General features: G+C 41.8%; 1 protein-coding gene across 1 annotated transcript; it reads right to left on the bottom strand.

The window, feature by feature from the left end:
* Positions 1–36779: 36779 nt before the first annotated feature.
* LOC117541588 lies at positions 36780–61082 on the bottom strand. The gene is made up of 12 exons (XM_034208799.1): positions 60994–61082; positions 57273–57306; positions 40549–40615; positions 39897–40028; positions 39653–39792; positions 39246–39336; positions 38853–39018; positions 38660–38768; positions 38055–38133; positions 37800–37941; positions 37566–37693; positions 36780–37201 (listed from the first exon to the last, which is right to left on the bottom strand). Exons 3-12 carry the CDS (start codon positions 40600–40602, stop codon positions 36887–36889), a joined length of 1356 nt encoding a protein of 451 aa, XP_034064690.1. The 5' UTR covers positions 40603–40615; positions 57273–57306; positions 60994–61082; the 3' UTR covers positions 36780–36886.
* Positions 61083–72089: the final 11007 nt, after the last annotated feature.

Here is a 72089-nt window from a genome sequence, read left to right as displayed (position 1 = left end):
AAAGGGCTTGTCTGCCGAAACGAAACCTCGTTATCCAGTGGGTTTGTTCGATCACGGACGACTCTCTCGTCTTAATGCCCTTTCGTTGTTACAACATGTAAACAAGACGCACTGCCATAGTTATTTTCCTTCTTGCCTGTTTTACGTTACTATGGATACTAGTCTCTCTTTCCGATTTACGCCTGCTCCATACAGGGCTTAAGTCTAAGTGGTGCACTAGTCATAACTTTAGTTTGGTCTTAACCTTCGGTTCTACGTCGGACGTAGAGTTACGCCCAGCTTACGCCCAGCTGGTACACTCCACTCCAGGAGAGAAGCTTTAAAAAAGGAGACTAATTGAGTCTCTGAGAAGGTTAAAATGGGTACTTTAATTAATAAAAGGTGCGGTAATGTTACAAGCAGAAGATGGTTCAGTGGTGAGAGCAACAGCTGTGTTCTCGGGCTCTGAGGGAAGTAAAGGGGCGAGCTCCACCTTTCCAGCTGTTAAATATCCTCTGCTGGCTCCTCCCTGTGGGCCGGTTGGCGCTGCTGGGGGCCGGCCCTCCACGTATTTAATGTCCGTTGTTGCGCATAACAGAGGATTCAGACATTGTACATTCAATATATAACTAAAAACGCCTTTTCTCCTCATTTTCTCTTTCATGGCTTTTCATTTAATACTTTTTAAACGCTGTAATTAATACTCTAAAATTACAGGAAATACTTCACGGCAGTTTGGTTTCCGGTTGTTCCGGATGTTGTCACATGCTACCCACGTCTGTAAACAAAAACGTATTCAAATAAACTGTACCTTCATTTAATATTCAGCAATAATAATATCTCGACGTCTATAGTTGTAGTGTTAAAATCAGTAGGTTTCGGTGTGCATCACTCCATGTCATTTCACTTCGAAATTCACCTCGAGAGGGAAAGGAATATTAGCCACATGCTAAATGCTAACCGGAGATGAAGATTTTTCAGAATAAAAGCCTTACATCAGACATTGTGCGCGAGAACTTCTGGTTTTTCAGTATAAGACAGCATTTAAACTGACGGTATGTTTAAGCTACATTATGCCATCAAAACATTGCCATCAAAACATTTTAATTTCTAACACAGTTCATAGAAATGCTGTTATGAACTTAATAACGTTGCCCTCAGTTTTCACTGCCCTACCTTCCGCCTTTAAGTTCAATAATTTTACAGGAAACAAAGCAAGATTTATTGACCATCCAATGTTCTATGAAGGCAAAATGAACGGATGTTTTCAAAATAACAACATACATAAAGTATTAAAGGTCCCATGTCATGCTTTTCCGGTTATTACCTGTCTCCTTGTGTGTTATGAAGGTTTTTATGCATGTAAACGTTCTGCAAAGTCACAAACCCTCAAAGTACACCCTGTAGCGCAGTACTGGGCATTTTACGGCCCGTGGGCCACATCCGGCCTGTTGGCCGGCCCACGTGAGGTTGATCATAAATTATAACATAATTAAAAAAAACAGCAACCTTTTCAAAATAAAAGCAACACAGCTGTATTGCTTGCATGGCGTAAATACGTTTCTAACTGTGTTGCTTTTATTTTTGAAAAGGGTGCTGCTGTTTTTTTTTTTATTTAAGTAATCGCGTGTGCCGTGAACACGAGTGATGCTGGCCGGCTAGTCCTCGAAATGTCCGCAAACGGCAAAAGAAGAAAGATCGATACTGAATGCCGCCTTTTCAACAAGACATGGACCGCTAAGTATTTATTTACAGAAGTGAAAGGTAAAGCTGTGTGTTTAATTTGTGGTGCGCGGGTCGCTGTGTTGAAGGAGTACAATTTGAGTCGCCACTATGCTACCAAACACGCAGATAAATACAAGAACCTGTCTGAGGAAGAGCGGGCAAAGGAGTTGGATGCTTTGCTAGCTAAGCTGCAAAGCCAACAACAACTTTTCACAAAACATTCCACATCCAGAGATGCAGCTGTCAAGACGAGTTATGTCTTATCCCACAAAATTGCAAAAAAAAGTAAACCGTTTACGGACGGAGAGTTCATTAAGGAGTGTTTGATGGACTCTGTCGCACTAATATGCCCGGAGAAAAAGGAGGCATTTGAGAAAGTGCCCCTCTCCCGACGCACTGTTACGAGGAGGATTGAGGACATCGAAGCTTCAGCTGCAGAACAGAGCGGTCAACTTTGACTTTTTTTCCTTGGCTTTGGATGAGAGCTGCGATTTTACGTGACACTGCCCAGCTACTCATCTTCCTACGTGGGATAACTACGGACTTCAAAATCACGGAGGAGCTGGCAGCCATGCAGTCAATGAAAGGGACAACAACAGGGAGTGATTTAAAGGTAAATGCATGTGTGGAAAAGTTGGGACTGAAATGGGACAAGCTGGCAGGCTTGACAACGGATGGTTGTCCAAATCTGACAGGGAAAAATGTTGGACTATTGACGAGAATGCAGGATAAAGTGACAGAAATTAACCCTGAGCAGAAATTGGCATTTTTGCATTGTATTATACATCAGGAAGTGTTGTGTAAGTCAGTGTTAAAAATTAACCATGTTGTTGATGTTGTAACTAAAATAGTTAACTTCATCAGGGCAAGAGCATTGAATCACAGACAGTTTGTTGCACTTTGAGGAAAGTGAGACTGAACATCATGACAGACTCTACCATGCAGCTGTCAGGTGGCTCAGCCTGGGCAAAGTGCTGAAAAGAGTATGGGACCTGAGAGAAGAGATTCAAGACTTCTGTGTGAAGAAAGGAAACGACATCCCACAGCTTTCAGATGTAGACTGGATGGCAGACCTTGGTTTTGCTGTAGATGTGACTGCACTAATGAGTGAACTAAATGTCAAACTGCAAGGCAAGGGCCTTATGTGCATGACATGTACAGTGCAGTGAAGGCTTTCATGAGAAAGCTGCAGCTTCTCTCAAGCCAAATGGAGGACAACATTCTCATGCACATGCCAACACTGAAGGAAGCCACACCATCAGCTGATCACCTCCAGAGGTACTCATCCATGTTAGAAGCACTGCATGGTGAGTTTTCAAGGCGATTTAAAGACTTCAAAACAGTTGAGAATGAAATTAACATGATCTTTTCCCCATTTACATGCAATGTGGATGAAGCACCCAGTGATGTTTAGCTTGAACTCATTGACCTACAGTCTGACACACTTCTGTCAGAGCACTTTAGGTCAGTCTCACTGCCTGAGTTTTACTCTTCCCTGAAAGAGGAGAACTTTCCACACATGAGGAGACGTGCTCAGAAGATGATGGTCCTCTTTGGATCTACCTACACATTCTCAGTGATGAAGTTCAACAAATCCAGATACAGATCCTCTATCACTGATGATCACCTCTCAGCTGTCCTTCGCATATCCACCTCAGACATTGAACCAGATTTCCGTGCACTTGTTCAAGCCCAAGACCGACTGGATTTTTCTCACTGAACAATTAAAATTAACTGAAAAACTAAAATCAAAAGCACTCATTTATTTTTGTATAAAGCTGATTAATTTCTTATCTTTAACATACTGTAAAACACCTTTTCAGTATTGGTTTGTGAAGATTAGCATGTCAAAAATGTAATTAAATACTGATTCAATTATTGTTTTTACTGTTTATTACCTCTATAGGAGTATTTTCCTATTTGGCCCTCTCCACAATTTCATATATTTATTGTAAGGGAACATTCTTATTCTTTTGATTACCAGTAACAGCTCATAAAAATATGTAATATACTGCATTCTATAATGGGAGAAAATGTATATTGAGCAGAATTAAGTTCAACTTATTTTGATTCGGCCCCCCAACAAAGCTCGAGTTTCTGAAGTGGCCCCTTGTAAAAAATAATTGCCCACCCCTGCTGTAGCGAGTAAAACTCTAACACAGAAAATACCTGTCTAGCTGCCCCAGAACGCCTCGTTGGAGATTTATCTTTTTCTTCCTGGGTACAGTGACGTGCCCATACCCAAATGGACCCATTAGTCCAAATGGACCGATCAGTGGAGTCGTTACGTTACGTCCGCGGAAACGTTACGTTAAGTCTGTGGATTAGTCCAAATTGATCAATCCGTGGACTTCCTCACACACACACAATCTTTTCTCAGCTGCAACTCCACCAATTTCTCCTCCCTGAGACGGCGGGATGCGGCGAGGCTGTGAGTCGTGTGTGTGAGCAAAACACACACACAAACTCCCAGCCAGGCTGCGTGTGTGTGTGTGTGTTCGGGCTGGGTTTAGCTGTGTCTCGCTGTCTCGTAGACGGCCACTGGGCTCATAGGGAGGGGGGGGCAAGAGCTCCAACAAGCCGTTTAGGACAGAGTGAATACACATACTATACAGAGATGCTGTATGAGAAACCAATGCGATTTTGGAAGAATGCACAGTATAAATCTACTTTAGTATACCTCAACAATGGAATTATGATCAGTAGAAATGGCCATGACATGGGACCTTTAATATATATTTGGTAAGCTCATCAGTCATGTGAGTTTAGTTTTCGCTATGCCCAGTCTTTGGTAAATTGAGCAGGACCGTCTCCATATTAGCATTTAGCACATTGACTCTTTTTCAACATAGGCAGAAATTCCCTCAAGTGAGCTTTAAAGCAAGCTTTTTTTCAGCCACTAAGAACGTTTTATGGAATTTTGCCATTATTATACAGTTTTTTGTTTGAAGTTCAAAATGCGCATTACAAATATTTTCATGTAAAAAGGGCTAGTGAGCGAGAAAGAGTAAGAAGAGATAATTGGTCATGTGGGGTGAGGAGTATTGTGGAAAACAAAGCAGTCTCAGTATAAAGTGACTAATTGGAAGCTGAGAGGAATTACTCGGCCCGATCAAGTGTAGTCCTTCCTTCTATACATTTCAGCAGGATAATAAAATCTTGCAAAAGAATGAAAGAACTTCTGGAAGGAAATGCCTTGCAAATGTATACCTACAGTAGGTGGAGTACCTTGGTCTTTCATGTCTGAGTTGTGAGCTGCACAGTGAGCGCTTCAATGCCTTTTTCAGATATAGTCTTGCAATGTTCTCACAGGAAATTTGGGATAGAAAACAAAAGTATTGGTCTGATTTCTCTTTGATGCAATGATATATTGATATTGGTGTTTATATGAACATAATTATTTAAAATATGTGACTAGATTGTAATAGCCTTTTAGTGCAGAAAGATACAGTATTTAAATTTGGAGACAGAGAGGACGACATGTGGCAAATGTGGCATGGGCTGCCATCTCTACCAGTAGAGCTATAACGGCCCGTCCACACAGCGGCGTGCGTTGAAGCTTCCAACGCTTCTGCCCATTCACTTTGAATGGGGTGACGTCACTTTTAGCCGAACTGCATTTTGGGAAGCGACGTGGAGCGTTGCTGGCTTCAAAAGTTGAGCAATGTTCAACTGTTGACGCCTCGACGGAGGCGTCAGCCAATTAAATCCTGTTTATGCAAATCTGCCAGTACAAGCGCTAGCCAATCAAACCGCGTGTATGCTGGGAGAGACTACGCAGGTCATTTCCTCATATTCCAAAAAATGGAGGGAAAATTCATTATAGCGGTAGTGAATCACCCGGTGCTGTGTGATCAGTCTCTGTTCATCTACCGGGATACAAACCGGAGGAGCGAGGCATGGAGGGAGGTGGCAGAGACAGTGGATGAAACTGGTAGGTTTTCGCCTGTTTGGTGATTTTATATCCAGTTTACTTCGTTTTAACATTGCTATTGCTTTGTATGTCGGGGGCGGGAGATTCATGTGATTGGTTGGTCGCGTCGCTCGCAAAAAATCCCCAAGCTTCAGATACGCCCACCTCCAAGCGTCAACGCACGCTGCTGTGTGGACGCTCCGTAAGGAAAATATTTTAATTTAGAAAATGTCACACATCGCGTTGACTTGGTAATATAATCATGACATTCATTGTCCCCAGATGCGAAATCCCCCCAATAAATGTTTACAATGAGGTTGATATTTCCGACAATTATTAAGATGTCTTGACAACTTTTGGATAAATCATAATGACATTTGGTAAACAACATTCATATAACTTCAGTCGCACCATCATAGGGTCAACATTTGGCCTTATCCAATTTTTGTTTTGAGGCCAAATGCTAACGTGCGTAATTAAGATAGTAAACATTGCCTGCTTAACATCAGTCTTTTATCATTATGTAAGCGTTAGGTCATGCTAACATTTAGCTCAAAACACCAGTGTGTCTAGGCAGAGCCTCGAGCATGCCTGTTTCAATAATATGTAAATGTTTTCATTTTCCAACTTTTTACGACTAAGATCATTTAATGAATACATAAATAAATAATACATAGTTCCCCACAACTAGACATTTAATCCCCATATTTGTTGCAGCTCACATAATTATAATGTTTTGCCTCTGGTTCAAAAAGCCTCCAGTGACTCATTACTATCCTGCCACCCATGCACACACATTTAAATGTAATGTTATAGGATCAGACTTGCATTATTACATTGAGACATAAGTGTTGAGGAATTTTTTATCATTAGGGTTCATTGGTCAAGTTGGGAATTCTGAATGCAACATAAAAGCTAATTTACTCAAACCATTAGGCATTATGCTATCATGGCAATATGCTAAAAATGTTCTTTCAATGCTAATTTAAAACCGACCAGGCAGATTAAAACAGAAATAAGGCCCTTTTGACAATAAGCGTTGTATTCCTACAATGAGCATGTGGAAATGTACTAACAGATGGTATTTCTAAATGGTGTGTCTGTTCTTGTTAGTAAATGTAAAAGCCCATCAAAATTCCAGGAAAGACAGACAACTTCTAAGTTGAACTATTTATTATGAGAGAGCAAAATATATATTTTCACTTGGACAAGGACTCCGTCACGTCATAGAAATTATAGGCAGCAAAGCGTAACCACTATTTCTGGAAAGAGCCGCGAACCTTGTGCGTCAATAAATTTGTAATAGATAGATTCAACTTATTGTCAATACACAGTACAGGTACCATGTAACAAAACGGTTTCTCTGCATTTGACCCATCCTAGTGTTAGGAGCCATTATGTACGGCGCCCGGGGAGCAGTGTAGGGAACGGTGCCTTGCTCAGGGACACCTCGGTAGCACTTGGTCTTTCCGGGACTTGAACTGGTGACCTTCCAGTTGCCAAGCCAAGTCCCTATGGACTTCGCCACCACCGCCCATACACAGAGCGTTGCCCGTACATTTATGATTGGTCAAGACTAGCTGAAGAGATACCATGGTTTAGACTTGGGTCTCTTTGGTAGGTGCACAGACTTTGAAAAAAGTCTCTTGGCAACACGATCCTCCAATCAGCATTCGGCCGGCCTGTGGAAGTCCCTCCCTACTCTGGCACCATCATACGTAATTTGTTTTCGCTAACGTCTCTACAGAAAAAGTGGAATCTTCATAAGGCTGCTTCCTAGCTGTGTATGGGAGCGGAGCTCACCCAAAGCTCAAGGCCGGAGTGATGTTCTGTTCATGAATAACTCTTTGTATTCTTCCAGTGTCTGCACCTGACCTTGCTACATTAGTATTGCAAGCTAAAGACGTCTATTTATTCCAAAGTCACAGCCACATAAGGACAATAAGCTTATAATGTAATAGAATCAGTCTTTCTAATGTTATATAAAAATAGCCTCCACAGGATGCAAAATGGTTTCCAAGAGAAGAAAAGCTAGTCTCACTAGTGTGCTTTGCTAAATGTCCACAAGTGTTGCAATGACCATCTGTAATGTAATCAATATTTAAAAGTTGTTGACAGAAAGATGAATCTTTGGAAACTAAAAGGTAGGGATGCTCCGATCGCCAATTTCGTGGCCGATCGCCAGAATCAGTATCGGCCGATACCGATCGCCGATCCGATCGAGTGGGCGGGGCCTAAATGGAAGATTTAAACATCACTTTAAATCTTCCATTTAAAATGATGTACATTATTCAAGTTTACATTCACTTTGGATAATAACACGGGAGAAATTAGCGGAAGCGCTCTCTTTTCCTCTCTCCCTCCCCCCCCCCTCTCTCCCTCTCCTGACAGCCTGTCAGTATCTCATGCAGCTCACTGGTCCAGTAATGAGTGACGCGACAATGAAGAATAAATATATTTATAATAACTAGTTTAGCTTGTTCCAGAGGTAGATAAAATAGCTAAGTGTGTTAGGTCTAACTCTTACGGTACGTCCACACAGCAGCTTTTCAAAAATCTTGAAAATCTCGGAGCTGGGCGTGTCTGAAAGCTTGGGGATTTTTTGCGAGCAATGCGACCAACAACCAATCACATGAATCTCCCGCCCCCGACATACAAAGCAAAAAACCCCGGGGATTTTATGCGAGCAATATATATATATATATATATATAAACTCCCCAAACAGGCGAAAACTTACCAGTTTCACCCACTGTCTCTGCCACCTCCCTCCATGCCTGGCTCCTCCGGTTTGTATCCCGTTAATAGTTCTGGTCGTAAAGAACCGGGTGATTTACTACCGTAATTTCTCGTTTGGAATATGAGGAAATGAACTGCGGTCTGGTTCTCCCTGTGTGTGTGTTTCGCTGCGCTTACCTGTCCGGCGGGCGGAGCTGCAGGATTTCTGCTTCACACACGTTGCATACCGCTATTTTACTGTCTTTTTCGGACACCTTAAAATAATGCCAGACCGGTGAAGCCATTTTGGCGAGCTTGTTTTGCCGCACACAGATACAAGTGTCATGTATTTTACGTCATGCGATCGGCTCTCGCGATCGGCATGTTTAGAGAGCACCGATCGATCGGTAGAGAGTGAGTATCGGCCGATATCCATCGGTGACCGATCGATCGGAGCATCCCTACTAAAAGGTATTGTGTAACTTTAATGAGAATGCTTGTCTAGTTGTAGATTATTGTGATTACATGCTCTGACACATCATTCCTGGAAGAATTCCTTTATCTGACAATAATAGATATTTAAGAACAAATGACTGATGGCAAATCCGACTGCAGAGACTGGCAGACAGGTTTACGTGAGATCGTTTCCTCGGGAGACTTTACAAGATCCTGACAATATTAGTGTGTAATTATTATTCCCTTGTTTCACAAACCTAATTCTTGTGACAGCAAGGAGCAAGCTGGGATTTGTAATTACACCATAGACTGGAATATAATTGCTATTTCCTGAGTGAACAGGTGGATGAATGCTGAGGTAAACTGTCATTTCTTTGCTAAACAAAAAATCCAATATAGAAAAAGAAAGGGGAGTCATCTACCTATATTGCCATTAAAAAAACCTAGTCTTGATTGACCTCCATCAGTTTAAATGATCCTCCTTATTGCTCTTAGAGTTGTACATCTCTGCAGTACTCTTGACATTACTGTTAGGTTTGGTTGAACAAAGCACACCTGACCCCCTATCAGCAATGTTAAACAAAATTAAAACTTCAACCGGAAAGGGACACCATTTCAGATATCATCAGCTAATTAAATGAGCATTATCAGAGTATACCATTATAATGCATTAGAAAAGGCAAAATTACAACTATAAAAGTGCAGCTGTTTTACCATGTCTCATGTGAATGCAGAATAAAGCAGATAAGATGTCCAGTGTTGGTATACTGTATTTGTCATCATCTAGAACACCACAGATTTTCCACTGTGATATATTTAGCTTTGGGCAGACATGTAATGGTCAACATTGCTAAATGACTTTGTTCTTCTAGCTCTACAGTATATGCCTCAAACACACGCACACAGAGTAAAATGCGGCCTTGTTGAATCCATGTCACATGCATCAAACGCATGTGTCACAAAACATACTTTCTCAAATGCTTTCATGCCCTGTCAACGTTTGGCACACTTGAATGAACAAACTGCCTCTTGTTGGGTTTAACTTAACAAGGCAGCTCTCCACCATTTTATCAGTAACTCTGGACAGTTTGTGTTGCTGAAGCTCATCTTGGAGACATACAGTTGTTTTTCCCCCCGACCTACATTTCTTTACACCATAGTTGAGCTTTCTTTTATAAAAGTTATGTTGGGTGTTTTGTAGCTTTGTTTTCTTAAAAGTTATATCTCTATGCTGAGTAATTTCCTGTATAGTATTTGTTCACAAGTATTAGTACTACAGAGCTACTGATCACATGAAATCCCTTGAATGTGTAACAATACTTTGCCAATAATCTTGCTAATACATATATATTTTTGAAATACTCTTTATTGAATATTTCACATTTTAACACGGAACAATGCACAACATCCAGAGAAGGTGACCAGACCCTCATACACAGCACGTCATTGCCCCTTGAGATAGCCAGCAAAACTTTCATATATATATATACCAAAGGGTAAAATTAGGCGGGTATCTTTTATCCATCGTAAAATACAAAACTTGCTTATGATTTTAGTTTTCATACCTGTAGACAAGAGTCTCTTTCAGAATCACTAAAAATGGTAGAAATCAGTTGGCATTATGTGGAATTATTTTCCTGTTTAATGAGAGTTAAAAATTAATTTCACGAGACTGAATTCATGTCACAGAGGATTTCTTTGCAAGCCTAATAAATGCTTCATAATTTTCCTTACGCAGACATTTGTTAGATTAAAATCAATGTTTAATAGCATAATGTACCTTAAACATATTGTCAGTTTAAATGCTATTTTATTCTGGAAAAAACCGGAAGTTCTCAATACCAAGCTTTTATTCTGAAAATCCTTCATGACGACATCCGGGACTACCGCCCATTAGTATCATTAAAGTGGCTATTGACGCCGTTAACATGTATTACATATAAAGTTATGAAAGAGATAAGGAGGAGAAAAGGCATGTGGAAGTAAGCAATGAATGTAAAATGTCGAAATCCTCTGTTTAACGCGATATCGGACACAGAAGACCGAGGAGGAAGTCTCCTACGTCACTACAGCTCCCAGAGAGGAGGAGCAAACAGCCAGCAAGCGGGAAGGACGAATGCTTGTGAGGTCTCTTCTGCACGGCCATCACAGGGAGAGGAAGCTGCAGCCTTTTCTCCTGACTGAACAATATCCTGTTTGTAACATTACCGCGCCATGTTTTTTATTAAAGCAACCATTTGAACCTTCTCAGAGACTCCATTTAGTCTCCTTTTAAAGCTTTTCTCCTGGACGCGAGAATAACGAACACAGCATAACACATTCCACATTAAACACTGCACCAATTATCAGTCTTATTGAGCGTGTCTGAAAATAAAAAGGGACAAAATGACACCACAATCGTGCATGCATTCATATTTTCTTCTTTAAATAATGTACCCAATTAATGTCGCCTTAGCCAATCATGACTTTTCCCCTTGCATGCAAATATTACACCTTACCGTATCCCCCCCATTTGTAGGTGGCAGAAACACAAGGTCTTATTCCCATGGAGGTTTTTTAGGCTGTGCCCAGCAAAGCGAAAGGAGTTAAATGGCCCTATAAGCGCTCACCTGTAAGGACTAACCAATGCTTGGCAGGCCTATTCTGGGCATTATTCTCTTGTTCTCTCTATTGCTTTAACTGAAAATAAATTAACATCTGTTGTGCCCTTTAGGAATAGGTTCTTGGAGACATTGCTCTCAAACGCGATAATGTGGTAGAGGAGATTGTAATGGCAACTGCTGCTGTTCCACTGCAATGAGAGGAACCTGTTAAGGTTGGAATAAAGATGCCTCAAGCATGACTTGCTATGAGGAGAACCAAAGGCAGTACCCTAGAATTGTACTATTTTCAACGTTGAGCTTTGTTATTTGATCAATCTGTTTTTTTTTGTATACTTCTATTAGTAACATATTAAGCTTTGCCCTCTTTTGTAGATAGAGATTATGTATGTTAATTAAGTTGAATGTGCTTAACTGAAACATTGCTGTACCAGGACATATCTGACAACGTTACCCTTGATGGTTTCGGACTGTTTGGGCAACGTTTCCATTCACAATATTCCATGTTTCCCTTGAATGCTTCCAGACTGCTTATTATAAATATATATTTATGTTGTTCTATGGTGAAACTGTCACAAAACCTAATTTCCCCCTCGGATTAATACACTATTTCAATTAATTGATATCTCTCTAAGAGCCAGAAAGGGATTCAGGGTTAAGACACAACACACAATGGTATGTCTTGACATTGCCAATACAAATCTAAAGTCTATGTAAGGAGAAGAGCATATGGGCTAATTTGCTAAGCATGCTTCCACCCTAACGACCAAGTTAATTTGGTCAAGGATTACTATAGTATAATTATATCAGAAAAAAACTGAAGAACATTCCCTAGAATCAGCCCTAGCCTGAGCTTTATTTTACAAGGGGAAATAACACAACGCTTCTCCTCTGCATCCCAGAAAACAAATCTAAAATGCATGGATGGCTGGCATGATGTCCTAAATTATATTTCAGTGGCTTGTGGACACTGTTGTGCAATACAATGAGCTGAACAGCTTGGCTAGAAGTTGCCTCTAAAATTGACATAGACACAGAGCCACACAATGCAAATAAATGTCAAATGGGGACATTCGGTGTGCATTTTTAGTAGCCAGAAATTCCCCTTCGATAAAGGTAGTGCAGTTGTTTGCACATTCGCAACCCTGGGGGGCTGTTGATGCTGGATACAAATATCCACACACATGGCCGTATCCACCATTGAGGTCACCGAGGTCCGGACCTCGGTAATTTTTACCGAGCTGTGTATATAACAAAACTTGTGAAGTAACTGCACTAAACAGGGTTCTTTGTAGTACTTCCATTTACTGACGATGGGGGCGCTGCATAACCACGTAGCCTCGATTAAAGCAAACAGAAGAAGACGACATGTATCCAGTGGCGACTGGTCATTAGGGGCAGGTGGGGCACAGCCCCACCTAGTGTCAGCAGAAAGTATTAAAAGTAATGATTACAAAAAAATGCAAAAAATTAATTAAAAAATATATAAAATATATTTTAAGATCATGTTTATTCATCTGATTCGTCTGTAAATTGCTGTTTTAGTCTGTGTTCTTCTAATTAGTGTCTACAGTGTGTGCCTATTGAGCTGTTTTGAGCCATGTGGGACAAAACCCGATCCTGCCCCTCCCTCTCCCTGTTTAAGTCAATGGTGACTGTAAAAACTACACTGCGTATGCTCAGAGTATTGTCCTATTTAATGTGTGTGGCAAACAAATAATGACCATAGGGGCATAGTGCTGCCATCCCCACCATACGTAATCTCACATCATTCAGAGCTGATTGGCTGTAAGTACGTGTGCCGCGAAAAGTGTGGTGTGTGAAGAGGAGGAGAGAGAGCTGCAGAGACGCATCCTAAAACCAGGAAGTAAGCTGCGCATGGCTTCCCTCCACAAAAAAGCAATGATATTTCTCCATAGGATTTTAGAAAATAGCTCAAAATAAGATCTGTGGGAAACAAACCTGTTAGATAAATGCACGTTTTGTTCAGCCGGATAATATCCACATGTCTACCCTACTTTTATAATTTTCGAATCATAAATCTATTGATTAGATCAGATTTATGATAGACTTTTGAAACTACAAGAACATAGGGAGGACTTTTACAAAAAAGTAATAGAGATTTTTGTCCAGAAGGATAGGCAAACGGACTTCATCTTCATGTCAAGGTAAGACTGCAATTTGATTGAAAATGGGATCTTACTAAGAGAGAACAATTCAATATTTAAATGATACAATTACATTTTTTGGGTATCCTTTTGTTGAACTGTCTGTTTAAAATTAATTGAAGCATCAGACAAAAAAAGCTTTTGAAAATAATATGATATTTTGATTTAGGTCAAAATATAATATTTGTAAACCTGAAGAGTCAGAGCCTCACCAGCCATGAACCTCACTGCAGAAGCTTATATATAGACATCTAAGTTTTTTGTGCCCCACCACTTTTGTACATATAAAAACGCCACTGCATGTATCAACAAACCACCGCAGCCCGGACTTGTACCGGAGCAGCAGAGGAGTGAGGTATCTAGAGATCTGAGTCCAGCGGGCTGCTTGTGTTTCTGTTCCTCAGAGGACATCATATGCAGCAGATCCTGTGTGAACGCACTACGTTAGTCAGTGGACGTCCGACAACATGCACACTAACTTATATTCCAGCTATAGGCTATACTTTGGTTTACATAGCGTGAATAAACTAGCTAGAGAGCTACAGTTAATTACATTCATCCAATGTCAGAAGGATTACCTTTTAACAAACGTTGTAATGCTTTTCTTTCATTTCAATTTGAGTAAAACATTGAAGATATAACATTGTATTGTTTTCTTTTTACACTGACTCAGATATAATGAAAAGACTACATCAGTCGAAGCTCAGCGTTGGTAAGGAAGAGACAGGACAGGCAGAGAGAAAGAGAGAAAGTGATGGAAGTCAGGGAGGAACTGCAGGTACAGTCACACAAAAGAATGTAGGCTTAATAACCCCATCTATCTATCCATCTATCATTTACAATATAGACAATAGGCATAATTTTAAAACAACATACATATATTGCAGTTACATACGATTGTATAAAACACAATTTGCTTACATCTTTGTTCTCTTTTGAGAATCAAACAAAACAGATTTAAATAAAAAAAATAATGCAAACAAACAAGTGAAATGAACTAAACTGCTGAATTGCTTTTAATTCACTGGCAGGAGCGACAAGTGAGGAGGAGCAAAAAGTGAACAACGAGGGAGAGGTTGAACAAAGAGAAAGAGTAGAGGACAGAGAGACTAAAGAAGATGGAAGAGAGGCTGCAGGGTATGGAAAGGAGAGAGACATGGAGAGTGAATGTTGACAATGTTTTGTGATCATTTTAGCCTCTTCAAGAGTCACATTACAACAGTCATTAGGTCTGCTTACTATCACCTGAAGAATATATCGAGGATTAAAAAACTAATGTCACAACAGGACTTAGAAAAGCTTGTCCATGCTTTTATCTTCATTAGACTCGACTACTGCAAAAGTGTATTCACAGGGCTGACAAAAAAATCCATCAGAAAACTGCAGCTGATCCAGAACGCTGCTGCACGTGTCCTCACTAACACTAACAGAGTGGATCACATCAGTCCGGTTCTGAAATCTCTACATTGGCTTCCAGTCAGTCAAATAATTGATTTTAAAGTACTACTGCTAGTTTTTAAATCATTACATGGTTTAGGACCAAAGTATATTGTTGAACTCCTGCATAATTACGAGCCATCAAGGTGCCTCAGGTCTTCTGGGACGGGTCTGCTATCGGCTCCGAGAGTAAAAACAAAACATGGAGAGGCAGCATTTAGCTGTTATGCCCCGACACTCTGGAACAAACTACCCAAAGCATGCACGTCCGTAGAAACGCTTTTAAATCAAGACTAAAAACATATCTCTTTGCCGCTGCTTTTAATCGAGATGCTCATATTCGAACTACAGTATGCCTTTTAAACATGTATTGTTTACCTGTGGTGTTTATTTTTATTATTTTATTATCTTTGCTTTGTAATGTCTGTTGTACAATTGTTTAATGTATTTATTCCTAAAAAGTATTTTAATTTGTTTTGTAAAGCACTTTGAATTGTCGCGTACAGAAAAGTGCTATATAAATAAACTTGCCTTGCCTTCTGCATGTCCAGATCATTAATAGTAACAATCAACTGATTCTTATGTATTACACTTTCAAAAATAATTTATGCTGCAGTCCACTGATAATAATAATAATATATTTTATTTATAAGCGCACTTTTCATTTGCGTAAACAAAACTCAAAGTGCTACAAAATTAAAAATTAAAAATGGTGAAACAAAACAACAAAAACAATAAAAACAATACAAAAACAATTTAAAAACAATTAAAACAACATAATAAAAGCTGTGACATTCATGCTGGCATGGCATAATGTGGGGGATTTAAAAATCTAGTTAAAGGCTATTCTAAAAAGATGCGTTTTTAGGCCTTTTTTGAACGCCTCCACAGTCTGTGGTGTCCTCAGCTGGTTTGGGAGGGCATTCCACAGTCTCGGAGCAGCGGAGCAGAAGGCTCGGTCTCCCATGGTCTTCAGCTTTGTCCTTGGTGGGATTAGGAGGTTTGCCTTTACTGAACGTAGGTTCCTCGTGGAGGTTTGTGGGGTGAGCAATTCCTTGATGTAGGAGGGAGCATTTCCATATATGCACTGATGAGTGAAGAGGGTGATTTTGTAATCAATCCTGAGTGAGACCGGGAGCCAGTGCAGTGATTTGAGGATGGGTGTGATGTGTTTGTACTTCCACACTCTCATCAGGATCCTAGCAGCTGTGTTTTGGATGTATTGCAGCTTCTGGATGTTCTTGCTAGGAATCCCAATGAGAAGTGCGTTACAGTAGTCCAGCCTGGAGGAAACAAAGGCGTGGACAAGCTTTTCAGCATCTGGCAGACTGAGTGTGGGGCGGAGTTTCGCAATATTTCTAAGGTGGTAGAAAGAGGTCTTGCATATTTGCTTGATGTGGGCCTCAAAGGTCAGGTGAGGATCCATTTTAACTCCCAGATTGGTAACCGTTGGTGAGAGTGGAATGTTCTGACCGGAGAAGGTGATGCTGGTGATGGCGGATGAACGGACCTGATGTGGAGTGCCAATAAGAATGGCTTCAGTCTTGGAGCTGTTTAGCTGGAGAAAGTTGTGCTTCATCCACACCTTTATCTCCTCCAGGCATGTGGTTATTGTGTATGATGGCAGAGGTGCAGAGGGGGTTGGATTTGCTCTGATGTAGAGCTGTGTGTCATCAGCATAGCAATGGAAAGATATTCCATGCCGGCTGATGACACGACCAAGGGGGGATATGTATATGGTGAAAAGGGTGGGGCCGAGGACTGATCCTTGGGGGACACCGCAAGTCACAGAGTGAGTTCTTGATTTAGCCGCTCCCAAGGTGACGTGCTCAGTCCTCCCGGTGAGATAGGAGGTGAAACAGTTTAAGGCAGAGTCAGAGAGTCCAATTGTAGTGTGAAGACGGTGGAGTAGGATGTCATGGTCGACGGTATCAAATGCTGCAGTTAGATCCAGGAGGATGAGGAGAGATGGAGATCCGGTGTCAGCTGTCATCAGCAGGTCATTGGTCACCCTGACTAAGGCAGTTTCTGTACTGTGGCCCTGGCGAAAACCAGACTGGAATTTTTCAAAGAGTTTATTCAGTGTTAGATGTTCCTGGATCTGAATGGCAACTACTTTCTCCAGTACCTTGGATAGGAATGGCAGGTTGGAGATGGGTCTGTAATTGGCTAGGACTTCAGGGTCTAAAGTGGGTTTTTTGAGGAGTGGTTTGATGACAGCAGCTTTTAATGGTGGTGGAACATGACCAGACTGGATGGACTGGTTTATCACTGAAGTGATCAGCGGACTTATGGCACCAATGTTCGATTTAACCAAAGCTGTGGGAAAGGGGTCCAGGGCACAGGTGGAGGGTTTCATCTTTTTGATGATGGCCTCAACTTCATGCTGCGAGATGTTAGTGAAGCAGCAAAGAGGCTGGGTCGGTCCAGGCTGGGGGTTGACGGTCAGGACTAGCAAAGCAGCGGAATTTGAGAGGAGAGAACGGATGGTCTCTACCTTTTTCCTGAAAAATGTGATGAAATTATCACACTGCTCCTCTGTGGTGTCTTTGTGTAGCGGAGTCTGAGGTTTGAGGAGATGGTTTATGGTGGAAAAAAGTAGCTTGGAGTTGCCAGGGCTATTGTTGATGATGGCGGAGTAGAATTTTGACCGTGTGTCTCTGAGGGACTTTGCGTAGGCATTTTGGTGGTTCCGGTATGCCTGTCTGTGAACAGAGAGGCCTGAAGCCTTGAAGCGCCGCTCAAGGACACGCCCCGCTGTCTTCATTTTCCTCAGCTCGTACCAGGGGGCTGAGCGTGATAAAGTGACTGTTCTGGTTTTGACAGGGGCGTGGAGATCCAGGAGACTGCTCAGAGATTTATTGTAAAAATCCACAGATTAATTTACTGATGTAGGAGTTATTGTGGAGAGATGCTGGAGATCCGAGGTCATGGTGTCCGGGTTGATGTTTTTCAGATTTCTGAAACGGATTTGACGCTTGGGTTTGGTGTGGGGTAGCAGCAGTGGCAGCTCCATTGAGATGGCCTTGTGATCCGACACACCTAGATCGTAAACTGATAGTTTACTAATGGGGGCAGAGTTTGTGATTACAAGGTCCAGTGTGTGTCCCCTAGTGTGTGTGGGGACATCAACATGTTGTGTTAGGTTGAGGCAGTCCAGAAGGTGTAGGAACTCGGCTGCATAGTGACAGGAGGGGGTGTCAACGTGAATATTGATGTCTCCTAGTATTATAATGTTGGCAGAGGTAGCGCAGAGTGTACTGAGAAGATCGTGGATCTCTGGGATGAAGGCAGAGTTGGGTTTGGGTGGCCGGTAGATGAGAAGTATTGTCAGTGAGAGGGGGGGTTTACATTTAAATCCAAGGCATTCAAATGAGGATAGTACAGGCAGAGGCAGGGTGGACAGTTCCAGTTATTTTCTGTGTATTATTGCTAATCCGCCACCACGACCAGTGCTGCGAGATTTTTCCAGGTAGCTGTAGCCAGGGGGACAGGCTTCATTTAGGGCACAGTAAACCTCTGGCTGTTGCCACGTTTCTGTGAGGCACATAAAGTCTATTCCCTTGTCCATGATGTGGTCTTGTATGAATGCCGATTCACCACTGACATGATTTGAAATCAATATATTATCCAATTTGTGACCCCCCACAGGACTTAAAAAGCACCTAACTAGATCATGAAAATCCCCAAAATCTCGGGGGGTATACCCCCGAACCCCCCTAGCATGTTTGGACCTCGGTATTTAGGAAATCCTGGATACGGCCCTGTCCACACAGACTCTGAGAAAAGTTACCTGCGCCTTACAATCAAAGCTCACTTAGGCATCATTGGCAAAGCTCCTACATTTCTATTACATTTACAAAGCAATAGTTTGATGTTCTTCAAATTCAGTTCTTCAAATTGTAATGGGACACAGGTGGCAACAATCATGGGTTGGGCTGACAATATCACTGGTGGGAATGCAAGGGCTCTAAAACGAGAAGCAAATGGAACAAAAACAGGAAGTGCATTGACCATGACAAGACTACATACAAACAGATGTAACTTCACAAGTGAGCAATGAGACGGGAACATAAAAACCTTAATCTAAACACGGACTACAAACTAAACATGAAACGTATAACATAAATCTGATAAATTATGATGTTAGAATGCAAACACGATTCTAGATATTAAGAGTCTGTATATTTTGGAACATGTGACCCGCTCTATCGAAATCAGTCGGAAGTCGCAACGGCTCATTTAAAAGAAAACGTGGATTTGCGTGAAAAAATAGTTTTTCGGGGTTCGGGTGTTTTGTTTGTATTTAAACAAACAAAGTGTTGGCTTTCAGAATATGAAACTTTTATTTCCAAAATCACACGATAAATACATTTTTGTAGCTTGTAAAGGGAAGATGACAGCTCTCTCTCGCCACTCTGCTGTTCCGTAGCGCCGCTAGCTTCCCCTCCCTCCGGCTGAAATTATGAATGTAAGAGTATAGTAATCATAGATAACACGGCAGGGTCCGTTACAGTTTGTTTTCATCTGATTTCAATTAAACAAAGTCTTGGCTTTCAGAATATTAAACTTGTTTTGGCAAATTCAGATGATAAATACAACTTTGAAGCTTGTAACGGCATAATTACAAGCGGAGAACGGAGTAACTTGACGTCACAGCAGGCATAACAACAGCCGGTGTTTCTCGTGAGTGTTTTCCCTGGGAAACAAGTTACACAAACGCAAAATCACACACACACACACACACACACACACACACACACACACACACACACACACACACACACACACACACACACACACACACACACACACACACACACACACACACACACACACACACACACACACACACACAACACACACACACACACACACACCACACACACACACACACACACACACACACACACACACACACACACACACACACACACACACACACACACACACACACACACACACAGAGATACACTCGCGAGCTTCCCCCAGACCAGCAATCCGAAAATATCTTCCCTCCGTAGTATTTTGATCATTTGCTCCACTAATAATCAATCAGATCGATGGATTCCAGAGAAGAGGACATTTTGAAGGCCTTTTTCTCAAAATGATGACTCAGTGACAGTCATTATATAATGTGACATATTTCGCTTAATGTTTGCAGTACAAAAACAATCCTGATATCATTAGAAAGCTAGGAATCACCTCTTTCCAACAGTGTATACAACTCAAAATGTGTCTTTGGGTCAATGCGACTGATTTCGATAGAGCAGGTCACATATTGTTTTCAGAATTACTATCTTTACGTTTGTAACTGTTATAGGTTTTCAGCAAAGTACTTGGTTCCAACCATAGATTTGCATATTTAAAGAAAAAATGTTTTAACAAAGCATGTGTATTTTTTTTAATGTTTTTTTGCTAGGGCTGTGATTCCACTGTCATTTTGGAACATGTATCTCATCTGGGATATTTCAAGACATCTTTCTACTTAACTTTCTTTGAGTTTAACTCTAATTTCAGACTCACTTGAAAGAATGTGACAAAGAGGTTGTTATCAAGGATAAACCTTGTGTTGCTTATCAAAACCTTAGCATGTAGTGACAGTAACTCTATTTGATGCTACCAATGCCAAAAGTTATTATTTATTTCAGAGTAATCTGAAACATACAAGAATAAAATGAACGTCTAAACCTTGATTCTGCCAATCAATATTTGATATTGTGTTCACCTTCTCTTTGCTCTGTAAATGGTTCATTTTCAATTATTGAACCAACAGTAAATGTGTGTAACTGGGAGCAAGCTCATGTGATTGCCTACTATTTTTACTTTGGATAAGTGTGAAGGGTAGATCATCTCTTAATAATGTCATTTAGACACAACACTCCTCCAGTTTAATCATTGCGGCTAACATTGAACAAATATATCATGTCTGAGATGGAATGCTGTTGAAATAAAACGCTGTATTATTCATGCCATGGGCATACTAGTAATATCCTCTAGCTATTATTTTTAAATATTCAATTAGACAGAGGAAAAGGTTATTTAAGTTAACTTGGATAAATGGCCTTACATTATTTCTAACAAAACTGAAAGTCATCCTTTTGACACATGAAATGGATAGACGAACAGTGGAAAGACGCCTGATTTAACAAAATACAGTAATCTATAAGATAAATGATGGGGAGCTTCAAACAATGTTTGTTATGTATACCATGTATTAAAAGTATAGTAACAAACAGTCACAGTAATAGGCATAATTTCAAAGGTAATAAAAAGGTTATCCACACCACCAACTTGAAAAATATGCTTGCAATATGGACAGAATCTCAAGGTGAAATGTCATATAATGCCTTGCATTGTTTTTTTGCAGATTAAGTGGTTTTACTGGCCTCATCAGACCTTGACATCCAGTATGTTTGCATCAATGTCTGAAGCAGCCTCATATGATGGTCAGCATCTTGAATCTGAGGTCGAGGTACAAACATCCAGAAATTAGAAAGTGCATGTATCTTAATACAAGTATCGTATCGTAGCATCTTTCAATAGTTTAGATGCTGTACCTGACTTTTGAATAGGGAGCTGATTCTGATAGTTCTCCATCTACCGTTAAACTCAGCTCAAATCTTCACCTATGGTCATAAACGTTGGCTTCTGACCTGATACAAATTTCCGAAACTATTTTCTATTCGTACAGATTCTCAATCCACCATGTCAGGTAAGGGCTTGCATTCTTTTTTGCAGATTACATGGTTCTACTGGCCACATCAGACCTTGACTCCCAGTGAGTTTGCATCCAAGTTTGAGCAGCCTGGGTTGGGGTCAGCACTGGGAGTCTGAGGCCATGGTACTCACAACCACAAATGCAGAAATTATCTTAGTACCAGGTAAGTAGTCTCTCGGTAGTACGGGTGCTGCATTGTATGCTTTTGTATTTATATGCTGAATCAGACAGTTAAGAGGTTGCTGATCCTGATAGCGAAACCCTTGATCTATCGTTTAGAATTTCACATATAAGCATAGCCGCGGGAAGTCATTTTGCTCAGGGGGTGCTGCCAAAAGTGGGGATGGAGCCGTTTACATTTTTTTTTAAAAAGGCGGTGCCGGGCCGGGCCCGGCTGTCAGCGATACGAGCCGCATAAATTGTTTGTTAAAGGCGAGACACGGCAGGCAAAAACATCGTTTTTCATGCACTGGTCAATTTTGAGATGTTGTGCTATTTTGATTCCATAACATGTTTTCTTTCAGGCTTTTGGAAGGAAAACGTATACAAAATACACATTTAAGTGTTCATTTTACTATAGTTTGTCTATTTTTATCTGTATATTTCTCCTAAATTCACCAAAAGTTAGCATTTCTAACGTAACATAAAGTACCGCGATCGCTGTTTGCACATGTCATCGTTGGAAAAGCTCCGTCTCTCCTGCACAATGATCTCATCGGATCCAAATATGGTCATTTCCTTTGTATCAGCAACCAATCGTGAAAGCACAAAAGGGTCTTTAAACCAAGAAACGAAATCTCATTGGCTGGTGTCAATTTCTGACAACGTGATTCGTTCAGATGCATCACGTGGTGTGCTAAAACACTTCCTGGTTAGCTTTCCGCTAGAAATGTAAATCTCAAAATGGCAAAAGAACGGCGAAAAAAACGTTCACAGAGAAGACAACAACAATTGTCACTTGCACGAAGCAAGGTTATACAAAACACAAATGACCCCGAACATGAAATACCTTCACGGAGTGCGTCAATGCGCAAGCTGTCATTCAAAGAACAGGAGGGTTTAGCTAGCGCCTCACTGCAATCTTTAAAGGTCGTTTTCTCAAACTGAGTTTTTTCTCCTACTCTGAGTCCGAAATTTCCACTTCAGTTGCACTTACATACACCAAACCTTCCAGTTATATTCCTATCAATATTATGAAGGCTTTTACAGAAGGGTTTGTTCATATATCATTCATAGCCTGAATTATATAAGATTTTATATCTAGAAACATGGCGAAAATTGATATTTTAGGGCTGTTGACAATATTTTCTGATTTATGGAGTGATAAAGAGAGATATCCAAAATCCCTTCTGTGAAAGCCTTAGATGCTAATATGACTACAAAATGAAACGAGAATTTTGAACCTGGCTTTATCCAAAGTTCAGATTTCGGTTCCTGAAATGTGTTAAAATATGCGCAAATGTAATGAGATAATGGATAATTTGCATATTCAGAAAACTTGTAATATAAGAAACAATTGCCTTATTGTAGGTAATTAACTGGAGAAATTACCCTATTCACCTGGGGTGTCTCGCCTTAACTAGGCTTAATAAACCATTAGACCTACATCACTTAGCAACAGCTGCACATGCCCACATGCTAACTGTAAGAGAATATTTTCATCTGATCTGTTTATAGAGTCTTTTATGGTTCCTTAGAGTCTGTGATACTGCAAACATCTGCTTGTAGTCAGTCAGAGACTTCTCTGTGGGTTGAGGTCACAGGTCAAACGCGTCTCCTATGTCCGAGGGTTGACCTGGCAGCATCTCTTTGAGACAAGCAGATCATTGTCTTTCATCGGCTAATTGATTATACGCGGGCTTTCTGGAAGCCCGCCTCTCCTCGTGTTGGTTAGATGTTTTGTGTCTTTTGGGTTCAGAGAGATTACCTTGGTGGAGCACAAGGACAGTGTGAAACTAGGATGATCCCCGGCCGTATGTAATTGTCTGTCTCTCAATAAATATCAGTGTATGACAGGTGAATCCAGTTTCCCTCATTTCATGATGCGCTCAACATTGCTGCAAAGAAGTTTTTACTTCACACTAACTATGGGTCTTACAAACCTACATAACATTACAAATAGTCAGAAAATATTATTTACAATATTAATAAAACTATGAATTCAATTTTAACTGATTGACAAGGCAAAACACTGCACAGCGGCAGCAGCATTAAAGGAAAAAAAATGGTCTTACCTTGTGTTGGGGCTTCACAAAACTCCAAATGTAGCCTGGGGTGGCACTAATGAAGACCCTCATTAGAGCAGATACATCCACATTGTCCAAAATGTTACTATGGACATGCATCAAAGTCAGATGTGTCAGTCTCTTCTGTGTCATATTACTCTAGTTGTAGAGCTGGTGGGCTGAGGAGTAGCTGGTGGTCCACTCTTTTTATTGGGTTGTTTGTTGGAGAAAAAAAAATCCAAAATCATTTTTTGCGCCATTCTAGAAAGTTGTTACTCTGCAGTGTGTGTCGCGTCAATTACGTCACTCTCCCAAGACCTACGACCTAGATGACTCGGATTTTACTTATTTGGAAAATAAATTCAAGCCACCTGATATATACAAATATATACTATGACTATTATATGCTACTGTATACAGCTAATTTTATTTTAAGTGAAATCATAACTATTTTATGTAGTTTAATCATTTTTATTTAGGTGGTCACTCAGTTTTTCAAATGTACACCACTCGCCAACAGGGGGTGCTGCAGCACCCCCAGCACCCCTACTTCCCGCGGCTATGCATATAAGCTTTGACCAGTGGCGAGCCGTCAGGGCCCTCTAGGCCAGGCATCCTCAAAGTCCGGACTCCGGTCCGGATCCGGACCGAACCACAACTGTCTCTGGACTCTGAGCAAATTATACTTTTCACATGTATTATCTGTGTTATCTGCGAGACATCGCCACAACGCAACGAGTCAAAATGATCCGCTATGTCCATAGACTGCAAACAGCGCTCTGCATGTCCTGTTCCACTGTCTGTGTGTGTCTGTCAACGCATTGGTCCAATCACATTCAGAGCATCCCGTCAGCGTTTTTCCCCCCCAAACAATCTGCGAATCAGAGGCACAGTAGGGCGGGTCTTCGCGGAATGCGGGTGGGAAAAATGTGTGTCTCGTCTCTTTCAACCTGTCTGAGTCAGAGCGAGAGTTTAAACAAAAAAAATTCAGAGCGAGAGTTAACGGCTCATCTAGTTCCACCTGTACTGTAGCCAGTAGCCTAGTTTCACCTACCGGGGTGGCAACTGACACACTAAAAATAGGCCTTGCCACCCCAGCTGCCACCCCAGTTGGCAGCTTTGTTTTGAAAGAAAAGTTGTGGCTCATCGGACATTTATGAGAGAAAGTCTCTAATGTCCGAGTGCAAGTGAATGCAGCACAAGATGCACGTCATGTAACCCCTCCCCCGGTCCTGGCGCGAGCGTGGATTTCATTTGAACGGGACGGCGCAAAACGAGAAACATTCGGACCCAATTACTGAAGGAATGAGGTATATGCGGTCTACACTGACAGAGAAGAGACTGTCAGTTTGGCTGTACTCAGCATTGAATCAAAACGCACTAAAGCTGTTGATCTTAATCATTTTGTGAGGCGTTTTGCTGAACAAAATGGTAATCGCCGCATTCAGCTGTAATAGACATGTAAACTTGATGCTCTGCTCACGGATGAGCATACACAACTATTAAGATGATGACCTTATGTGTGTAAATATATGTTTTTCTTTGAAGGGGTCTGCCCCCAAAAAACAGTTTTAAGTCCTGAGAAAGTCAAATAAGACGGTGTGTAAAACTACACTGCCCAGACAAAAAAAAGTAACCACTTTGATTGAACTAGGCCAGTAGGTAAGGACTTTCCACTGGATAATAACTGAAGTATAAAATAATGCATGACTGAAGTGATGGAGACCATGTTGAAGGCAAACAAAAAGAGGAAATAACAGGTAAAATCAAGCAAATCCCCCTCTCAGATTCCACAGCAACCAGAAGAACATAAATACTGGCTGGTGATTTGATTAATCAGCTTTGTGATGGAATAGAAAATGCACAGTGCATTTCCTTAGCTGTGGGTGAGTCCACTGACACCACTGACAATGCTCAGTTGCTGGTGTTTGTGAGTTTTTATGACGAGGCAAAGGGGGAGTTTGTTGAAGATGTGTTGGGCCTGACTAACCTCAGTGGACACACAAGGGGGCAATACATTTATAAAGCAATAATGGGAATGCTGAATGAAAGAGGTAAGGGTGCAGCTGCCTTTATTCATAACTGTGCAGCTCTTACACTGCGACTCTGAGGGGTCAAGCACAGACACAATAACAATGAAAACTGCTGCATATAGATTATTTTTGTTTTGCAACCTCGTGTTAAGAATCTTGTTGCAATTGTTTAAAAGTTTGAATGACCGTAATAAACGGACCTTTGTCTTATTGAAACATTTAATTTGGACCTTTAAGATTTGTATTTGAGTACCCCTGCTCTAGGCCCTCTGTGAGGGCCTAAGATATTCTAAAAAATAATATTTGAAAACATTAATAAAAAAACATTTTTTTTTAAATATTTTTTTTTATATGTTGTTGTTGTTACATTTTTCATTAGTTTTACCAAAATAACTTGATTTAATTGTATTTAAAATAATATTTCCAAAGAAATAAATCCTTCGAATCTGCCTGTTCAGTTTCTGTTGGAATGTGAAGGGTTAAATGCCGTCTCTGCGAGTTATGTGAAGACGGGAGAGCTTGTTGGTCCCTCTCTACATTCACAGAGGGCCCGCTACAGTAACTCAATGAGAGAGTAATGTCAAATGACAGTACAATTGACCAATCATATCTTCACTCTAAATGGGCGGGCTTTATTTTTCGCGGACTTTATGACAAGTTCCGCCCGCTGTGAGGTCTATGCAAGTGGTGCAGTGACGCATCCTATAACCCGGAAGTAAGCTGCGCACGGATTCCCTCGACAGAAAGCAATGGCATTTCTCCATAGGATTTTGGAAAATAGCTCGAAATAAGGTCTGTGGAAAACGAAACTGTTAGATAAATGCACGTTTTGTTCAGCCGGATAATATCCACATGTCTACCCTACTTTTATTATTTTTGAATCATAAATCTAAACGATAGATTTATGATCGATAGATTTATAATTAGCATAAGTTCGTTCATGATGATGGCTCACTTCAGTGATAGTAAGGACATCGTTGCGAAATTATTAACCGAGTCATTTTCAAGATTGAGTTACAATGATAAACTGGAGTGGCAAAGGATCAGCTGAATGACCCGCAAGTGCTTCATCCAAAAGGACAGGAGGATGGACTTTGTGTTTAAGTGATTTGATCATCAAAGGTAGGCCTAAGTCATTTTCAATGTGGGGCGCCATGCCGACTTAATTCATTTGCAATTGTTACTTAGCTGTAAGTAAGGGAGCCTGTCATGATAGGTGTTTATATAAATGGTGTTGTTTTGTGTGGTAGAGGGATGTCATTGATGCGTTTTGCACCCCGGGCCGCTGTTTTGATATTCCGCTGAAGTATACGCTGTGACGTAATATCTCTTCTTTTTTTTCCGAGGGAAGGTGGGTGGGGTCAGAGAGCCTAGGTATAAAAGTCACGGCTCGCCACTGGCTTTGACTAATGACACATGGTGCAAGTTGCGGAAAGAGGTTTTTTGTATGGTGACAGGGCTTGACACTGCCCATTGTCTCGAAACCGAGTTGAAAAATGTCCTATTGCTCCGAAAGCTAATTTGTCCAACAGTCTGTTAAACAAAAAAACAAAAGGCCATTGTTACAATGGTGGCACCCTAAAATATAAACTATGCTATTGTTGCGTAGGCATGACTTGACCTACTCTGCCTCTGATTGGTAGGGACTCATTGCCTTATTGGTTAGGTTTAGGAATGATAAGTGAGATTGGTTAGGGTTAGAATAGTATGGTAAGTCAATATGAAGCAGGGTAGGCCAGTCCATGCCTTCACTGTCATTCTGCATAATAATTAGCAGTGTACTTATGTTTGTTGCAGCGAGTGTGTATTTCAGAGCGGAACAATAGGCTTGAGTTTTTTCGAGTAACCGGCTGTCAGAGAAATGGCAATTGGCCCAACAGGACATGTTTCAAACCATTGGGGTTTTGCAATAGAGGGTTGGGATTACTCTTAGAAGCAGTTTAAGAAGCTTGAACATGCAGAAGTAGCTTGAAGTAGAACCACTGCGGTTAGCATGTGCACAGATAGTCTTTGAGCACCTGCTATGAGGGGCCGTGTAGGCCAAAATGCAAACTAACCTCGCACACACACACTACTGAAAACATCTGGCCTTGCACACACACTACTGAATTTCTCTCACATTCACTACTGAAAACATCTGGCCTTGCACACACACACAACTGAAATACTCTCACATTCACCACTGAACACCTTGCACACACACTACTGAAAATTAACCTCACACACACACACAACTGAAAACATTTTACTGAAAGGTTCTCAGTAGGGAATGTGCATGTGTTTCACCTATGGGTGTGAGGGGGATTATTGCTGTAACGCAGTGGCGAACCGTCAGGGCCTTCAAGGTATTCAGAGAATACCCTGGAACACTCAGATAAAACAAACAAAAATTCGATTTAATTATATAAATCAAATGTAATAAAATGTATATAAAATGAATACATGATAATCGTATCTGTGTTGTTTATCTGTAATATTACAGTGTTACGTTTTGTTTGTCCTTCTCGGACCATGCACTACGCATTTCAGTGGTTTTGTGTTAGAAAAGAAAGCAACCAATCAGATCTTGTTCTGGGTCTCTGGGTAGAATATCCTTCAACCAAGGTATTCTACATCCTTGATAGAATGCCCTGGCCGTTGCACTGAATGAGAGCGTACGTTTGGACTGACAGTTTGATCAACCAATCATATATTGATTTGTAGCCAATGGGCGTATTCTTTCAGAGTTTCCCTCGGTTCCAGGGTATTCTAGAAGGCCAGCTAGTTAACTGGCTCGAGACAGAGGATTCTAGATGAATGCGACGAAGCAATTCATGCCGTTTTTAATGTTGAAATGACAAGTGCAACAGGTGAAGATGAAGTTGTTGCGGAATTGTTGTGAGTACCCTTTTCAAGACAACAATTCAGTGAAAAGACGGACTTTATCATGCCGCGGGGGGGGGTGTGTGTGTATACAGAAGGTCCAGTTGTGATAGACACGGTTCGCCACTGCTGTAACGGAAGTCATTGTAATGAAACGGAAGTCATTATAATGAAACGGAAGTAACAAAGAACAATGCTGCAGTGATACAGTAGGTGGCGATAATTCTCGTCTAGTCTGTTTGGAAGTCACCATTAAAGAAGAATAATTAAACAGAAGGTCCAATTCAGCATGGATTTATAGAGAAACATCACTGCAGCTGTAGGCTGGACTGAGCAGTCTACAGTACAAACTGAGACAGTCTGGTCTATGGAGGTGTTCTTGTTTACATCACCTGGCGCAGCTCATGAGGTGGTCTAGCAACCCGCTAGCAACATGCACAGCTGTAATAAGCTAACCAACTAACTAAACCGAAATTGAGCCAGAACCTTTCCTTTTTTGTTTTACCATTTATTGAAGTGATTGATATTTCAGGCTGAGAGGACAATGGTTGATTAAGCTGTGTACTTCTAGCCAACAGTTACAGTGGGGCGAAAAAAAGTATTTAGTCAGCCACCAACTGTGCAAGTTCTCCCACTTAAAAAGATGAGAGGCCTGTAATTTTCAGGTACACTTCAACTATGAGAGACAGAATGGGGTAAATAATCCAGGAAATCACATTGTAGGATTTTTAATGAATTAATTGGTAAATTCCTCGGTAAAATAAGTATTTGGTCACCTACAAACAAACAAGATTTCTGGCTCTCACAGACCTGTAACTTCTTCTTTAAGAGCCTCCTCTGTCCTCCACTTGTTAACTGTATTAATGGCACCTGTTTGAACTCGTTATCAGTATAAAAGACACCTGTCCACAACCTCAAACAGTCACACTCCAAACTCCACTATGGCCAAGACCAAAGAGCTGTCAAAGGACACCAGAAACAAAATTGTAGACCTGCACCAGGCTGGGAAGACTGAATCTGCAATAGGTAAGCAGCTTGGTGTGAAGAAATCAACTGTGGGAGCAATTATTAGAAAATGGAAGCCATACAAGACCACTGATAATCTCCCTCGATCTGGGGCTCCACGCAAGAGATGAGAAGTTCTCTCGTTATCCTGAGAAGTCGACTGGATTCAGGTCTGTTCTACCACCCGCAGTGGACATCCCCTGTAAAGGTTTGGATGTGGTACACTAGGGCTGTGCAATTAATCGTATTTTAATCGCGATTACGATTATGGCTTGCGACGATTATGAAAACAGCATAATTGACAAAATACGATTATTTTGCTGGGTGCGCTTTCGCCCCTCCCTAAAAGCCCACTCGGCCACGTGGGAGTGACATGTGTTGTGAGTGTTCAGCGCAAGCGAAGATGTCAGAACAAGAGCAGCAACTCGTTAAAAAGAAGGGTAAAACTATTTCCACTATTTGCAAGTACTTTGCCATTACATTCCACATCGCTAAAGATATGTGCCCAGTTAGCACTGTTAGCAACCAGGGCTTTAAGCAACTTGTCAACACGTTGGACAAGCGTTACGCGATGCCGTCTCGGTATTATTTCAGCAGGTCTGCGCTGCCTGCGCTATATGACAAATGCCGTGGGGAAGTTGAGAGAGATGTGGCTTCAGCTGACTACTTTGCGACCACAACGGACCTATGGTCTAGCCCAGGGGTGCCCAACCAGTCGATCGCAAGATGTGTCTAAAAATAGAACAACAATATTCTGTTTTATCGTTAATGTCCTGTAACATAATCTTCCTGTGCCAGAATAATGCACTTGAACGCATCAAAGCTTTGTGATTGGTCGGCGTCACCCCATGTGTCGGGGCGTGGCTGAGGGTCTTCAGTACAGGTGGCAATATTGTCACCTGCCTGCGCTCATCTCTGAAACTAGACCATGTAAACAGGCTGTTGTTTCTTGCAAAAAATCTTTAAGAGATGACATGAGCAGCCCTACCAGCATTTGCCATGGTGGCCTACATTTTTTTTATTTGGTCTTAAATTGTAGTTCAACATTTATTTCCTGTTACTTCTGGACCATGACGGTTGGCCAGCCTTCAACGTTTAACTGAGTGGAATAATGAATATGTTTTACCAAAATGTTGGCTATGTTAAGGAGTTTTCAGTAGGTTGTGACAGTGCACTGCAACATATTGGATTTAATTTATTTTGGTCTAATTTATTTTTATTTATCATATTAATAATATATGTTTAGTATGGTTTTGGAAGTGTGCTCCAACATATTTGTTGATCTTGTTTATTGGTAAAATATTATTTGTTTTAAAGTTCAATAAATGGTCAATAAATAATCGTGATATCAATTATTGACCCAAATAATCGTGATTATGATTTTTGCCATAATCGCACAGCCCTATGTTACACAGACAATTACTGGTTGCCTTGTCACAGACATTCAGTTCGACAAATGTTTGTCTTGCTCACTTGCCTGCTATGATGGTTCTTCAGGACTGCTTCTTGAGCTCTAATCTCACTTTCACAGAGTTTACTGGTGACTTTAAAGCAGATGACAATGTATGTATATCGGTTAAGAGGAAAAAGTGCTTGGTTTTTTTGTTATTATTACTATCAGGGAATGTACAACTAAACCCTGGACCGCCCAGCAGCAGTAGTAGTCAGATCGCTACTCCTGCTGATTTTAATTCTAGATCTGGGTTGGGATTCATTCACTTAAATGTGCGCAGTCTGTTACCTAAGTTAGATTTTGTCCGCATTTGGGGGAGCTCGACTGATGCTGATGTCATTGTCTTATCAGAAACATGGCTAGATAAATCTATTTTGGCCTCTGACATCTACTTAAATGGTTATAGTGTATATCGTACCGACCGTACTAAAAAAGGTGGTGGCGTTGCCATTTATGTGAAAAATAAGTTTTGTGTAACCAAGATGGTTTCCAAATCTATTAGTAAACAACTAGAATTTTTAGCTTTAAATATTGAAGTAGCAAAGGGGCAACAGGTCATGGTGGTGGGCTGCTACAGACTCCCCTCAGCTGTCAAGGACTCTTTATCTTCTTTGGCAAAACTTGTATCTCAACTAGACTACAAGGAAATAGTACTGCTTGGTGATTTTAACTGGGACTGGTTAACTGCAGTGTCAGAGGATTTTAGAAACCTTTGTATCTCTTTGAATGTTACTCAGATTGTTGACAGTCCTACTCACCCTAACATTAAGTCCCCAAATAAATCCTCCCTAATTGATCTCATTTTAACTAATGTTCCCCATAAATACTCATCTGTGGGAGTATTTGCGAATGATCTGAGTGATCACTGTGTTGTAGCCACAATTAGGGACACTAAGGTCCTAAAAGTTAAACCTCGCATTATCAGTAAGAGAGACAAAAAATATTTTGTGGAGCAGGGTTTTGTGCATGATCTGTTTGATTTTGATTGGGGTAAAATCGATCTGTGTCCTGATGTAGAAACTGCATGGTCTTATTTTTATCTTGGTTTTATGGAAATTATAGATAGACATGCACCCCTGCGTACTTTTTAGAGTGAAGGGACGAGACAATCCTTGGTTTTCTGCTGAGCTGTCTAGTCTCCTATATGAGAGAAACAAGGCCTGGGCAAAGGCTAGGAAATCAGGCTCAGAGGTAGAATGGCTGCGTTTTAGGCAGCTAAGAAATAGCTTCACATCGCAAATCAAAAGTGCTAAATCAAAGTACTATCTGTCAGTTACCACAAAGAATCTGAATAATCCTGGAAAATTTTGGAAAGCCATAAAATCGATATCCACCGGTGATATCCGTAATGAGCTACCTCCGTGCCTTACCACAGCATCTGGCACTATATCGGACAGGGCCACTATGTTAAACTGTTTTAATGAGCATTTTGTGTCTTGTGGCTCTCTGTTTGATTCTGTCACTAACTCTGCTTCTGTGAACACCACAGTCTGTAACTCTGAAAAAGGTGTTTTGGAAAACCCTTTTAGTTTTACTCCTTTTACTGTTGATGTTGTTCGTGAAGTTTTAACCAAGTTAGATCCTAAGAAACCGGCTGGCCCGGACAATTTAGAACCTTTCTTTTTAAAGATAGCTGCTGATTTTATTGCTCCACCGCTCACTACTCTTTTTAACCTCTCCCTCAGCACTAACACAATTCCAAAATTGTGGAAGTCAGCGTATGTCCTGCCTCTACTAAAAGGTGGGGAGGCCACTTTATTAAATAATTATAGGCCCATCTCAAAATTATCAGTTCTGGCTAAGGTGCTCGAACGCCTAGTGAGTGAGCAGGTAAAGGAGTTTTTATGTACAAATGACATCCTGTCTAAACATCAGTCAGGCTTCAGAAAGCAACACAGCACCATCACTGCCACAATGAAAGTGGTGAATGATGTGGCGAGTATTTTAGACAATAAGCAGAGCTGTGCATCTCTATTTATTGACCTGTCCAAAGCGTTTGATACCGTCGATCATCGCATTTTAAAGCAGAGGCTAGCCAGTATAGGCATGTCCAGCCATGCAGTGGGGTGGTTTGAAAACTACCTCTCTGAAAGGTCCCAATGTGTTCACTTTGATGGGCTGTCTTCTGAGTGGTTAAATATTGCTAATGGTGTTCCTCAAGGTTCTGTTTTAGGTCCACTTTTATTCTCCATATATATCAACAGTTTAGGTGAAAATGTGGATGAAGCTACTTTTCATTTTTATGCGGATGATACCGTGATGTACTGTGCAGGTCCCTCCATTAAGGAGGCTGGTGTTAAATTACAGACTGTTTTTAACATTATTCAGACTCAGCTCTCTGAATTAAAGCTTCTTTTAAATATTGAGAAAACCAAGGTAATGCTCTTTTCTAAAGCTAAAAAGACACCAGAGCATGTTTTAGATATTGTAACTACACAAGGAACAAAACTTGAAGTTGTTGCCTGTTACAAATACCTTGGTATCTGGCTTGATGATTGTTTCACTTTTAAACTTCATGTCAATAACCTGCTTAAAAAGCTGAGGGTTAGACTAGGTTTCTTTTACAGAAATAAGTCCTGTTTCTCGCTTGAGGCCAGGAAAAGGCTAGTCACTGTGACCTTTTTACCTGTGCTGGACTATGGTGATTTGATGTATATGAATGCACCTGCCAATTGCCTGATCAAGTTAGATGCTGCGTATCACAGCGCGCTAAGATTTGTGACAAACTGTAAAGCATTAACGCATCACTGTACCCTGTATGAAAGGGCTGGTTTGCTTTCACTAACTGTATGGAGACTCAGTCACTGGTACATTTTTATTTACAAAGCCATGTTAGGGAAACTTCCATCCTATATCTGCTCCCTGATCTCACGGCAAATTGTAAGTGGCTACTGCCTGAGATCGCATGCTGTAGTTTTATTAAATGTGCCAACTGCTAGGACTGTCTTAGTGAAGACAGCTTTTAGATGTGCAGCTCCACTGTCTTGGAATAGTCTGCAACTGAAATGGAAACTGAGCAATCTGGTTCCACTAAATGTTTTTAAAGCTCGGTTGGATGCTACTCAATCGGAAGCTGTTGGTACCTGTACATGTGGATAGTTATGTAAATTGTAATCCCTGTGATGATGATGTAAGATGTCCTTTTGTTGTTCTGTTAATGTTTTTATTAGGGCCGGGACTTTAACGCGTTAATTAAGATTAATTAATTACACAAAAATTAACGCGTTAAAAAAATTAACGCATTTTAATCGCACTTATTTTTGCACCGCGGAACGTTTCTCACTGGATGAGTTTCAGGCGTATCGATTATACTGGAGCACCAACTAACGTTCATGACTTCGGACAACAACAAACCACAGTGAACAACAGTGGGAAATGTTGTTTTAAAAAACGGACGGATGGAAGCGTCGATAAGAGCACGGTTGTGTGCAAATTATGCAAAAAGGAATTAGCATATCACCGCTGCACATCAATTCTCAAGTATCACCTCAATGCAAAACATATAGCAGCTAGCGTGGAAGCTAGCGTGGACGTTAGCCTCTTTTATCGCGTTCACACCAAAAAGAGCCGGTACTAAAATTAGTTCATGAGAACCTTTTTACCCCCACGAAAGTCCCTGCTAGAGAGCAGAGAGCTGCTAGAGAGCAGGGACTTTCGTACGGCTCCCTTGTGAGAAAATAGCTATATTTCTGATTGGCTGGGCGGATTGCAAACCACGCCCCGTAAAACTCCCAAAAAGTTTTGTGAATTTTATTATCCTCGCATTAGCATTATTAGCATTAGCCCAGCGCAGAAACGCAGAGAGACTAATTTATGGCAACACAAAATAAAACATGGGAGCGGTGGAGATGAGGAGGTGTCGGCGTTCTGGCGATTTACTCGGAAGGCTGCTGGGACTCCCAGCAGCTTCTACTGAAGCAGAAGAAGAAGAAGTGACGTCAGCGGCTTCATTTGCCTAATCCACCCCCAGGTTCAAAGAGTTCTCATGAACTAAATTCTCATGAACCTTTGTGGGAAAAGTACTGCGGTGTGAATGCGCCTAATGGTATACTAAAATCCATGCGAAAAAAATTGCTTCTCACTGTTCTCAGGTCAAATATTTATATGTGATTAAAAATGCGATTAATTTCGATTAATTAATTACAAAGCCTCTAATTAATTTTTTTAATCGAGTCCCGGCCCTAGTTTTTATGTTTCATGTGGAACCTACTTGAGCAGGTCTCCCTTGTAAAATAGTTCAATGATCTCAATGGGATTTATCTGGATAAATAAAGGTTTAAAAAAAAAATATATATCTCACCCCGTGGGGTCAAAATGATCACAAGAACGGTGAGCAAAAATCCCAGAACCACACGGGGGGACCTAGTCAATAACCTGCAGAGAGCTGGGACCAAAGTAACAAAGGCTACCATCAGTAACACACTACGCCGCCAGGGACTCAAATCCTGCAGTGCCAGACGTGTCCCCCTGCTTAAGCCAGTACATGTCCAGGCCCGTCTGAAGTTTGCTAGAGAGCATTTAGATGATCCAGAAGAGGATTGGGAGAATGTCATATGGTCAGATGAAACCAAAATAGAACTTTTTGGTAAAAACTCAACTAGACGTGTTTGGAGGAGAAAGAATGCTGAGTTGCATCCAAAGAACACCATACACACTAAAAAATGCTGGGTTAAAAACAACCCAATTTGGGTCGTTTTTTAACCCAACGCCAGGATCAATATTGGACCAACCCAGCAGTAGTTAATTTGACCCAACGAAATGGGTTGCGTATTTTAACCCAGCAGATGGGTTATACATTTAATCCAAATGCTGGGTCAAATTAATTACAGCCCTGGGTTAATTCTACCATGAATTGGGTTAAATATTACACCCAAATGCTGGGTCATAATAGCTGCGATGGGTTAATTCTACAAGTTATTATCGTCATGTTTTTAATGCAATACCCATGTCTCTTAAACATTTAAATTACAAACCCTTTTAAAATGCATCCTATATTTGGTCATGCAAATAATATAATATGCAATAAACGTTTTTAAACAATGTTGGAATCTTAGAAAAATATTCATTTTATTGTTATAACAATTGACAGTTCAATAAAGTGCAAACATATTCAGTTCACAATAAAGTGCAAAACTTTCTTTAAACAAAACGTAACATTTATGCATGTACAGTACAGCCTGTAAACAACACACATTAGCAGATCTACAAGCTCTGGTTTGAGAACCACTAATAGCAACATACGTTTTTTCAGAAATGACTGGTTCATATACTGGCTATGTAAACGTTACAAAGAAAATCCTCCAACATGATCACAACAATGTACTGCTCCTTTAGGTGATCCGAACTACAGGAAACTAAGATGTGCAAATAAACATTTTAACAATTTATGCTTCCACCATTTAGCTCTTTTTTTAGCACACAACTTGCTCATAAAATACTTTGAGCATTAGGTAGTATTTTGAACATAACATACATACAAATCCAGCAATATTTAATTTAACCAGATAGAACCCTACTCTGAGCCAAGCAGCAGAAGAGAGAGAATAGAACAGGAGGACCAGCAGAAGAAAATAAAAGGATCAAGACCACAAGTCTACTTGCAAGCAAGTATTGCTGCACGCAAGGACGTAGCAGGTTTTGACTCCTCTCCTCCCTTGATTTCGTACACTGCATTTTGGAGGAATTTCCATACAGCTTCACACTGCTTTGTGTAGTCGATGTCAAAGATATAGAATACCTTGAAACAGACATCTACTGCCTGAAGCAATGTGTTTTGTTCCAACGCCTCCCCATCAAGAATAACGAACGCCTGAGAGGTGTGCCAAATATCGTTTCCCAGGGACAGGACATATGGGTAAGGTCTTGACACCTTCGCCTCATGGAGGTACTCCACCAAGTTTGTTCCAACCTGAGAAAGAAATAAAGAACAAAAGACAAGATAAATTAAACAAAGTAAAAGATTGTGCAAAAGCAAAGAGTAAGCAAGATTTGGCAGTGGCTGATACAATGCATATTCAGAAACAATGTTTTGAATTATTCTTGAGCCCAGGAATAACAGGCAGTCAGGCACATTCTTAACCACTTAAACTGGACCTGGGTTGGCTCTGTACTTTAGACCACTGTTTTCCATCTTCACCAAATCTCTTCGCCAAAAATAGCCGATCTAGCTGCCATGTTTGGCTAATGTCCCCGCCACCCCCCCAAGAATATGGATGCTGGGTTCAAGTGATTAAAAGAATAACATTTCCCTTTAGATATGCAGAGGGACTTACAGGCTTATGATCAATGAAGGCCAACTTAGACTCCTCGATAGTGTACCGGAACACTTTTCGGCCAACCCTGTAGACAGTTGGTGGAAGCAGTGTTGGTAACTGGCTCAGAGCAAGTTCCCCCAAACAATCTGTAGGAAGACAATTTTATAGGTATCAATATGTGGCATGGCATATCTGTGAATTGGTCATTTAGTAGCAAAATAAAGTCTGCTGTACAATATAACAATGTATTACCGGGTGTTAATCCATCAAGCGACGAGATAAGTTTCCCTTCCCGTCTCGCCAGGTGCAGGATCTTGTCTTTAAACAAAGGTAGCCAGGTTTCGAAGAGCTTAGGCGCAGCCTCTCCATGTAGGATCTGAAAGTCCTGTGCAATCTAAATGAAAAATTGAAAAAGAAAATTCAATGTGGCAGCTGACATACTGATAAAAGATTGTTATAAACAATGCATCCACATCATATGTAAACATATACTCCTTCCTAACTTACCATGCCTGGAGTGAATAGATGTGGGAACTCTTGGCGGATCCCTTGAATGTCCCACCCGTTTTCCCTTAAAGACTTGGCCCTGTTTGATAGTTTGCAGAAAGTACAGCAGTACAAGAATGTTAAAAGGATATCACAAAAAGCCCTGAGGGCAGTTGCAGACAGGTGCTCTTTTATGGCAGTTTTGGAGGGTAAGGAGTTGCACTTTCTTGATGGCTGGTGGTAGGGTGTTCCACATTTTGGTAGCATAATAGTAAAATGCATTCATCCCCATGTTTGTGCCGATTATGGGGGGGGGGGGGAGAGAGTAATGGAGCTCCCACTGGTGTTGTGCCCTTTTATTTTGACAGGTACATGGCACTGGTCCCTTGAAAACCAGGCCCATTGCAAGTTGCTGTACTCTGTCCTCCCCTGAGCCATCCCACTATAGCATCATAATGAGCAGGGGTTAGGTCATAGGTGTGAGAGGTCTAGTAGTAGTTTGTTTTGAGAAGTCTGTAGTTCAGATTTGAATGACTTGAGGTGCTACAGTACCATGAGGTGCATGCATAGGCAAAATGACATTGAATGAGTGCTGCAGCTAGTGTCCTCAGTGCATTCCTACTGACCTGTACACTGCTGTATCCTGCATGTATTGCTCCACCTGGTTGAGGGGCTGCGAATTGTGTTTCAGCCATTCTTTACACTGTATGGCTCTTTCTTCCGATATGGTACATTCTATAAAAGTACACATAAGGATATTAACAATCTCAAATTATATGTCTGTATTGCTTAAACAAATTATTCAGTTCCAACGATTACCTGGTATGAATGTCCTACGAGTGCCAGCTTCACTACTTTGTGGTGGTGTCTGCTGCGTGCTCTGTGACCTGGCCGGTTTTCTCATCCTCTTTCTGACGTTCCGAAGCCTCTCTTCGAGGAATCCAGTGGCTGGGCGGCGGTTCCGTCCTGGGGTGAACCAGTATCCCTGTCAAGAAATGAAAGTCTTTGGTGAATAGAGATGAGGCACATTTTGATAGCGTGGCGACAACATGTGGCTGAGCCATCTAGAACAGGGTTTGTCTGTATGTCTGTCTGACAACACCGGGCATCAAACAGCACAGAAGTCCAGTACTCTGGTGCTGGGAGATGAGTTATATTGTGTTCAACTGACTGTTTTAGCATCAATTCCTCAATAAAATGTTAATTACTTACGAAGCCACTGCTTGAGTCCGACTCGTCCTTCAAGGAGGGAAACCCATGAATCAAAGCTGCAGCCAAGGCCTTTTTTGTCTCACTGGTAGGACTGCAAACACAGAAAAACTAAATTACCAGCAGAGTCAAATTAGATCTTAAGTATTTCTAAAACATGTGTTGCACCCCAGTATAATGGCTGTAGCATATTCTGCAGCTAATAGGCATCCTAATAAATTAAAAACACTACTGAACGTGTGTTTTGGTACATGTGTTGTGCATGTTTATGTTGGTGGTCTAGGTAAAGGTCAGACTTGAAAGTAGTGTCCCGTCTTATTCTTTTCCCCTGAAAGAAGATTCATATACCTTTTTCAAACTAACATAACATTCACTAAAAACAAGAAAAAAAACCCACTATTTTTAATTACCTCTCTCCAAACTTCTCCATGAGGTGAGACACCAAAATACGGACAAGGCACTTTCTTTGCGAAGGGATGATCACATCCTCATCAAGGCTCCCCAGGATCAGCTTGCCTTCAGTTGAGCCTGTGAGAATCTGGCGGATATCCTGAGAAAATTGCAAGAAGGGACAACATCACAGATATCGTTTATTACTCTTTAGTGTTGATTAAAGAAAAAAGTGAAACCCAAGTCTTAAAAAGTGGAGCTTACAAATTGTGGAATTATATGTAGTGTTTGAGGTATCATCGCTGGTACGACAGGTGCCGTTTGGTCCTCCATGGAGGGTGGAGTTGTGGCAGTTGGTTGGACATCAGGACTTGTAGGTGGCACAGCAGGTTCAATCTAAACAGAATCCAGGTTAATGTAACAAACAGTGACAGCCACCTAGAATTGCCGGATGAGCATCAGTAATGTAAATCAGTGTACCACACCAGCGGACTCAGAAGACTGAACACAGTATGCATGGTGTGAGAGATATGCACCACGCCAAAGTTTTCACCCGAGTGAATGAAAAATGCGACAAGTTTGGACCATGCAGATCTGCGGCAAATTGAAAAAGATATAAAACAAACATGTAACTTCTTAACTGACAGTGACTACTACTGTACATCGTCACCGTCGGGTGGAAACCGTGTATGTCCAAAATTGTTCCTTTTATAATTTTTAACATTTAAAAATTGTGAAATAGCCAATCGACAAGCTCTTGACATTGGGAGCTTGTAGATCTATTTGAACTACTTTTGTACAACACTATGACGAATTAGTACATTTACAAATATAAAAAACATAGTTTAAATATGGAGACACAAGGTTTCTGCCCAACAGCAACGATATGTAGACAGATTAAACAAAAAATACTTACTGTACAATTTATCACATCCATCCCAGTATTTACAGAAACATCCCAGTACTCCATCGCATGATCATCCCTGTAGTCCAAAGGCACCTTTTAAGCAGCATTTATAGCTAACCACTAAACAAATATGGCAGGAAAAAATGGACTTGACGAGTCAAAATGCTATTTACAAAGTGTCATACCTACTGTACACACACCTGGTGGCAGTAAGCTGATTTTCTAAAAAAGTCTATAGCGCAGTGAAATGTATAAACTGTCATCAGTCTCGCTGAATGACTTCACTGCATGTAGGGGATGGTGATCAAGCAGCTCTCTCACATCAACAGCTGCCAAAACTTGAGTGGGAATCACACTGTATGCAAAGAAATGCCTATCAAACCATTGTGTTTCCCACTTCTGTACAAGTTTTATTGTTGGTGTGTGTGATGTTTGGTCTAGTACTAAAATTGACTTTATGAGACCAAATTGGGGCTCCCCATCTGGGTCATAAGACAGGAATACAGTCATGCCTGCTCGATATGCAGTTCCCTTAAAGGTAACCAAGGCTGGTTCATACAATTCACTGAAAAGGGGAATGCCTGTTAGACCACTTTCGATGTCTTTAACTCCCTCAATGTTGGCCAGAAAGGTAGTGTGCCCTGGACCAACTTCTGTATTGTGGCTCAACACAGTTCCACACAGCAAATTATAGCACTGCGCTATCTGATGGCGAAAGGCCATGGTTTTGCAAATGTTTCGGAAGTTGCATGTTACATGGCTAACCCGTTTAAAAAAGTTGTGTTTCGCTTCGAATCTCATAGCCCAAAACTGAGTCAAGGGTCCGAGCTTTTGAATGGCTCTTGGGTAATGGAGCATGAAGTGGTGTTTTGGCAGCAAATGGTGAAGAGGATAGAGCTGCAGGAAGAGAGAGTGATGCTCTTCAAGGATTTTAGCTAAGTACAGTGTTGCTTCAACAGTAAGAGAAGGAGAGAAGATGAACTCCATACATAACAGTAACAGTAGGAGAAGTTTCCATTCCTTGCTATGCATGGGGACCAGGTCACCTATCATTGTCGGCAGCAACCTAAGTAGGCACCACATTTGAGCTGCTGATTGATGCATGGCGCCTTTAACCTTTTTTAGATCATCCTTACTAATTACAGAAGGTTTAGACCTCAGATGAGCTAAAAAAAGGGCTACCCGGTTGGTCATGTCATCTTGCCCTAGTTCATCCCATTCATCCTCAACTTCCTCATCTCCCTGTACAGGCTCATTTTCAGCACATGGACTAGCAGTTGATGACATTTATTAACAGCTTCACAGTTAGATGACAATGTGTTCTGCTTACCTCCTCCAACTTTCGCCAACGGTCTTTATTGTCTCAATGATCCTCTCTCGCGATGATGATGGTTAAGTTTACGGTTATGCCCAAATATCGCGAGTGCACACAGGATGCAGGGGAAACCCTTTCCCGCCAGATCGCGGTCAAAATCAAACCATGGCAGAGTTCTCTTAATACATCCATGGAAGTGTCCAAGAGCAGTCAATAATGTAGCATGCCTTATTGTTCAAGCCATGTTTGTTGTTTCACATCTTTACAACCGTGAACATTTAAAAGTAGATTGATTTTTGTCTCTGTTTACATTAGTTGGTATCATAGACTGTGGTTGGTATCCAGTTTATTGGTGGTTATACCGCCACCTTCTGCTCTGGAGTGGGAATCAGATATACCCTAATCCCTTTGTCTCAGTTTATCTCAACATGAATGAATCTAATACATGTGAAATGGTTGCGATTCATGCAAACCAATACCCAATACCATAGGCGGCGCCGGCGCGTGAGGCTCAGGTTTGGAAAGGCTTAATCACTTTTTTTACCTGACGCTGCCCGCCTCCGGCATCTATAGAAAAGAGATCAACTCAGTGTGCAGAGTTTAAATCTCTCAAGTCATATTACAGGATAAAGGAAATACAGTTTAAACTGCCGTATGCAGAGAAGACGCCGACGTGTCGCACTTATCATTCATATTACATCATCAATCAGATCATCGATCATATAATATTATAATATATCATATATTTCCTTATCTGAGTCAGCTTCTCCAGCCATATCTGGCCGTGCAACACTTACAGTGTCACATACTGTATGCAGAAGTATTATTTTAAGCAATACATTATGTTCACGAAACACTCGAGTCAAATGTAATTAAAGTCAGATCTGGTGAGAGAAACCCTGGCTTGATTTACCGAGTTGATAACCAGCGTCGTAGGACCGCTTAGCGAGATCTCGTTTGTTTGTTTGTTACTCAAACATATCCAGGGTATGTTGAACTGGCTTCGTAGTACAGGGCTAGCGGGTGGCTAGCAGCGCTAATGTCAAAGACACAGACATTATACATTAGCCTATATTTGTATTTTACCAGGATGCAGTGACACAAATATTTGGGAAGGCTTAGCCTTCCCTAGCCGCTACAGCACCCGCCGCCCCTGCCCTATACCATATAAATAACCCAGAATGAGTTAAACATTTCATAACCAAATGGATGGGTAGACAAAAATATTTTGACCCAGTACTTGGGTTGCACAAAAATAACCCAATACCATATTAATAACCCAGAATGGGTTAAACATTTCATAACCCCATGGTTGGGTAGATGAAATAACCCACTGTTTTTTAGAGTGTACCTACTGTGAAACATGGGGGTGGAAACATCATCATTTGGGGCTGTTTTTCTGCAAAGGGACCAGGACGACTGATCCGTGTAAAGGAAATAATGAATGGGGCCATGTATCGTGTAGGGTTAGGGTTAGGGTAATGTTGTGAATCGAGTGGCCTGTGTTCGTCGTCCATAACATATGCCTGCCCATACCATAACCCCACCACCACCATGGGCCACTCGATTCACAACATTACCCTAACCCTAACCCTCACACCAGATACTGACTGGTTTTCGGACCCCCCAGACCCCCCCAATAAAGCAAAAATGCACGTTTCAGAGTTGCCTTTTATTGTGGCCAGCCTAAGGCACACCTGTGCAATAATCATGCTCACTATCACAGATTTTTTCAGATTTGTGAACAATATTTGAGATAAATGGTTATTTTGTCATCTCATGAAAAATGGGAGCAAAAACAAAAGTGTTGCGTTTATATTTTTGTTCAGTGTAGCTCCCTCCAGTAAATGACACGAGGCAGAGGTCTTGATTAAATACGGGGTGTATTCTTGTGGGACCTATTCCAACCCGTGAGAACTGGGTTGTAAGACAACAAATATATAAAAGGTAAACAATAAATAAATATGGAATATATGCATGTCATCACTGTTAATGCCGCTAAATAAAACAATAAACAGCACACATATCCCACACAGCATGTAGCACAAGCTAACAATAGCATGTAGCACAAGCTAGCGCATAGCATACATACATATAACCTGCAGCTCAACCACACACATTTAGACAAACAACCAGCACAAAAACGTACCTCGTAGGCTGCTAGTCATCTAATAATAATAATAATAATACATTTAATTTATATAGCGCTTCTCATCTGCCAAGACAAATCTGGAAGTGCTTCACAACAAAGGATACTAATACACTTTGATAGATTAAACAAATAATTGTAATAATAATAAATCAAAAAATAAAATATAAAATATAAAATAAAGTACAAAAATAAAAGTCGGTGATGGCGATAAAAATGGCAGTACTCCAGGTGTACCATGCTCAAAGTTTATTGGAAGGCCTGCCGAAAGAAGAGGGTCTTAAGGCCGGTTTTGAAGACCTCGGTGGAAGGGGCAGATCTCAGCTGATCTGGGAGGGAGTTCCAGAGGCGCGGGGCGAGTGAGCAGAAGGCTCGGTCTCCCATTGTTCGGAGACGTGTGCGGGGGATGTAAAGAAGAGGAGCGTGGCTGGAGCGGAGAGAGCGGGTAGATGTCTGGGTATGGATGAGGTCACAGAGGTATTTTGGGCTTTGTCCATTCAGGGCTTTGTACGTGAGGAGCAGAACCTTAAACTGGATCCTGTAGTAGATCGGGAGCCAGTGTAGTTTTGCCAGTATGGGGGTTATGTGTGCGGACCTTTTTGTACCGGTGAGAACTCTGGCTGTGCTGTTCTGGACAAGTTGCAAGCGGTTGATGGATTTGGCTGGGAGACCGGAGAGGAGTGCATTGCAATAGTCTAGTCTTGAGAAGACGAGTGCATGAACCAGTTTTTTTATGTCATCAGTTGAGAGTGAGGGCTTCAGTCGGGAAATGTTTTTCAGGTGAAAGAAGGAGGTCTTGGTGATATGTTTGATGTGGGCTTGGAAAGACAGAGTGGAGTCAAACCTTACACCGAGGTTGGGGACAACGGAGGAGAGAGGAATAAGCTGACCATCAAGGGAGGGGCTGATGTTGGCGGCCTTGGCAAGCTGGTCGGTGGTGCCTATCAGGATTGCCTCCGTCTTGCTGCTGTTGAGCTGAAGGTAGTTGGTGGTCATCCAGGAGCGGATGTCTTCCAGGCAGGTGTTTAGTGTTTGGATAGTGGTGGTATTGGGTTGTGTTTTGATGTAGACCTGAGTGTCGTCGGCATAGCAGTGGAAGTTGATGTTATGTTGTCTGATGATATGACCCAGAGGTAATAGATAGATTAAAAACAGGATCGGCCCCAGCACTGAGCCCTGTGGGACCCCGCATGTCACTGCGGTGTCGTCAGACCTGGAACCCCCCAGAGACACGTGGTACTTCCAGTTGGTGAGGTAGCTTGAGAACCACTTCAGAGCCGTGTCCGTCACCCTGGTGTAGGTCTCGAGGCGGTGGAGGAGGATGGTATGGTCCACTGTGTCGAAAGCCGCACTCAGGTCAAGAAGGACCAGGATGCTGGGTGACCCAGAGTCGGCTGCCATCAGTAGGTCGTTGGCTACTTTTATTAGGGCTGTTTCTGTACTGTGTGCAGGGCGGAAACCTGATTGAAAGGTCTCATACATGTCATTGTCAGACAGATGAGACTGGAGCTGTGCGGCCACAACCTTCTCAAGTACTTTGGCAAGGAACGGGAGGTTGGAGATAGGTCTGTAGTTGGAGAGGAGTTCTCGGTCGATATTTGTTTTTTTAAAAAGTGGGGTGACAACTGCTGTTTTGAAATGGACAGGCACCTCACCAGTCTGTAGTGACTTGTTGATGAGTGTTGTCAGGAAATTAACCAGGGTTGGCGAACAGGCTTTTAGCAGCGGGGTCGGTATGGGGTCAAGGGAGCAGCTGGTAGGCTTTGATTTGCCTATGATGGCTAGCAGTGCAGATGACGTCACCTCGTTGAAGCTGCAGAGGGTGATTCCGTTGATGAAGGGAGAGCAGGTGGGTGGGGTCCGAGCTACTGTTGAGGCTGTAATGGTTGCTCTGATATCTGCGATCTTGTTTTTAAAGAAAGCAGAGAAGTCATTGCAGAGGCAGCTGGGGAGCCTGTGTTGGTGGAGTTGAGAAGGCGGTTGATAGTGGAGAATAAGGTTCTAGGATTGCTTTTGCCGTTGTCTGTTATTGACGAGTAGTATGCAGAGCGGGCGTTTTTTAGAGCAGTAGCATAGGCACTTTGGTGTTCTCTGAAGGCCAGTAGGTGGACGGCGAGAGCCTGCTTCCTCCATAGTCTCTCCAGCTGTCGACCGCAGGTTTTCATGCAGCGGAGGGCGTCCGTGAACCAGGGAGAGGACCGTTGGAAAGTGGCTTTCCTCTTTTTTTCCGGAGCCAGGATGTTGAGCGTGGTGGTCATGGTGTCGTTGTAGAGCTCAATCATGTCGTCGGGGCAAAGCGAACGGGGAGGTCAGTTGAAAGGTTTGCTGTTATGGTTTTGAGAAAAAGTGGAGTGTCCAAATTATTGATGTTTCGGTACTTCATGACTCTCTCAATGGGGGGTGGCTGGTTGGAGGATGGGATTGTCAGCGTTAGGGAGATAGCCTTATGGTCAGACACTCCAAGATCAGAGATGTTTAGGTCTGATGCAGGTATGTTTCCGGTGATGATGAGGTCAAGTGTGTGACCATGATTGTGGGTGGACCCATGTATATGTTGTGTCAGATTTAGTGAGTCGAGGTAGGACAGGAAGTCGGCAGCCATGGAGCATTTGGGGGAGTCCACGTGTATATCTTTCTCTGCTTCGATCTCTCAGGCAAAAAGCACTTTCTTTCAAGATAAGATCCAATCTTCCTATTCCAACCCGAAAAAACTATTTTCCATCTTCTCCACCCTCTTGGACCCTCCAAAAGCCCCTCCTCACTTCTGCCAAGCGACTATGTTACCCACTTTGAAAAAAAGGTTGATGATATTCGCTCTTCTTTTTCTGACTCACCTTTACTCACCGCTGGGTCACCAGACCCTCCTTCCACCAACACACTAACCTCCTTTTCCCCTCTCTCTCCAAGTGAGGTTCTTACCCTCATTACCTCTGCCCGCCCTACCACCTGTCCTCTTGACCCTATCCCTTCAAACCTCCTTCAGACTATCGCTCCTGATATTCTACCGTTTCTCACCCATTTCATCAACACTTCTCTAACTTCTGGTCACTTTCCAAACAGTCTCAAGGAGGCAAGAGTAAACCCTCTCCTAAATAAACCTACTCTCAACCCGTCTGATGTTATAAACTACAGGCCTGTCTCTCTCCTCCCGTTCCTGTCTAAATCACTTGAACGCGCTGTCTTTAAACAACTCTCCTGTTATCTCCATGAGAACAACCTTCTGGATCCGCACCAGTCTGGTTTCAAGGCAGGTCACTCCACAGAAACTGCTCTCATTGCTGTCACGGAGGAACTGCACACTGCCAAAACTGCATCCCTCTCCTCTGTCATCATCCTGTTGGACCTGTCTGCTGCATTCGACACGGTGAATCATCAGATCCTCCTTCGCGCTCTCCAAAAACTTGGAGTTTCAGGCTCTACACTTTCCCTCCTCACCTCATATCTGAAAGACCATACCTACAGGGTGACTTGGAGAGGGTCTGAGTCCGACCCTTGTCAATTAACTACAGGGGTCCCTCAGGGCTCTGTTCTTGGTCCCCTCCTCTTCTCCCTGTACACAAACTCGCTCGGATCAGTCTTTAGCCCGCATGGTTTTTCATACCACTGCTACACTGACGACACCCAATTAATTCTGTATTTTCCCCGCTCAGAGACCCAGGTCGTCGCACGCATCTCTGCTTGTCTAGCTGACATCTCTCAGTGGATGTCTGCTCATCACCTCAAGCTCAACCTTGACAAGACTGAGCTGCTCTTCCTTCCGGGAAAAGATTGTCCCACTCTTGACCTAACAATCAACATCGGCGTCTCAGTTGTTTCCCCGACTCAGACTGCAAGGAATCTGGGTGTGATCCTAGATAACAAACTGTCCTTCACTGCAAACATTGCTGCTACAACCCGCTGCTGCAGATACACGCTTTACAACATCAGGAAGATACGTCCCCAGCTGACACAGAAAGCGACGCAGGTTCTGGTCCAGGCTCTCGTCATCTCACGCCTAGACTACTGCAACTCCCTCCTGGCTGGTCTACCTGCATGTGCCATCCGACCTCTGCAGCTCATCCAGAATGCAGCGGCTCGTCTGGTCTTCAACCTACCTAAATTTCCCCACACCACTCCGCTCCTCCGCTCCCTTCACTGGCTTCCGGTAACTGCTAGAATCCACTTCAAGACACTGGTACTTGCTTACCATGCTGCGAATGGATCTGGCCCTTCGTACATCCAGGACATGGTTAAACCGTACACCCCAGCGCGTGCACTACGCTCTGCATCAGCCAAACGACTCGCTGCGCCCTCGCTGCGAGGGGGACCCAAGTTCCCATCGGCAAAAACACGTGGGTTTGTTATCCTGGCTCCAAGATGGTGGAATGAGCTCCCCATTGACATCAGGACAGCAGATAGCTTGCACATCTTCCGGCGCGGACTGAAAACTCATCTCTTTCGACTACACTTCGAGCGATAGAACTTTTAACAAAGCACATACTGATAAAGGACTGGCTTATCTAAAGCCAGTTGAGTAGCACTTGAAATGTTTTGGCTCTATGAAACCTGATGTACTTATATGATTCTGTTTTCTTCAAGGTTTTGTCTTCCTGGTCGAATGTACTTATTGTAAGTCGCTTTGGATAAAAGCGTCAGCTAAATGCAATGTAATGTAAATGTAATGTAATATTAAAATCGCCAAGTATCACAATGTTGGAGAGAGTGGGACATACTGAGGTGATGAAGTTAAACAATTCTGGGATGAAGGTTGAGTTGGATTTTGGAGGACGGTAGACTAGTACAACTAGTATAACTGTCAGGGATTTGGGTGGAAAACATTTAAAAGCAAGGCACTCAAAGGACTGAGTATGGGGAATAGTCAGTGGTTGGAGAATAATAGTTTTTTTGTGCAGAACAGCAATGCCGCCACCGTTACCATGGGCACGGGCTTTTTCAATGTAGTTGTATCCAGGAGGGGATGCTTCATTTATGTGGAAGAAAACTCCCTCTTTATGCCAGGTTTCAGTTAAAAATATCAAGTCTGAGCCATTGTCGTCGATAAAATCATGCATCAGAGCAGATTTCTTAGAGAGAGACTGTGTATTAAAAAGTACAATGTGTACAGGGGTTGCAGAGGCTACCACATGTTTTTGAAGAGGATTATTATCGTTTATGGATGATTGTCCACAGCGCGAAGCAGATGGTGACATTGCACTACAAGTCCCATGAGCGGCAGCGTTCCGATGACGCACCCGAGATGCGCCAGTGCGTCCCTCAGTCACAAGCGACGGGATGCAGCCGGTGCTCCCATAGTACACAAACTTTCGCCGTGAGCTTCTGTGGATGTAACGCGGGCGAGATATGAAATCATGTCCTTTTTTGGCCACAGAATGTCCAGGAAATTCATGACAGTTGTAGGTGAGGAGTTTCGAGAATATGTTGTGTTTTATTTCCATGCCAATGAAGACCAGGCGGCCCAGCCGGGGAGCCGGGTGCGGGCTAGCTGGCTAGCTGGCTAGCTGGCTAAGAAGCAGCGGACCAGGCAGAGGCTATTCAACCCGGGACAGCGAGGCTGGACTGTCCGGGAAGTCCCCAGGAGATGCTTGGTGGAGGCAGGGGAATCCAACAGTGTCTCAGAGGTTGAAGAACTGGACAGAAAATCAACGGAGGCGATGACCGTAGGTGGCTAGCTACAGCGGTATGGAGCAGGTATGGAGACTTCAGCCACAGGTTAAAAAAAAAAAAAAAGGGCTAAAAACAACAAAGCTAAACTAGACAAAGTGTTCAAACACAGTTTTAAGAGAGTACAGAAAAGAGAATACAACTAAATGAAGGCTAAAAATAAGTTCAGACGGAGAAGCGGCGAACAGAGCAACGCCAGGCGTCCTCTCCTCGAAGGTCTTGTGACTTGGCTCTTTGTTAGTGGATGGTCTAGAGGGGCTGATATCTTTAACTGCATTTTTCCCTTAGATTTTCTTTACATTCTGCGTTGCTCTGCAGTTTGACTATCAAGTGCGTCGATTAAACAAACAGGTGTAACACAAAACACCGCAGATTAGTTCCGCCCCTATTAATATTGCACATAAAAGGTAGGAACCAAAAATACAACATGGAACAAAATAAACAACAGAAAGTGAAGACAGTTACACTCCCACCAAATCACCTGTGATTTCCATAACATTTTTAGAAAACCAATATACATTAATGTAAAACTAACTATTTTGTTTTAGACCTATTAAGTGCAGAGTGTGAGTGAGAGTAACTGAGTCTTAGTCTGCTTCCAACAACAACACCGTCTTGTGAATAGGCCTTTCAAGGTAGACAGGTTTAGCGAGGCGCTTTCCCTTTCCATCCAGGGTAGAGTCGCTGATAAGCAGCTTGAGCCTTCTCACTCTTCCATCCCCTCCTGGGTACACTTCCACAACCCTGGCCAGCTTCCATTGGCCACGCGGTATAGTGTTGTCTTGCAGAATGACAATGTAATTTACCTTGACGTTTCTGCGGTCCTTGATCCACTTTGGTCTTTGTTGGAGATGGTACTCCTTATGCTGCTGAAGGCACTTTATTTCTTGAGAGAGTGTTGCTTCTTGAACCATCTCGATTATGGTCAGCTCTGCTTCTCTCCTCTCCTCTAAGCGTGTAGCTTCACAGGACCTTGGCTTGAGACCTTTACATTTCCTTTGCAAGGCGCTTGAGTCTGGCAAAGGCTTTAACCACTCTTGACCAGTCTGAGAATTTGTGAAGGTGATCTAGTAGCGACATTACTTCGTTTGCCTGGGTATCATGAACCTGGGCCTTCTTAAGCTCTGGGTCACTACTCACGATCTCTACCACCTTGACTTCCCCACTTGGTAGCTCTTTCTGCCAAAGTAGGTCAGGGCCTGTGAACCAATTTGAGGCTTGAAGTTGCTGTGCTGTGAGACCTTTGGAGGCCTGATCTGCAGGGTTATCTTCAGAAGCTCTTTCGACAAAGTCAGATTCCAGCACCTCGCTGACATCTGCATGTGAGACTTCCTTAATCTGTTTCTACAGATGTAGTGTACTTCCCTTGAGAGGTTTGAAGACTGGAGACTTGGTATCACTTGCTTCACGGTTACCTGGTGACTTACTCCAATCATATTTCCAATGTCGAGACAGGGATTGCCAAAGCCGACAACACTCCAGCCCAAATCTGTTCTCTGTGCAAAGGGCTGGTTTTCTTCACCTGGCACCACTTATTTTGGGACGAGAGCTTGAGGACAGTTGTAGCCGATAAGCAGGCCAACATCACAGCTTTGCTGAGGAGCGATCTCATCTGCAAGGTGTTCAAGATGAGGCCATGCATTCGCAGTCTCTGGTGTGGGAATATGGTCTCTGTTTGCTGGGATGAATTCTCTTGAGTAGGTTACTGGCAGAGGTATTATCCTGTCCGAGTAGAATCCTCTCACTTGGAGACCAGTTAGCTTCCTACATGACACGACTGTGTTTCTTGAAGCCATTGTGGAGAGCTTTGTGCTGCACTGTTTCATTCTTTGTGTGAAGAGCCTTTGCCGTTTCTTCAAGGATAAAGCTTGTGTCACTCTGTGTATCGAGGAGTGCATACACAAGTATTTCCCTATGTGGCTCATTTGTGGCTGACACCCACACTGGAACGATTGTGGATGTATAGGGGTCTTTAACATTCTGGAAGACTGTATTGGATGTTGCCTCACGTGGTGTGCTTTCCGCTTTACCTTGTGGACTTTCCATTGTGCTTTCTCTTGCACCATCATGGTTTGTTGACATTCTTTCTTCTCTGGTGCGATTGTCGTGGAGACAAGTTGGATGTCCCTTTTCGCATGTTTCGCACATCTTTCTGTTTTGACATTCCTTTGAGCGATGGTCAGATTTTAAACAGCAAAAGCACAACTTCTTCTCTTGAACAAACTTGACTCGCTCAGAGATTGTCTCATTCCTGAATTTGTAACATTTATGCAGATCGTGTCCTGCCTTCTCACAGAAAAGACAGTTTGTGGCGTCTGCTCTTTCATCTGTGTCTGTAGTCAATACATTTGCTACAGGACTTCTGTTCGTTAAAATCTTGCTTTTTTCGCTTTCTCTTGATTTTAGAGCATGGAGAGATGTTATTGGGTTGCAAGCTATTTTGGCTTCATGTGTGAGAAATGTAACAAACTGGCTGAAGGTTGGGAACATGTGATTTTGTTCTTCCATTTCTGTGACCTTTTTGTTCCAACTTGAGGTCAACCAGTCTGGAAGTTTAGCAAGCATCTTTTGGTTTTCGTTGCAGTCGTTAAGTACCTCAAGTCCTTTGATCTGTGACATGGCAGCCTCACAGCTGCGAAGGAAGTCAGAGAGCCCTTGAAGTTCTACGCTGTCTTTGGAACTTATCTTGGGCCATGCATCAAGCTTATCTCTGAAGGCCTTAGCAATGAGGAAAGGATTACCGTACCTCTCTTCTAGGATGGTCCACGCGGCATGATAGGCTGACTCTGTGCCTAGCAGGAAGTAGCTCTCTATGGCCTTCTTGGCGGGTCCACCCACATACTTTCTTAGATAGTATATATTTTCTTCAGCTGGGATGTGTTTCCTGTCAACGAGTGTACGAAAGGAGACCTTCCAGTCATTGAACCTCAGTGGGTCACCACTGAACGTTGTAGGTTCAGGCACAGGTAGACGACTTGCACTGATGGACTCTGCAAGAGCTCTGACAAGAGCTGAAGTACTGTCTTCTTGTTTTTGTTGTGTCACAGCTTGAGGTGGTGAGTGGTTTTGCAGTTCACTGCTTTTATGCTTGAGTTCTTCTTTCACAACCAGAGGAACATGTTGATGGAGCAGCTCGCTAATTTCTTCGTCTGAGCATTACATTACATTTAGCTGACGCTTTTATCCAAAGCGACTTACAATAAGTACATTCGACCAGGAAGACACAACCTTGAAGAAAACAGAATCATATAAGTACATCAGGTTTCATAGAGCCAAAACATTTCAAGTGCTACTCAACTGGCTTTAGATAAGCCAGTCCTTTATTAGTATATAAGTGCTTTGTTAATAGTTCTATCGCTCGAAGTGGAGTCGAAAGAGATGAGTTTTCAGTCTGCGCCGGAAGATGTGCAAGCTATCTGCTGTCCTGATGTCAATGGGGAGCTCATTCCACCATCTTGGAGCCAGGATAGCAAACCCACGTGTTTTTGCCAATGGGAACTTGGGTCCCCCTCGCAGCGAGGGCGCAGCGAGTCGTTTGGCTGATGCAGAGCGTAGTGCACGCGCTGGGGTGTACGGTTTAACCATGTCCTGGATGTACGAAGGGCCAGATCCATTCGCAGCATGGTAAGCAAGTACCAGTGTCTTGAAGTGGATTCTAGCAGTTACCGGAAGCCAGTGAAGGGAGCGGAGGAGCGGAGTGGTGTGGGAAAATTTAGGAAGGTTGAAGACCAGACGAGCCGCTGCATTCTGGATGAGCTGCAGAGGTCGGATGGCACATGCAGGTAGACCAGCCAGGAGGGAGTTGCAGTAGTCTAGGCGTGAGATGACGAGAGCCTGGACCAGAACCTGCATGCATGCTTTCTGTTCATATACTTGATGTCTCGCCTTTGCCGCTTTTAGCTTCTTTACCGCTCTAGTTGTCTGCGCTTGGCTTGTAACTCTCTTTGCCTCTCAGCATTGTCTGCCTCCTGTTTGGCTCTTAACTGAGCAGCTTCAGCCTCCAGTATATCAAGTTCTTCGATCAGTTGTTCCTGTTCTAGCATTACTTCTAAAGTCGCTTCATTTGCAGCAATTTCAGCAGCGGCATCTTGTCTTTTGATAGAAGAGAGGAATGAACTTCTTGATGTGGCTCTCGAGTTGCTATGAGAATGAGTCGAGGACCTGGTGACATGAGAGCCATTACTTCTCTTAACAGAGGCAACAGATTTGCATACAGACTGTCTGGTTTTTACCAATTTCTTCTTCCTCATGACTTTTGTCCTTTCTTGTGTCTATTCGTTCTCTTGCAGTCTCAATGATTGTCTTTGTAACTGCTTCACAGGTGTCTTCTCTGCGACGTGTTTCATGGTCAGGAATGTCAATAAGCCTCAACTCTTTATAAGCAATATTTACATCATTGGAGGTCTTGCTTACCTTAGTGAGTATTCATGCAGCAGGTCATTAGAGCATTGACCACTTAGCGCTTGTTTGGCTTCCTTTGTGATATCTTTCCACCTTTTGTAGCTCACACTGAAACGGTGCACAAGTCTTGTTACTTGCTCATCGTGCAGTTCTTGGCCCTTTTCCGTTAACTTCCGGACTCTTTGGCTCCTTTATGGCTCTTGTGTGGAAAGGTTATCCATTTTCGGATCTTCAGTTGCCTGTGGTTGCTCGTTTTCTACTACACTCACTTCATCACTCTTAGTGTAAGACTCAACATCTGACATTTTACTTGTTTACTTAAGTTTGGTTTTAACTCTATTATTTAATTATCTTTAAAGCTAAGTAGTTAGCCAATTTAGATATTAGCTTTGAGTTACCTTAAGCTTATATGCAGCTATTGAGCCTTATTTGAATGAAAATCACAAGTGATAATGATATAGGCCAACCACAAAAAAACTTGGTACATTTCTTCAACACTTATTACTTGAAAGATATTGTCCTTTAAATGTACTTTGTTACTTAGTCTGCAAATACTTACTGCAGATACCTTAATACACAAATCGATATTATGAGGGGTGAGAACCAGAGGGGCGTAAGTGACATTTTGGTCAAAAATCAGTTATATATATCAAATGAAAGCTCTCAATGAGCTATTTCTACTGCCAAAAGGGTGCATGTGAATTCAAAACCAATCCAGAGTTATTCATCAAAAACCAAAAGACCTAACACAGAACACACTATTTGGGGCCAAAAGGACGTAAGTGCACTTACGCCCTTTTGGCCCTGAGAAATGTATTATGGGTAAAGCCTTTGGATAGCACTTGAGTCAAAATGGCTGACACCATATGTAAGCAAGCTAGGTCAACCATGAGAAGAAAGCTTTTCACTGCTGAAGAAGTGTTACTAAGCTTATTTCAAGATGCAGAAGAGCTTGATGAAGAGAATGAAATAATCCAGGATTCAAAGTCAATGCTGAGTGACAAAGGAAACTTAGTTTCTACAGATCCATCTTCAACAGATAATTCAACTCATCAGAGATCAGCACATGCATGTTCCAGTATCTGTCAACTCTTTCAGGTACTGAGCATGTGGTGCTGTACTCTGACACATGTGGTGGGCAGAACAGGAATGCTGGTTTTAGTGCCATGTGTCTCCATGCAGTTAAAACCTTGCCCATCTCCATTATTGATCATACATTCATGGAGTGTGCACAGCAAGATGGAATGTGACAGTGTTCATGCAGCCATTGAGACCGACAGAAAAAAAGGGCCTTTGTACAGTTCGGAGGGGTACTACTGTACCTGGCAAGGAGGAACAGGCCATAGAAGGTGATTGAGCTTGGGTACAGTGACTTTCTGGATTTCAAGTTCTTCTCACAACACACTAGGGCTGCTCAATTATGGCAAAAATCATAATCACGATTATTTTGGTCAATATTGATATCACGATTATTAAATACGATTATTCATTGACTTTGAAAACATCCATTTATTGAACTTTAAAAAATAAATAATAATTTGAACAGTATCTTTTTAACAGTTGATTACCCTGAACTTTAAGTATAACTCAACTGCAAAGTATTCAGCTAAAGCCACATATTTTGTAACTTCCCCACGGCATTTGTCATATAGGGCAGGGAGTGCAGATCTGGTGAAATGATACCGAGATGACATCGCTTAACGCTTGTCCATAGTGTTAGCCAGTTGCTTAAACCCCTGGTTGCTAACCGTACTAACCGGGCACATGTCTTTAGCTATGTAGAATGTGATGGCATGTGTTATATCTTTGTGTCCTTGCGAGCTGGTTGAGTAGGCCGTTGCACTGTAAAGTGCGTCCTTAATTGATGACTATGATGTGGTGGATGAAGTCGAGGGGGCACGCTCGTGAACTGTCAACAGGGGGGGGGGGGGGGGGGGGGCCTCGCTGCGGGGAAACTGTGGATCTCGTTGCAAGCCAAAATCGTAATCGAGATTAAAATACGATTAATTGCACAGCCTTACAACACACGGTCCGAAACAGAACCAATGACACAGAGGGACAAACAGTTTGTTGGCAGAAAATGAAATGGCAAAAACAAAAGAGGATCACAAAATCACAAATCAGGATCACAAAATCAGGATCAGAATCAGGATCAGGATCACAATCAGGATCAGGATCACAAAAAAGGATCCGAAAAGGATTCAGTTCAAATATGAGCTGTCCGACCAAACTGCAAGTTGGAAAGCAGGAGACCAGAGGTGCTCATGCAATTGAACCAAAGAAGATGCACACAGGTCCACCTGGGATCTCTGCTGTGAAAAATAAAGACGTACTCGCACAAATGGGAGTATCCCTCACTCCTATGTAGGCAGAGTAGGCTAGTTTGTCGTTTCAAATCAATCTGAAACTTACATGATCTGCATGAAATATGCTGTCGTATATAATTATATTGCTATATTTGACATTCCCAATGTTCTAAAGTAGTTTTTGATTTGCCAAACAGTTATTAGGCCAGGTTTAATGTAATGTATTGTTATTCAGTGAACTAATGTGATATTGATATTTGATATGATCACAATGGACTCTTTAGCATATTTTCAATCCGTTATTTGGGGAAATGGCTAAATAATTAACTATTTGGCAAAATGGTTATTAATGTTTTTGTTTTTTTAAATAATTACATTCAATGAACTAATATGATATAAGGATATTTTCATATAATATTGTTATTATAACAATTGATTACTGTTACTTTTGACCTCATTAATGTAAAGCCTTTTTCCTATATTTATCAGATACGCCCTTTTTTTTAGTTCCTATGATATAAAATCTTAGTTCCAAAAAGGCGCATGTGACTTTATTCTGAATAAAAAAAAAAAAGAAGAATATTTTTTTCAATGAAAGTCAAAATATTGTTCATTAAGTATATTATCATCCACATGTTTATGAATATTCATATTAAAGATTGAATTTAATAAACAAAGTCAGGATAAAGTATGGTCATTTTTTGTTTTGGCTCTCCTGTAAAGTTGGTCAAATGTCACTTACGCCCCTCTGGTTCTCACCCCTCGATTAACAACATTTAACTTCCATTAGAAAGGTAAGTAAATAACATTAACACAGACTATATGAATAATGCAAATGTCCCATTTTCTTTGTATGGCACTTTAAAGTCTCTTTGTTGCACCTAAATGTATACTAAAACACCTGGACCTTCCAGAAGTAGTTGGATCTTGTGCTGTTGTGTCAACCCAGTCTCACGGCATTTCGTGTTCACCAACACAATTTTTAATCTATTGATTCGTGTTCACCAACACGATTTGCCCCTTTTTTTCATGTTGCACAGCACGATTTTAAAAGCAATGTATTTCTACTGCCTGCAGCACGTCTTTTTCTCCGGTCGGGTCGAGGAAGACCGGAAGCTGTGTGGTTCATAAAAACATGTTCTTACTCAATATCAAGCCACAGTTATTGCTTTTAGTTGAAATCGTATAATTTTGGACTTTTGTTGCTGTCTGTGAGGAAAATAAATGGGGCTCAGAGCCTCAGGATACTGAAATCTGTATTTTTTATTTTTAATCTTTTTTTCCTTCTAATTTGTTATTCTTTTCAAAATAACACACTGTTATTTACTCACCAATAACACACAATTATCCTTGCTTTTATTTATTGGTTTAATTCCATAATCTCTGGCTTTTTTGGCGTCCGTCAGGAACTGAATTTCAAAATAAAAATAACCGGAAACAGACGTAGGCATTTCGAGCAATTACCCAAGATCCTCAGCTATGGTTTTAAGCTCGCTTATTGGATGTTTTAGCCGCAATGCATGCTGGGATTTGGTGTTTATATGATATGAAATCCGGAAAACATTTTAAAAGAATAAAATACTTAATTCCGAGCGCTCTTGCTTTTCTCTTTGAAAGTCATCACATAACGGCATTGTAATACACGGTTCGGCTGCATTGTATATTACAGATCTGCCGTAGTTCTTTATTTATAGAGCCCTGATGAGAAGACCTTTAGAAAAACTGAGAAAATGCCGCCGAAACTGAATACTTGACGTGGGTCATAAATATATTCAACAATTAAACAACATCTTCAATTTCTCTTCACACAATACGTCTCCTTGCAGTATCAACACTAATTCGGCTGACTTTTACATTTGATCTAATTCACAGATAGGTTATATTTACACCATAACGGTGCACAGCTGATATAAAAGGACTGTAGTTTTTAAAGATATTACTGATTTTCTTTGAATGTAAGAATGTAAATACTGAGTCTGAAATAGTATAGCAATATGCTGTAAAATTATGTGAAAGCATGCATAAAACTACACATCTTCAGATGTTGTACGAAAACAAAAGTGTCCTACACTAATAATACAAAGTTATTATGGCTGTGTGTACCTTGTGTGCACCGCCTAGTGGTTAAAGCACGTTATTGAATTTGTGTTTTATTTGATTAAAACAATATTAAGAGTACATACTTTCATAGGGGGAAAGTATAAATATAGAATATAAAAAATCAAGAAGATACTATAAGTGATCTCTACAATAAAACAGTTTAGTGCAGAATGTACAAAGATATTAATAGGAGGAGGTGCAAAACAGAAACACGAATTAACCTTTATTTGAACATTAAATAACAGATTAAGGTCTTCTTTTAAATAAGAAAAAAACTTTGGGGGTATCTATCTACAGATAAATATTAAGCCTGACAAAGTCAGGGTTTCCCACACAGACTATATTTGGGCGGGCCGCCCAGGTATATTAACGGCCGCCCAAGTATATTTCGCGACCCTTTTTTTTTTTTTTTTTTTTTTTATAATTTTTTTTTGTATTTTTTTTTTTTTATTCGTCCGTGACCACGACGCCATCTGCGATCGATTAACTTGTGGACAATGATCCCTTGCTCCCTTGCTCTGATCTCGCCTCGTTAAGTGGCCTGCCTCACACAGGGTGACTGGCTGTCTACATGATGTGGCCTGCCAACATGGCCACTGTCATAGAGATCATAAATCAAAGCCCTTGATTGGTCTCTGTGTGTCATTCAAGCTCGGGATAACCTCAGCTCAGGTGAGGTAAAGGACTCTCTGAGTGTTTAGATAGTTAACTTAGTTTAAGTTCTCAGTGGGTCTCAAACAGTGTGGTCACCATTTATGTAAACACATATTTCCATTTGAGAGGGTAGTGATTGATCCAATGGATAGTGAGGTGGGCTGAAGATCGGAAGGCTGTGAGTTCAAATCCCGCCAGGAACACCACCACTAGTGTGCCCTTGAGTGCCATCTTTACGCAAAATGATTATACAAAATGATTATACAAAATGAAAACTTTTTTTTTTTTTTGCGCACCCCCACCCCCCGCCCGCTGCCACCACCCGCCCAAGTATATTTCAGATCTGTGGGAAACACTGAAAGTACTTAACGTCTAATATATTGCTTTCCTGCAATGTTAACTATGTTGAAGCACTTATTTTAACTGATATTATACATATGAATTATACTCTTATGTATGTAGATAGAATAAGAAATGTGCAGAATATGACAGTTTAATGGTGGAGGTACACACATATTGATAGATGTCTTGTAATGCACTGTTGAGGAACCTGTGACCCAAGTGTTTCATTCATTGCATAACTACACCGTAGTTGTGTATATGATATGTCAATACACCTTTGAAAATCTTGAAAGGGATGTACAAAATAGCCATAATATACAGTCTTTAATTAACTATTAGTAGAGAATAACGAGTAATGAATATACTTTATTACTCGTTTCCATTCATGTCAATTGCAGATACATGTTTAGTCTTCTCAAGCACCAACTATCAAATATCTCCTGATTGTTGGCACTTGACAATCACCTTACCTGAATTTTACTCAGGTGTAACTAAAGTCTGATTTAAGGGTTGTTTATATTTCACATAATTAATCAGAATCTGCAAAGTAACTCAAATAAATGCAGTGGAGTAAAAATACCAGGTTAACCTCTGAATTGTAGTGGAGTAGAATTACAAAGTAACAATGAGCTGTCATGTGGGTATTAATGCTGCGCATTATGGACACAAGCAATTTTCACCCATTTATTAATGATATGTTTTACATTTGATAACACCAATGTGTTTAATACTGGCAACTTCTAATTGTGGGAAAAACGAAAACGTTCAGTAGAGACGTGCCATAGAACATTTTGCGAAACACAATAGCCAGCATGTGTAGTTCTGGGGGGGGCGTTCGATTTCAGTTTTGGATAGTCTGGCGTGGTTTCGTTCCATTTCACACAGCTGTTTGACGCTCTGCGTAACCTTACGGGGACTGTAGTCCTAAACGTTAGCTGGGGATTATGGGTAGTGTAGTGTCTTCGGCCATCCTAAACTCAGAAATGTTGACAATCGCAATGATGCTCGAAATGTCCCTTATAGGCCTACGTCTGTTTCCGGTTATTTTTATTTTGAAATTCAGTTCCTGACGGACGCCAAAAAAGCCCGAGATTATGGAATTAAACCAATAAATAAAAGCAAGGATAATTGTGTGTTATTGGTGAGTAAATAACAGTGTGTTATTTTGAAAAGAATATCGAATTAGAAGGAAAAAAATATTTAAAAATACAGATTTCCGTATTCTGAGGCTCTGAGCCCCATTTATTTTCCTCACAGACGGTAACAAAAGTCAGAAATTATACGATTTCAAATAAAAGCAATAACTGTGGCTTGATCTTGAGTAAGAACATGTTTTTATGAACCACACAGCTTCCGGTCTTCCTCGACCCGACCGGAGAAAAATACGTGCTGCAGGCAGTAGAAATACATTGCTTTTAAAATCGTGCTGTGCAACACCAAAAAAAGGGGCAAATCGTGTTGGTGGACACGAATCAATATATTAAAAATCGTGTTGGTGAACACGAAATGCCGTGAGACTGGGTTGGCTGTGTAGATGGCTGCTACATATGCACACGCTGCGACGGAGATGTCCCGTGCCGTCCATGGATCGCTGCCATCTGGCGCCGTTTTACTCGTCTACTCATGCGGAGCAGTCGAGTTCTCACTGTAGCTCCCTCCATTAAATGACACGAGGCTGAGGTCTTGATTAAATACGGGGTTTATTCTTGTGGAACCTATTCCAACCCGTGATAACTGGGTTGTAAGACAAAAACTATGGTAAACAATAAATAAATATGGAATATATGCATGTCATCACTGTTGATGCCGCTAAATAAAACAATAAACGGCACACATATCCCACACAGCATGTAGCACAAGCTAACAATAGCATGTAGCACAAGCTAGCGCATAGCATACATAGGCTACATATAACCTGCAGCTCAACCACACACATTTAGACAAACAACTAGTGATGGGAATTCCGATTCCCTTCAGGGACACAAATATTTTGATTCAGTTCACTTGAAAGATTTGTTCACTGATTCGTTCACCGGTTCGCGAACGACTTCTGGTGATTTGCACGTTCGCGAACGATTCGTCTTTGTAGGCCTACTTAATTCGTTCAGTGAGTCTTCACTACTGCCGAAGTCCGTACAAGAAGTTTGCTGACGTAACATTTATGATATTAAAACACATTTTACACCTCACCTTGTTGCCCCATGAATTATGCTCTGGGAATAGGCTACATATTATTTAAGAAATATCATTGGTCATTGTTAAATCTCTCATAAATGTGTGCCTGACTATACGATGTATTACAGCAGGCTAGCACGTTATATTTTCAAATCCATGCACGTACTATGTGGCCTAACTTAAATCCCAAAGCATTAAACTCCATTTGGCGGAGTTCAAAGTGAATAAAAAAATATATCCTCTACATCGGTGACGATTTATTCATATTCTATGTACCCTTCTATGTTTACCTTTAGCTAGCGGCTAAGCTAGTGGGACGCTACGGAGCCCAGCTATCCGCCCTCTGAAGCTTTTAGGGCCGACAGGGAGAGGAGAATGTCCCGCTAACGCTGTGTGTGTTTCACATTAGCGGGACGCTATGGAGCTCAGGTATCCGCCATCTGAAGCTTTTAGGGCAGACAGGGGGAGGAGAATACAACGCTGTGTGTATTTATCGCTAAGCTAGCTGGACGCTACGGAGCCCAGCTATCCGCCCTCTGAAGCTTTTAGGGCCGACAGGGAGAGGAGAATGTCCCGCTAACGCTGTGTGTGTGTATTTCACATTAGCGGGACGCTATGGAGCTCAGGTATCCACCATCTGAAGCCTTTAGTGCCGACAGGGGGAGGAGAATGTCCCGCTAACGCTGTGTGTGTGTATTTCACATTAGCGGGACGCTATGGAGCTCAGGTATCCACCATCTGAAGCCTTTAGTGCCGACAGCGGGACATTCTCCTCCCCCTAACGCTGTGTGTGTGTTTCACATTAGCGGGACGCTATGGAGCTCAGCTTTTAGGGCCGACACGAGGAGGAGAATACAACGATGTGTGTATTTATCGCTAAGCTAGCTGGACGCTACGGTTCAGGTATCCGTCCTTTTTATGGCGGACAGGTTGAGGAGGATGTCCCGCTCCTGTGTGCGTGCGTGTGTGTGTGTGTAACGGAGCTCAGGTGAGAGGGCTCTGATTACAGTACACTGTAGGAAACAGTTCTGAACTGTTTCCGCCAGTTCTTTAAGACTCAAACAAACAAATCGTTTTGTGGGAGGAATCAGTTCACTTCAAAGATTCGTTCAAAAAGAACGAATCGTTCGCGACGACCCATCACTACAAACAACCAACACAAAAACGTACCTTGTAGGCTGCTAGTCATCTAGAGGGGCTGATATATTTAACTGCATTTTTCCCTTAGATTTTCTTTACATTCTGCGTTGCTCTGCAGTTTGACTATCAAGTGTGTCGATTAAACAAACAGGTGTAACACAAAACACCGCAGATTAGTTCCGCCCCTATTAATGTTGCACATAAAAGGTAGGAACCAAAAATACAACGTGGAACAAAATAAACAACCAGAGAGTGAAGACAGTTACAATCATGCTGTTGGGTTGTCTCACTGCAAGAACCACTTTTACCACATTTTTTACAGACAATATGTAGACAAATGGTAGCAATTCTCACAATGTAAAATAATAATTGCCTTAAGGCGAGACACCCCAGGTGAATAGGGTAATTTTTGTAACTTAAAGGTATCAGCTAGAAATGTCTCCAGTTAATTACTTACAATAAGGCAATTGTCTTTTGTATTACAACTTTTCTGAAATAGCATGTTTAAATATGCAAATTATCCATTATCTCATTAGATATGCACATATTTTAACACATTTCAGGAATTGAAATCTGAACTTTGGATATAGCCAGATTCAAAAGTCTTGTTTCATTTTGTAGTCATATTAGTATCTAAGGCTTTTACAGAAGGGATATTGGATATCTCTTTTTATCACTCCATAAATCAGAAAATACTGTCAACAGCCCTAAAATATCAATTTTCGCCATGTTTTTAGGTATACAATGTTGTATAATTCAGGCTATGAATTATATATGAACAAACCCTTCTGTAAAAGCCTTCATAATATTGATAGGAATATAACTGGAAGGTTTGGTGTATGTACGTGCTACTGAAGTTGAAATTTCGAACTCAGAGTAGGAGAAAAAACTCATTTTGAGAAAACGACCTTTAAAGATTGCAGTGAGGCGCTAGCTAAACCCTCCTGTTCTTTGGATGACAGCTTGCGCATCGACGCACTCCGTGAAGGTATTTCATGTTCAGGGTCATTTTTTGTTTTATAACCTTGCTTCGTGCAAGTGACAATTGTTGTCCTCTTCTCTGTGAAAGTTTTTTTCGCCGTTCTTTTGGCATTTTGAGATTTCAATTTCTAGCTGAAAGCTAACCAGGAAGTGTTTTAGCACACCACGTGACGCATCTGAACGAATCACGTTGTCAGAAATTGACACCAACCAATGAGATTTCGTTTCTTGGTTTAAGACCCCTTTGTGCTTTCACGATTGGTTGCTGATACAAAGGAAATGACCATATTTGGATCCGATGAGATTGTGCAGGAGAGACACAGCTTTCCAGCGATACCTCTGTTGACATGGTGCACACAGCGGTCGCGGTACTTTATGTTACGTTAGAATGCTAACTTTTGGTGAATTTAGGAGAAATCTACAGACGCAAATAGACAAACTATAGTAAAATAAACAGTTAAATGTGTATTTTGTACGTTTTCCTTCCAAAAGCCTGAAAGAAAACATGTTATAGAATCAAAATAGTACAAAATCTCAAAATTGACCAGTACTTGAAAAACGATGTTTTTGCCTGCCGTGTCTCGCCTTAAATACATTGAAATGTAAAATTGAAATGTAACTTTTTGTAAGGAAGGAACAGTCAATTTCCCTGATGTCAGTATTTAGTCATGTTTAATGGCATGTATATCAGTGTATTATAGTTGTTACTTTATCTATTTAAACCAGAACGTTTCTCGATTCTTTGTACAGTATGTCAGGAATCTCGGTCTGTCTCTCGTGTTCAGCATCCTCTGGTCTGTCTGCACCACCTGGAAACTTTAAACAAACAGATATATATGATGATGATAGTAATGTAACAATGTGTTGGTCACAGACTTTTTTTTTACATGCAAACGTTATGTGATAATCTTTTTGTTATCCTTAAAAAAAGTGCTGATAAGATACAGCCCTTACTGTATCTTATCAGTTGGATTGTGTATTATTGTCCTTTTGGGGTCCTTTTTATTTTACTGTTATTTTGGAATTGTTTTTCATGAGACAGTCAATTTAAATATTTGTCCTATGCCATATTCACATTCATTTGTAACACACACGTAAGGGTAAAAGACAAACATCTTTAACAAATGTAATTGTCACAGAAGCACACATAACGTCATATCTAATATTTAAACAAATGAGGCGAAGCCTGCGAGCTAGTTCAGGCAGTCAACTCGAGCACTTATGCTGCATTCATACATAACGCCCCTTGCCACTCTACAACCAACCAAACAGAGTCTCCTTAATATGCCGCTCTATTTAACCTGCAGATCTCTCTCCATGCATTGCTTGCTGCTGCTATTGCCGCAGCTACCTCTACGTCGCTGCTGCTTGCCTGCTGCCACTGCTGTGTTCACTTGCTATTGCTGCGTTCATGTTCCTGCTGCTGTGTTTCATGTTGCTGCTGCTTGCCTGCCGGTGCTGTCCTTGCAAATGTCTATTGCAATCTCCGACTCTGGAACCGAATCATCATACGCAAGAAGCCGTAAGAAATGCCTCATTCCCGAAACACAGGCTAGCTCAGAGCATGGTTCAGACGCCGCTGGAACGAGCCACAGCTCCCGCACTACACACATTCAGGTGTCCCTTCCGTCCTCATTTTGAGTAACTTTTAATATCCTTTGGGCCAGAGGAAGTCCCGAGTTCTACACCAGCTCCGGTAACAACCCCTTTCTTGTGTGTCAGCTAAGAGTCTCTCGGTCGGCGGGTAATTAAACACCAAAAAAGGCAGGAGCAAGCTGACCCCGGCATTCCCAAAGTACCTGCCTCCCTGTCCTACCTTCTCGAAGTAAAATCAGCGCTTGAAGCCTTTAATTGCACGATATATTCCCGTGAACAAACTCGATTTCCTCTGCCTGCATGTAAACAAATGTTTCTACTTCCGTGTTCAACCACTTGTGCCACTGACGTCACACTCCCGAGGATTCTGGGAATTGGAGTCCCAGATCCAGCCACGAGTTCTAGCTTCCTGCCCCCTGCAGCAGCAATTCCTTAGGAATCGCATCTTGGCAGGTATATAATACTATTCTGCATAAGCAATGTTTTATTATGGAAATATTTGGCCTGCAGTAAGTCATATTTGAGGCAATTATACAGAAGTTGTATGTGTATAAGTATTTATACTAGGCCTACTATAAATCAATGAAATTAAAAATGGAAATAAATTAATAATTTCCATCACGGGAATATGAAGGGAAGCTCGATACATTTTTGACCATCATTTTAGACTTCAATCTCTCCTACAGTGTCTTTTCTATGAATACCATGAATCATTCTCTGCCAAGCGGCCATGTACATTTAATCACCTACCAAAGAAGAGTTTTTCCTTACAGGAATTAAGCTCTACCTGCAATATTCTGCCCCTTGCTGGGTGTGCCTCAGGAGGCCACATGCTGCAAATCGTTTCCAAGCTCTTTCTAATCACAGATGTTCGTCAAATGACCTTATCACAGGCTTAAATCAAGGTTTCTTAGCAGGTTAGGCTGGCTCCCAGGGACCCATGTCTGTTGAAACCTGCACTCAATACTGAAGTTTGCACTGAAGGAGCCAGGAGTATTACACGTGCTGCTATTTAAACGTTTAAAAACACGACAGGCCCCTAGCCTAGTGCTAGGAGGAAATATTCTAGCAACGTTTCTTGAGCCGTTAGTTCCTCACGATTATTCTGTTAAGAGTATTAATAACTACTAAAGATTTTCCCGTTTCTTTGCTCTGTGGCATATATATTTTAAGGTTTTACAATCAAATGTGCATTTGGTTGCCATAGTAGCCCACGTTTCTTTGACACCTCATCAGAAGCAGTATGCTGGATTCTCTGCAACACCTGCAAGCACCCCTTGGTGTCCATCTTTTAACAATTTCCTAGTTAACTTTCCCAGATAAAACTTTCCAACAGCTAGGCCTACCTCTTTCAGAACAGGAACTGGAAGCCCTTCCACACGTCTAGAATTATCGGTATCATTCTCGATAGTGTGCTGATGCAAGCTTCACTGCCACCAGACAAGCTGTCCCGCATCAGAACAGCCATAATTACAATTAATGTTATTTATTTAGCGCCTTTCCAAATGTTCAAAGTGCTCTACGTTATACTACATATTAGACTTGTAATACATTCAATACTGATTACTGCCTTCAATTATGGTCTCCCACTGGTAGTCTCTCTAAAAGAGATGTTTTATATTTATAAGGAACAAGCGCTAGCCTTTCTGTCCAAACCTTAAGGCACCATAGTCTTAGGTCACGTTCACACCTGCTTGGTTAGTACTATTGAATCGGTCCCTGTAGCGTTAACCCCTTGATGCGGTTCGTTGGATTGGTGTGGAAGCAGTCCGATACCTCTGCTCCGCTAAAAGAGGTGGTCTCGGGTCGCTCGCTAGTAAACTCCAGAGAGGTTCATTGCTGGTGTGACGCAGTCCGCATCAAAACATGGGAAACAACTATTGTGCGTCATCGCTTGTTTTGCTATCGATGCTGTGTGCAACATCCAGTAACCTATAGGGTCATGCATTCATTCTGGTGACTGCTTACCTCACTGGTCCCCTGTGTACAGAAAAAAGGTAGTGGTACAATCTCATCAGAGCCACCTGTCATCGGTGAAACCTCCTCACTGCATAACGTCGCATTTTGTGTTATAATGTTTTTAATGCACGTTGTCTGATTTATAATCCTATGCGCTGGCCGCAGAGTTTGCTGATGCACTCTCCAGATTAACAGCAGTATGAAAATAACCTGCCAATGCTCCATGATGCAGGCTACTGTAGGAATTGCTGGGATCTGCATTTTATCCGCTTGATGTCCCACCAATTGTTGAAAAAGCATCTCCGTACAATGACTTTAGTTTACAGTTCATAGTCTATTTGAAGTTGCCTGGGTGAACGCAAACCCAACCTTCTGCAAATGAAACGATGTAATACACTTGTGTCTGGTGTAAAGATGCGGACTATTCGGCATGAATGCAATCTTAGAGATGGTTATTGCTCAGATCTTTGGTCCTTAGCCCCTCTGCGACGAGTGGAATGTTATGTTCATTCTTTTATAATGACCTTGCGGTGTCCTCAGATCCTCTCTAGTTACTTACAGATGCTGCACCTTCTGCTGGTTCGGGGGATTTCACAATGAGTGGTTGCCCCACCAGCTTGCATGCCCTTCGTTCAACCAAATGACTCTGGATCTACACGTCAAGCCCCTCAAGGATTTCCCATATTCTGCCTCCAACCAAGAGCATGATTCAAAGCATACAATTCAGCTTGGTACTTTATCTTCTTCTGTCCCTCCTCTGTGTACTTGTGCAATAGATATAATAGTCGTTCATGCATTATATATAATTGTATTTTCATTCGAATCCTGCAATCTTCAAGTGCTAAGTATTAAGCCTTGCTAGAGTTCATTAATTTGCTCCTCAAGGGCCTTAAGAAGGCACGTCCTCCACGCAATGATAAAGACTGGCAAAGGGGTTTCACTTAAGCAATCACGGACCTCGGCGCAAGCGCCTCGGTCCTGCCGCAGTACTGTCGTACCAATAATGACGTTAAAGAACGGCCTCAAGTGTATGATTGCGATTCTATAACACAAACTATCATTGTAATCAACAATATCGTAAAATAATTTCCTAATGTGGGCTAATTTGCTCCCAAACCTTCACTTTCTGCTTGAGTTAATCTCCGTCAGAAAGTAGTTCCTATAAAGTAGTTCCCTTGGTAACGAGAGCCGATCAATCGAACACTCCTGCTTCCCCGCTTACAGTTATTGATATAATTATAGTAAATAATATATTATTAACCAATTTATTGAAAACAATTTATTGACAACAATTCTTGAATTAGGCTATTTATTTATTTATTTACATATTTAACATTTTGGCTTCAGAATGAAGGTGGATGTTCATGCTGCCATTAAACGTGCAATTTTTTAAACAACTCATGAACTCCATGCCAGACTTTTTTGCAGTTGGTGCTGTGGTGTTCACGGAAGAGCTTTCCTCCAGTGGCCGTTTGGTGTGTCCCGGACCGGCAAAAAGCGCGTTGCTCCACATCTTTCTGTTGTCCAGAGATGGAGCCCAGTAGCTGCGAAGCGATGACTCATGTTTATGAGCCCTTAGTGTTTCTAACACTTCCATAAAACTGGCGAAGTAAACTGTTTAGCTCCGGCTTGGACACTGTTCCGAAATCCACCATTTTCTCCTGGGTTTTTAAGAACGCTTTGAGACATTTGACAGCCCAGGTAGTTGACGCCAATGTACTCTTTTAGTTGCGACTTTTTTCCAACGCACTCAGCTCGTCAGTTGAAACAGCCGCAAATCTTTCGTTGGTTTTGTGGTCTGTGTCCATGTCCAACCATTCATCCATAGTGAGGCCCCCCAACAAATCAAAATTAACTATAAAATCTGACATTTTGTAGCTAACGATTTTCCAACGAGAGACAATGTAACGGCTGTGTGTCGCTATGGAAACCTCTACTTCTCCGCTGCTTTCTTGTTCCAGTTTGCAGTTAGCTTTTGAATTGTGGTACTTTTCCAGTTGGTCTACCTGCTCTTCACGTAGCTCTGCATGTTGTCGTTTAGGTGCTTTTTTTACTAGGCACTCCTCAATCCAGTCCTCCACAGTAAGACCCCCCCCTGAGGTTGAAGTTAATCTGAAATGTTTCCATATTATGTTTGGAAGTTTGTTTCGTAACGTAAAAAGGAGTGTTTCTGCCCCGTTACTTCTCCGCTGCTTTCTTGTTCCAGTTCGAAAAGCAAACTGCAAGCAGTTTGCTTTTCAGGCCAAGGGTATACCGTTTTTCTCAGACGAGGAGGGATACTGACTTGTTGTGAAAAGGCACGTTCTATTTGACCGTTCTTTGATCGTGGAATCAAACACGCCTATTGACCAATCAGAGAGCTTGCTCACACCTATGTGTTATAGAATATACATTGATAAACGTCAGATGCAGTTGTTACAGCTTTCTATTGGTTTATCAGGTGGCGAATATACACAGACCTCTCACCTTTTAATCCTCAGCATAATATCACCCTTACTGAATTAACGTTGGAGATCAAATATACACAGTTTTGAAACATTCAATGTCTGATAGTTCTGTCTGGGGAGTCAAGGAACCCCGAATAATCATTGCTAAAACTAACACTGTTTTCTTTGTCCTTTATCTTCCATGCTGAACTTCTCGCATCATTGCCCTCTGACACATGGGTCGGCACCCATGTTTATTCGATGGCTGCAAACCCAACGACGAGGGTTCTCCTCCAAGCTGCGCGATCTCTGCCTAAGCTGCGACCTGCCCCCAGATCGCTATTCCCACTGTTTAAGAATCTGCACAGCCACAACCGCAGCTCTATATCCGCCTACCTCAACCCTGAGTATCCTGGGCCGTCGGTCATCTTCTGCCCACCAGTGCTATATCATGCCTCACATGAATGAGATCCTTTCAGCACAAACAACCATGAGCTCTTGCACTACTCGATGATGAGTAAACGTTCAAATATGTATATCTGTAGAATTCTGTTATTGCATACCAGGTGGTTGCTGGGTTAGATTATATTTATTTCATTATAGTATATTCCCCTCATAGCTGCATGCTTGGGGGGGAAAGCTCATTGTCGCTGCCTCAAAGACCTAGATACAGCAGTCTTGATAGGTAGTATATTCCCCTCAAAGCCGCGGTGCTTAAGGGGGGATGGCTTTTCGGGCTGTTCCCGGGCCTTCACATAGCAGTTTCACTAGGTAGTATATTCCCCTTAAATCCGTGGTGCTTAAGGGGGATGGCGTTTCGGGCTGTTCCCGGGCCTTCACATAGCAGTCACTAGGTAGTATATTCCCCTCAAAGCCGTGGTGCTTAATGGGGATGGCTTTTCAGGCTGTTCCCGGGCCTTCACATAGCAGTTTCACTAGGTAGTGTATATAGGTAGTATATTCCTCTCCAAGCCGCTGTGCTGCTTCTAATAAACATGTTAAAGGAACACGTGAGTTGTCTGACTGAAATGAGGCGAAGCCTGTGAGCTAGTTCAGGCAGTCAACTCGAGCACTTATGCTGCATTCATACATTACGCCCCTTGCCACTCTACAACCAACCAAACAGAGTCTCCTTAATAAGCCGCTCTATTTAACCTGCAGATCTCTCTCCATGCATTGCTTGCTGCTGCTATTGCCGCAGCTACCTCTACGCCACTGCTGTGTTCACTTGCTATTGCTGCGTTCATGTTCCTGCTGCTGTGTTTTATGTTGCTGTTGCTTGCCTGCCCCACCACCACCCCAGCTTCCACCCCAGCTTCCACCTGTAGGCTCAGGGGTTAGTTATTTAATCATCACTCATCGTGCTATGTATATCTATGGAGTGATGATGCCCGAGCCTAGTCGCCAAACTCAACTATATGCTGCTTCTAATAAACATGTTAAAGGAACACGTGAGTTGTCTGACTGAAATAATTTCCTTGTCCCTAAAGCATTGACTACGCTATTGTTCATCCTTACATGCAGGCATTAAGTTACATGTTCACCTTCTGCTGCCACAATAAGTCGGTTTCTCCAGTGTAATGATAATAAAATGCAAGTAAGTATTGGTAATAATATTAATTAATTAATAAAAAGACCAGTAAGAAATAAAATGCTTGAATTTCACTTACCGAAGAAACTGCATTCATGGCCGGTCTGTTAGAACCGCACGATAAGTGCGATATTTCAATAATAAAAATAATAATAATAATGCATTAAATGTTTTATTAGAGCGCTTTTACAGGTGCTCAAAGCGCTTTACAAGTACACATTACACATGTAAGAGTCATTACTGCGGACATTACCCACAGGAGCAAATGCAGGTAAAGTGTCTTGCCCAAGGACACAACGGCCTGACGCAGTGGCGGCCGAGGCGGGATTCAAACTGGAGTTCACCAATGCCCCTTGATCTGATGACCAACGCTCTAACCACTGCGCCAAAACCGGACCCCAATGAAGAATACTCCACCAGGCATCAACACAATAAAAACGTCCGAGTTCCAGCTGTGTTCTCTGTATCAGCTGAGCCCCTGTCGCAGCCTGGAGATAATAAAGCTAACGGGGCTAACGGAGCTAGCAGAGAGGCCACTAGCAGTTTGCTACTTCCGTTTAATTAAAAATGATTTCCGTTACAGCAAGAATCCCCCTCACACCTCTTATTATACATCCATGCCGCGCCGAGGCTTCGGAACATGTGTCGAGTAATCCCCGAAGCTTCTTGTGAAGCTTGTATGGAGGCTTGTATCGTTTTGGCCCAGTGACGTCATCGATGACAAATGAAGCCTCGCTGCCTGTCAATACCACGT

The sequence above is a fragment of the Gymnodraco acuticeps genome, unplaced genomic scaffold, assembly GCF_902827175.1.
Source record: "Gymnodraco acuticeps unplaced genomic scaffold, fGymAcu1.1, whole genome shotgun sequence".
NCBI classification, from domain to species: domain Eukaryota; kingdom Metazoa; phylum Chordata; class Actinopteri; order Perciformes; family Bathydraconidae; genus Gymnodraco; species Gymnodraco acuticeps.
This window is presented reverse-complemented; position numbering and strand designations above follow the sequence as displayed.

What these genes read in the sequence shown, in the direction of transcription:
- LOC117541588 (XM_034208799.1), bottom strand. Translation starts at nt 40,602, where the DNA reads ATGGAGTACTGGGATGTTTCTGTAAATACTGGGATGGATGTGATAAAT. An exon ending in CGGACTCAAGCAGTGGCTTC is followed by an intron (nt 39,019 to 39,245) that starts GTAAGTAATTAA and finishes ATTTCTTGACAG; the next exon opens with GGATACTGGTTCACCCCAGG. An exon ending in CCTTCATTGATCATAAGCCT is followed by an intron (nt 37,202 to 37,565) that starts GTAAGTCCCTCT and finishes TTTCTTTCTCAG; the next exon opens with GTTGGAACAAACTTGGTGGA.